Raw genomic sequence first — 62,675 nt, forward strand, 5'->3', positions numbered from 1 at the left:
GAAAGAGGTTAACAGCGTGAAGACAACACTTGGAGGGGAAATTGCAGACATGCGCAAAAAAATAACAGATATGATGGAAATGAACACCACAATTCAAGAAATCAAAAATACACTTGCAGCAAATATCAGCAGACTAGAAGAGGCAGAGCAGAGAATTAGTGATGTGGAAGACAGTGCATTGGAAATCAAACAGATAGTAGAAGTGGTCAATAAAAAGATAGAAAAGGGAAACGGACTTTGGCCCAGTGGTTGGGGCGTCCGTCTACCATATGGGAGGTCCGCGGTTCAAACCCCGGGCCTCCTTGACCCGTGTGGGGCTGGCCCATGTGCGGTGCTGATGCGCACAGGGAGTGCCGTGCCATGCAGGGGTGTCCCCCGCGTGGGGGAGCCCCACGCGCAAGGAGTGCGCCCATGAGGAGGGCCACCCAGCGTGAAAGGAGGGAGCAGCCTGCCCAGGAATGGCGCCGCCCACACTTCCCGTGCCGCTGACAACAGAAGCGGACAAAGAAGCAAGACACAACAAATAGACACCAAGAACAGACAACCAGGGGAGGGGGGGGAATTAAATAAATAAATAAATCTTTTAAAAAAAAAAAAAAAAAAAAGATAGAAAAAATCCAGATAGGACTTAGGGACCTGAATGATAACGCAAAATGCTCAAACATACGTATTATAGGCATTCCAGAAGGAGAAGAGAAGGGAAAGGGGTCAGAAGGAGTGTTGCAGGAAATAATGAATGAAAACTTCCCAAATCTACTGAAAGAGACAGATGTACATATCCAAGAAGCACAGCGCACTCCACTGGTCATAAACCCCAACAGGCCCACCCCAAGACATATACTTGTCAAATTATCCAATGCTCAAGACAAAGAAAAAATTCTAAAAGCAGCAAGAGAAAAAAAAACCATCACATACAAGGGAAACTCCATAAGATTAAGTGCTGATTTCTCATCTGAAACGATGGAGGCAAGAAGGCAGTGGTATGATATAGTCAAGGTACTAAAGGAAAAAAATCTCCAACCAAGAATACTCTATCCAGCTAAACTAGCATTCAAAAATGATGGAGAATTCAAAATATTCACAGATAAACAGAAACTGAAAGAGTATATCAACAAGAAACCTCCCCTTCAAGAAATTCTTAAGGGAATTCTGCAGGAAGAAAGGAAAAAACAGGACAGTCAGAGATGGAGGAGAGTGTAAAAGCAACAAGAAAGACAAAAATAGAAGGGGAAAATAAAATAATACAAACAAAATATAACAAACACAAATCCAACCAAAATATGGCTACCATAAATAACTCTCTAAATGTAATAACACTGAATGTCAACGGATTAAACTCACCTATCAAAAGATTCAGACTGGGACACTGGATAAGGAAATATGACCCATCTATATGCTGCCTACATGAGACACATCTTAGACCCAGAGACTCATGGAGGTTGAAAGTGAATGGCTGGAAAACAATCATACAAGCAAACAACAACCAAAAAAAGGCAGGAGTAGCTATATTAATATCAGACAAAATAGACTTTAAATGCGAAACAATTGTGAGAGACAAAAAAGGATACTATATTTTAGTGAAAGGGACAATTTGTCAAGAAGATCGAACAATCATAAATATTTATGCTCCTAACAAGGGCGCCTCTAAATATGTGAGGCAAACGCTGGAAAAACTAAGTGAAAGAATAGATGCATCTACAATTATAGTGGGGGATTTTAATACACCACTATCAACTCTGGACAGAACATCTCAAAAGAGAATCACTAAAGAAACAAAACATTTGAACAGTATATTAGAAGAGCTGGATCTAATAGACATATATAGATCATTACACCCAAACACAGCAGGATATACATTTTTCTCAAGCGCACATGGAACATTCTCCAAGATTGACCATATGCTAGGCCACAAAGAAAGGCTTAATGAATTCAGAAAGATCGAAATCATACAAAACAATATCTCTGACCACAGTGGAGTCAAGCTAGAAATTTGCAAGGGACAGAGACCCAGACTTCACACGACAATTTGGAAATTAAACAGCACACTCTTAGAAAAACAGTGGGTCAAAGAGGAAATCTCAAAAGAAATCAATGACTACCTTGAAACAAATGATAATGATAACACAACATACCAAAATTTATGGGACGCAGCAAAAGCGGTACTGAGAGGGAAATTTATAGCCATAAATTCATATATCAAAAAAGAAGAAAGAGCAGAAATTGAAGAATTAACTGCACATTTGAAGGAATTAGAAAAACAACAACAAAGTAACCCAACAGGAAGAAGAAGGAAGGAAATAACAAAGATAAGAGCAGAACTAAATGAAATAGAAAATAAGAAAGCACTTGAAAAAATAAACAAGACCAAGAGCTGGTTTTTTGAGAAGATCAACAAAATTGACAAACCTTTAGCGAGACTAACAAAGAAAAAAAGAGAAAAGATGCAAATACACAAAATAAGAAATGAGAAAGGTGATATCACCACTGACCCCACAGAAATAAAGACTATCATAAGAGGATACTTTGAAAAACTATATTCCAACAAAAATGAGAATTTAGAGGAAATGGACAAATTCCTAGAAATACATAAGCAGCCCATACTGACAAAAGAAGAAATTGATGATCTTAACAAACCAATCACAAGCAAAGAGATAGAATCAGTCATTAAAAATCTCCCAACTAAGAAGAGCCCAGGGCCAGACGGCTTCACAGGTGAATTCTACAAAACATTCCAGAAAGAACTAACACCAATCCTGTTGAAACTATTCCAAAAAATCGAAACAGAAGGAACACTGCCTAATTCCTTCTATGATGCCAACATTACCCTAGTACCAAAGCCAAACAAAGACACCACAAGAAAGGAAAATTACAGACCAATTTCTCTAATGAACCTAGACGCAAAAATACTTAACAAAATACTTGCTAATCGTATTCAACAACACATTAAACGAATTATACACCATGACCAAGTGGGATTTATCCCAGGTATGCAAGGATGGTTCAACATAAGAAAATCAATCAATGTAATACACCATATAAACAGATTGAGAGAAAAAAACCACATGATTATATCTATAGATGCAGAAAAGGCATTTGACAAAATACAGCACCCCTTCCTGATAAAAACACTCCAAAAGATCGGAATACAAGGAAACTTTTTGAACATGATAAAGAGTATATATGAAAAACCTAAAGCCAACATTGTTTACAATGGCGAAATCCTGAAATCCTTCCCTCTAAAATCAGGAACAAGACAAGGATGCCCATTGTCTCCGCTCCTATTTAACATTGTCTTGGAAGTACTGGCTCGAGCACTGAGACAAGAACCAGAGATAAAAGGCATTCAAATTGGAAGGGAAGAAGTCAAAATTTCATTATTTGCAGATGACATGATCCTATATATAGAAAACCCTGAGAGATCTTCAACAAAGCTCCTAGAACTCATAAATGAGTTTAGCAAAGTCGCAGGTTATAAGATCAATGCGCAAAAATCAGTAGCATTTCTGTACACCAATAATGAGCAAGATCAGGAGGAAATCAAGAAACAAATACCATTCACAATAGTAAATAAAAAAATCAAATACTTAGGAATAAATTTAACTAAAGAGGTAAAAAACTTATACATCGAGAACTATACAAGATTGCTCAAGGAAATCAAAGAAGACCTAAATAAATGGAAGAATATTCCCTGTTCATGGATAGGAAGACTGAATATTATTAAGATGTCTATCCTACCAAAACTGATCTACACATTCAATGCAATCCCAATAAAAATCAACACAGCCTTCTTTAAGGAACTAGAAAAACTAACTATGAAATTTATTTGGAATAAAAAGAGGCCCCGAATAGCCAAAGACATATTGAAAAAGAAAAACGAAATAGGAGGAATCACACTTCCTGACTTCAAAACATACTACAAAGCTACAGTAGTGAAAACAGCATGGTACTGGCATAAGGAGAGACACACAGACCAATGGAATCGAATTGAAAGTTCAGATATAGAACCTCATGTATATAGCCATATAATATTCGATAAAGCCACCAAACCCTCTCAACTGGGAGAGAATGGCCTATTCAACAAATGGTGCCTGGAGAACTGGATAGCCATATGTAGAAGAATGAAAGAGGATTACCATCTCACACCTTATACAAAGATCAACTCAAAATGGATCAAAGACCTAAATATAAGAGCCAAGACCATAAAGACCTTAGAAAGCAGTGTAGGGAAACATCTACAGGACCTTGTAATAGGAAATGGCTTCATGAATATCACACCAAAAGCACGAGCAGCAAAAGAACAAATAGATAAATGGGACTACCTCAAAATTAAAGCCTTCTGCACCTCAAAGGAGTTTGTCAAGAAAGTAAAAAGGGAACCCACACAATGGGAGAAAATATTTGGCAACCATATATCTGATAAGAGACTTATAACTTGCATATATAAAGAACTCATATATCTCGAAAACAAAAAGATAAACAACCCATTTAAAAAATGGGAAAAAGATTTAAACAGACACTTCTCCAAAGAAGAAATACAAATGGCTAAAAAGCACATGAAAAAATGCTCCAAATCCCTAGCTATCAGGGAAATGCAAATCAAAACTACAATGAGATACCATCTTACTCCCATAAGATTGGCAGCCATGAAAAAAACAGTAGAATACAAATGCTGGAGAGGATGTGAAGAAAGGGGAACACTCATCCATTGCTGGTGGGAATGCAGAAGGATCCAACCATTCTGGAGGACAGTTTGGCAGTTTCTCAAAAAATTATCCATAGATTTGCCATATGACCCAGCAATACCACTGCTGGGTATATACCCATCAGATCTGAAAACAAGGACACAAACCGATATATGTACACCAATGTTCATAGCAGCATTGTTCACCATCGCCAAAAGTTGGAATCAATCCAAAAGTCCATCAACAGATGAGTGGATCAATAAAATGTGGTATATACACACAATGGAATACTACTCAGCTGTAAGAACCAATACACTACAATCGCACGTGATAACATGGATGAACCTTGAGAATCTTATGTTAAGTGAAGCAACCCAGGCATTGAAGGACAAATACTATATGACCTCAATGATATGAAATAAGTTAACTGCCTCAGAGAGCTAGAGTCTGGAAAAGTGGCTTACAGGAAATCGGGGGGTGGAGGAAGGATGTGAGTTAACGTCTGTAGGGGTGGAATCTGTGATGAGCTGGGGGTAAGTATGAGCACAAAGAAGGGACAAAATGGGGGCAAGGGGTTACCTTCGGGTGGGGTTTTCTGGGTTTGAGGGGGGCTGGGGATGGGAAGAGGGGTAATATGGTCCAAGAAATAGGTGGGAGGGAGGGGCAACATACAAACATGGGAGAGTGCCAGAAGTTCGTTGAGAACTAAATGTTGAGTAAAACGTATCAAAGTATAAGTAGGAGGGTCACCTGATTAGGACGCTCAGGGGGTATGGTCTGATGCGGGACGGACTCCGGAGGGAATAGCTGAAGGCTCATTTTGCCAAGGTGGGTTCTACCATTGGGTGGGGTGGACCTATATCCTGGGGAAGACTAATGCCGTCGAATAGAGAGAACTGTATGTCTCGTGAGAAAGGACGGCTCCCAGGGCATTAGATTGGCAGGCGTTGTGGGCCCTAAGGGGAGGGGAAAATGGACATGCAATGGATAGAACAAAGGTAAATAAGGGGGCAAAAGAGGAGTTATGTGAGAGTACATGAGGATGAATATAAAACAGCTAATATTACACCAAAAACATATAGGGGACGACAGACTAATAATGAAAACCATAAGACAAAACATAGGATAACCAAAAAATTTAGAAAACTGTACAACCTAAAGTATGGACCACATAGTAAGCACAAATGTTACCTTGTTTGAAAACTATAGTTTTGGAATCTGTACATCAGTTTCAGGAAATATGATATGAATAAGTTAAAAGATTATTGCTGTGGAAGGGAAAAGGTTTTATGGTGGATCTGGGGAAATACTGTATATTGTATATATGAATTTTGGTGATCTAAGACTCTTCTGAAGCTGACATTATGTTGGGATTCACTTTATGGGAAGTTTTGGATCACAGAGTGGTTCAACAATGGCAGCGGAGGAATACTGATATGGGATGTTATTGACAGGATATATATGGTTGACAGGGAGTTATACAGGGCATATGCCCAGGGTATATGGTAATGTCTATATATACTCATAGTGGAAACAATTAAAAACAACAGCTGGGGGGGTACTGGGCTCCTGGCCGGGGGGTCACTGTTGTGGGCCCTGGGAGAGCAGTGGCAATCCTCCAGGTGCAACGGCAAGAACCAGGAAGGAAGGAGGGCCCAACAGTGGGCTCTTGATACTAATGGCTACACTTTTGAGCCTATGCACCTGCAATAAGAACAAGGCCTAGAGTAGTAGCATTGTGCCTGGGGGTTTCCTCCTGACAGCCTTCATGTTACTCAAATGTGGCCACTCTCACAGCCAAACTCAGCGTGTAGATGTGATGCATTCCCCCCAGCGTGGGACACGACACCCGGGGATGAGCCTCCCTGGCACCGAGGGATCACTACCACATACCAGCTGAAGAAGCAACTAGAAAATGACCTTGAATTAAAGATTCAATGCGGAACAGCAGAATATACCTGTCTACATATAATAACATGACTTCGGGAAGCAGTTTGACCTAATGTAAGGGGGAAATGGAAAGGAGAAATGAGATTATAAGGCTGTGAGTCTCTAAAAAAGAGTCTGGAGGTTGTCAGAAGGAATACCCCCATGTACAACTGAACAGAGTCTAAGAGACAGATAGGATGGATACAACCCCAGGTATTGGTTCTTTTGAGGGATGAAGAGACCCACGGGTTCTATGGTCATGGCAGAAGGGGTTCACTGCCATGACAGATGGCCCTTCTTTGGAGCTGGTGTTTCTGCGTGATGGAAATGGACTCAGAGGGGATCTCTTTTCACAAGACTTGCATGCTACTTTATTGGAATTGTAGTTGGTGCTGAGTTTAAGATATATGTAGGGGATTTGAATCTCTGGACTGATAATATGACACCCAGGCCCAGAGCCTCAACAGACTTCAGCTCCTACACTTTGACTTATTGGACTTACTCCACTCAGCTAACATGGAGTTGAAGGAGGTCAACCACCACAACATGGAGCCTAGAGTGTCTACAACTAGAAGCGGGAAGAGTGCATCCAGTACCCATGTGGAATCTAAGCCCTCACTTGACATAGGTGTGCAATGGACACAACCAATCCAATGTCCACAGAGAAAATGTGGAATGGGTGTGGGAACGGTAGCCATGGGGGCTGCTGGGTGTGGGGAACGGGAGGAAGAGATGAGATGTGGAGGCGTTTTCGGGACGTGGAGTTGTCCTGGATAGTGCTTCACGGACAATTACGGGACACTGTAGATCCCCCCAGGGCCCACTGGATGGAACGTGAGAGAGTCTGGGCTATGATGTGGACAATTGACTATGGGGTGCAGTGATGCTCAGAGATGAACTTACCAGGTGCAATGGATGTATCACGATGATGGGAGAGAGTGTTGCTGTGGGGGGAGTGGGGGGCGGGGGCGGTGGGGTTGAATGGGACCTCATTTTTTTTTTTAATGTAATTAAAAAATAATAATAATAAATAAATATTTTTTAAAAATTAAAAAAAATTAAAAAAATAAAGCCCAATGCAAGTGAGAAGCAAGCCTAGGTCTGAGTGGGAATCAGAAAAACAATCCGATCCAGAAATCACATCGATCATAACTGGAGGAGGAGGAGCCTGAAGAAACATTTCCAGCCTGAGCTGGGAAAATCCTGGACTGCTACTACTGACTCCCAGCAGGTGGGCTGGGCTTGGTTCCCGCCACCCACATCTCAAAGTCTCCTTTAATGAGGGACCAAAAGTCTGGTGCATTTTACATAAAACTGGGGAAATGATTCATTACTCTAGAGTTACTTAATATCTATTTGCAGCAACTAGGTGAATCCACATGAGTCCTGCTATTACCAAAAGTAAAGCAACAGATTTTGCCTCATCTCTGCATGTTTCTCTAGACCTGATGTACTTACAACCATCGTAAAAATTGTAGAACCTTTCAAAATCTAAGATATTATTACACAACAGAAAGAACCAAACAATTCAGCACTTAATTTATAAGTGACTTTTGTAACCCGCAGAGATGAGTGCTTTATAGAATTGTTGATCATTGTTTTTGAATTTAAAATGTTATTCTGGTTGCAGTAATTCAACAGTGAACCATTACATATGGCAGCTCACTCTAAGGGTGGAGCCTGGAGAAGCTGGGAAAGACACAGTCATGTTCAACATCCATCAATAATGCCTCCTACTATAACTTCCTTGTGGCAAAAGAACAGAAAATGGGATTCTAAACTTTACATCAACAGGGTTATACACTGTACAGGCTGTATGAAATTCAAGGATTTTGACTCCTTTCCCAGAAGGACCAAACAGCTGCAGTGTGAACCCACTTGAAGCTCTCTGCCCAAGGTACGGGCAGGAGCCATTGGCAGATGGTTGCAGCTGAAGCCAAAGGCTGAGCTCCAGAAATTGGGTGGGGGCTTGAAAGGTAGTCAACAGAACAATTTTGGGACCCTCCAACTTCCTATTCCCCATGACCCATTTTCCCAACTATTCCCCCATTTGATTCCTGAACGTTTTTTTTTAAAGCCCCTGTTGCAAGAGTACTACCTAGAGATTTCATAACACAAACTCTCCTTCCACCCAGTGCAGGCATTTGAGACTGTGCATCTGACCCTGGGGGGACGTGGGCCCCACCCTCAAGGTCGAAAATGGAGAGGACACATAAGAAATCGTCCATAGAATTCATCAGTCTTACTCATCTCTGCATTCTCCGAACCTTGCATAAAGCCAAGCACACAGTGGTAGCTCAATCAATAGCAACTCCTAAGGGCGGTGGGACATTGTGGTGCTTAAATCTCTGGCCTTGGACTCACAGAAACCTGGGTGCAATCCCAGCTCGCCCACTCCTGTGCCGTGTGACTCAGCAGGTCAGAGGCTCACTTTCCTGAGTGGGTACATACATCATGAGCCAGTAGGGGGCTCGGTGCCAGGTTACAAACCCCGTGTCCTCCGCAGCTCTGAGCCACTCTGCAGCAGGAAGGGCCAGTCAGCCCTCTGACAGTGGTCCCAAAGACCTCAGGTCCTAATTTCTGGGACTTTTAAATGATACCTTATTTGGAATAAGGTTCTCTGCAGATATGTAAATTAAAGATTTTGAGGTGGGGAGATTATCATGGATTATCCAAATGGGTCCTAAATGTCCTTATAAGAGAGAGGCAGAGGGAGATGGAACATACAAACTCATAAAGATGTGAAGACAGCTCAGTGGGCTATTGGAAGATGTTGGCTTTGAGGATTGGAACAATGGAGACATCAGCCAAGGAATGCTGGCAGCCACCTGCAGGAATGAATTCTCCACCAGAGCCTCTGGACGGAGCACAGCCCTGACCGCAGCTTGGTTTTGGCCCAGGGAAACTGATTGCAGACTCCTGGCCTCCACAACTGTGAGAGAATAAACTTTTGTTGTTTCCAACCACCATGTTTGTGGCAATTTGTTACAGAAAGTTGCCACACAAGAAACTAATGCAAACTCCTTTGGCTTCTGGCTCTGCCCCTTCCTGCCCTGAGGCTCTGTCCCAGCAGGTCTGGGCAGGGACTGACACCACACCCTCCCTGTTCCCACTTCTCCATACTCCTGCCTCTCCTCGTGCCCCTGTTCACAAGCTCTCCTCCCTCTTCCTCCTGCCAAAAAAAAAAATCCACGTAAACGCAGTGTTCTCCCATCTCCTTTCCACAGCAGAGATTCTGGTGGCATCTGCCTTGTAGATTGGTGAGGCTTGAACGAGAGAAGTCATAGAAAGGACAGAACACAGTGGCAGGCACAGAGGAAGTGCTCCAGACTATTACACCACCATCACCATCAGTATCAAGGGAGAAAGAGAAGCACCAAGCCCACATTTCCTGAGGAGACTTTTTATCATGTTCAGAAAGTTTCCTTCTATTCTTATCTTTTGCAGTGTTTGTCTCAGGAAAGGGTGCTGTATTTTGTCAAATGCTTTTTCTGCATCTATAGATATGATCAATAAGTGATTTTTTTTCCCTTCGATCTGTTTATGTGGTGTGAGAAGACTTTGTCATCAATTTTTATATTCCTCATTTATGGTCAATTTTAAGGTGTCAGATGGGAAATGTTTTTCTATGAACTTTATTGAAATACAAACAAAAATAAATTCTCTTTTCACTGGAAAATGTAACAAAATTGCCAAGTACATCTTTTACTGCTATAATAGTTAAAATAGGCAAAAGGGGAAGAGGGAAGTGATATGTATTAAGTATCTGTTATACTATTACCAAGAGCTCTTCCCACCCTCTCACTCTCCAATCATCACCACACCCCTATAATGCATGGAAGACAGACTGAGAGAGGGGACGTGACTTACCCAAGGACACACAGCTAGTGACAGGGCCAGAACTTAAACCCCAGTCTGAGTCCCACAGTTTTTCTCTCTGCTAATCTGTCTCCCTCTGCTAAACACACAAAGCAAATAAATAAAAGTAAACCATACTCATCTGGGAAACCACTTGCTGACACGAACCAGGTGCATAGATTAGGGGAGATCACATTCCCTGGAAAAGTTGCAAACGTCCAGGCCCCTTAGACAGCTTCTTTTGGGCCTTGAGAGCAGCAAATGCTTCTTTTCCCCCCATTTCCCTCCATGATTAGGTGCGGGCTGGCCCCTGGACTGACCGAGAAGCAGACCCAGGCCCCACCCTGCCTGGTGGTCTCTGCCACCCCTGAGCCCAGAGGGCAGGAGATGCCACCCACTCTCTCAGGCAGGAGCCGAAACTCATTTGGACTAATGTGCACACAGAGGAGGAACTGGTTATGACCTTCAGGTGTGACCTAGGGCCAAGCACAGGGAGAGCAGCCGCCCAGGAGGCTGAGAGTTAGGAGCTGGGGAGGGCAGGCCCAGGGCGGCTTCTCTCCTGCCACCTCTTCTCTCCTTTCTGGCTGTCTTGTCCTCTCCCCTGCACTCCCCCGTCCCCTGCTCAGTCATTCTTTTCCTGCCTCCATGTATGTCACATCTCTAAGGATTTGTGTGTGCCTTTCTGTCTCTTCTTCCCTCCCTCAGTCCCATTCTCTCCCTCTACCACCCTCCCTCATGGCCTTTCTCTCTCTGCCCCTCTCGGCAGTGCTCTCCCATCCTGCTTCTCTCCATGCTTGTTGCTGTCTCTGCCAACCGCCCTCCCCAGTGCCCAGCACAGGAGCTGCCCCTTCTCAGCCCCCCAGTGCACCCACCCTCAGTCCAAGCATCCAGCACAGACAGGCCAGATCCAGGAAGGCCAAGTCCCAGTCCCTGGGAGAGAGGCTCCAGCGGGTCCAGGGAAGTCAGCATGGGACAGCAAATATGGCTCCCTGAGCTCGGTGCCGCTCCTGCCCCTAGTTCTGATGTGTAGACTCCCCAGCACCTTCTCCTCCTCCTCCATGGGTGGAGTATGCATAGCAGATCTCTATACGAGTTATGCTCTTTATACCTTATTTTAAAAACACTTCTGTATTTGTAGCAAATTACCACATACTTAGCAGCTAAAAAAACAAAAACAAAAACAAAACAGATATTTTCTCTCTTACTGTTCTGATGGCCAGAAATCCAAAGTGAGTCTTATGGAACTAAAATCAGATGTCATTAGAACCATGCCACCTCCTGAGGCTCTAGGGGAAAATCCACCCCTTCCACTTCCTGGTAGCTGCAGCTACTAGTCAATGAGAGGGATTGCAGAATGCTTGCTGATATAGGGACACTTCTGGACTCTAACAACTTAGAATTTGGAATGAGTCATCGAAATTTAACTTTGTCTTTCCTGTGAGAATGTTTGCTAGGGAAATTTTTAAAAGTAAACAAAGGAAAGGTGTCGCCTACTTTAAAAGTGGAGTCTATGAAGCATCCCTTAGCTTGTGCCACCTCACTCCAATCTCTGCTTTTGTGGTCAAATTCCCTTCTCCTCCTCTGTAGTCAAATCTCACTCAGACTCCCACTTAAAATGGTCCATGAGGTCATCCAGGATAATCTCCCCATCTCAAGACCTTTAACTTAATTCTGAAAAGTCCCTTTTGCCATGTAAGGCAAATTCACGTGTTCCCAGGGTGAGGTTGATTTGGGGGCTATTCAGTTTACCGCACCACTTCATCCCCAAAGGTGTTAAAATATTCTCCTACATGTTTCTTCTAAAAGGGTACCTACTAGTTATGTTAGAAACTACCGGGACACGGACGTGGCTCAGCTGATAGAGCATCCACCTACCATATGGAGGGTCCAGGGTTCTATACCCAGAGCCTCCTGGCCCGTGTGGTGAGCTGGCCCATGCACAGTGCTGCCACGCACAAGGAGTGCCATGCCACACAGGGGTGTCCCCCACACAGGGGAGCCCATGCACAAGGAGGGCACCCCACAAGGAGAGCCACCCCATGTGACAAAAGTGCAGCCACCCAGGAGTGGCGCCGCACACACGGAGAGCTGATGCAGCAAGATGATGCAACAAAAAAGAGATGCAGTGTTCCAGTACCACCGGATAATGCAAGTGGACGCAGAACACACAGCGAATGGACACAGAGAGCAGACAACATGCGCAGAGGGGAGAGAAATAAATAAAATAGATCTTTAAAAAAAGAAAGAAAGAAACTACCTAGTGATTATGTAATACCAGAAGGAACATTTTTTATAATGGATTTTTAGAGTTTGACCATGGAATTCAATACCTATTTATAACATAGCGTCTACTGGGAGAGTTACTATCTTATAATTCAACTGCTAACATGTCACACTACATCAAAGGTGTCTTGACAACAAGATTAAACTTTTTTTCATTGTGCTAGAATAAAAAGCATCTAAAATTAATGTGAGTACTAATAACTAGGTAGTAATGGCTGCCAAGGGTACGACTGAAAAGGAAGAACACACAACATTAAGGAAACCAAAGATTCAGGAAGCATTATTAGAAAACCATGACCTTCAAACAAATACAGAAATTCAAGCTTCTGTAATTGTCTATAAAGATACAATTTTGTGTTTCTGGGCTCTGACTCTTCCACATAGCTGAAATTTACAAAAATCTTTTTCTTCAGGGTACCAGTAATCTTTCTCTTTGTGCTAGAATTATATAAGCATTTTTGCTTTCTAAAGCAAAAACAAAAAAAGTAAAACCCAGTTAGGACCAAATACTTTCAAGAATGCACATACTTTCAAGGATGGCTATGGAAGTGTTCAAATGCTTTAACATATGTTCTAAATAAAGCTTTCCTACTGATACTAATGTACTGTATTTCAATGGAAGATGTGCTGTTTATGCTATGACAAATACCAATATCTCAAAATCCTTCATTCCACTTTTTTTGGTATATGCCTCAAGTGAAATTTGTCACTGATGAGAAAAAAAATTTATTTCACCTTTCCTCTTTTTTTCTCAATATTTCTGTTTCAGATATTGAAACATCTCAGGCATAATGATCTAACTATTTTGAGTAGAATGAAAAATGCGTGGAACAAAGTTGTTGTTTTTTTAAATATAGGCATTTAGGGCTATATTAAATAGCCCTAAATGAGGTGAAAGACTCCATTTGGATAAGCATGGTAAACAAGACATAACAATGAAGAAGCATGTTCATCATGTTTCAGTTTCTTTGTTACAAGGAAGGAGTTGCATTGCATGTATTGCACATAAGCCAGCATTTCTTTCTGTCTTTCTTGTGCTCATTTTATCTACCCATATTGGGATGACCATGCTGTCTTTTTCTAGAGTGAAATGTGAAGATTCCATTTGATTTCCTACTACGAGTGGCCTGTAGAGTTTCTAGGATCAGGAATAACTATTGCAAGAATATCTTTTGCTCAGCTTAGTCAGTCACCATCTGACATCCACATCTTCCTTGTTCTGCTATTGTGTTTGCTCAGGTCAAGGAATCCAAATCCTAAATTGAAGCTACATAGAAATTAGTAGCAGATGTAAAGTCAAAATTGCTCATGATTTCTGTAAATTATACAAGTAATATCTTTAGCCACAAAAATATAGAAAAATACAGAAAATTACCAATCTAATAAAATTATTATTCATAGATAAGCACTGTTAATATTTTTTTTAAGTTTTTTTTCTCCCCCCTCCCTCCACTGTCTGCTCTCTGTGACCGTATGCTGTGTATTCTTATGTGCCTGCTTGTATTCTCATTAGGTGGCTCCAGGAACCGATCCTGGGATCTTCTGGAGTGGGAGAAAGGTGATCATTCTTTTGTGCCACCTCAGGTCCCTGGTCTGTTGTATCTCTTATTGTCTCTCCTCTGTGTCTCTTTTTTTGCATCATCTTGCTGCATCAGCTCTCCTTGTGGGCCAGCACTCCTGCTTGGGGCAGCACTCCTGTGCAGGGCTGCACTCCTGCACGAGGCTGCACTCCACATGGGCCAGCACTCCACGTGGGCCAGCTCACCACACAGGCCAGGTTGCCTTCACCAGGAGGCCCTGGGTATTGAATCTTGGACCTCCTATATGGTAGACGAGAGCCCAATTGCTTGAGCCACATCTGCTTCACCCGTTAACATTTTAGTGTACTATGATCCCATTTAAAATATTTATAAATATCTATAAAGTATTTTCTTTCATATAGGTTTATAAATACATTTATTTTTAAAGTACCATAGATTTCTGGTATGGCCAAGATGGAGTAAAACCCATACAACCTATCTCTTTCACAATTCAAATTAAAATTGTTAATAGAGGATAAAAAGCAAGTATTTGAAAACCTGAAATTAAAAATTAACTGGTAGGTGGAGACTGAAGTTAAAACTGGAAGAACAAGCTGAATTGTGTGCTTAGGGTGAATTTTTTTGCTCCTTTGTCTCCCACATTACCCAAGGCCAGGTGGGATTATGTAACTGTGCAGGAGGTACTGAAAATAAAAACGCTGGGATAATCCCCCTATTTCTAGCCAAATGAGAGGGAAAGGTGGACTCAATTTTAGAGAGTGGGGTTAAGGGTATTCTCATTTTGTTTAGTTCATCTCTCCCACCTCTGCCCCAAAGCCAAGCCCATTTCCATAGTTGTACTGCAACCCCAGCAGTAGAAAAGGCACATAGCACTCTGAGAAACCACATGTCTTTCTGGCCAAAGGAATAAGTAAATGAACCACCATTGTCTAAGGAGAAGAAAGATTCCTGTTATTTTTCCTTTGCTTCCTCTTTCTGCATTGTCTCAAAGGCTGATCCAGTCACATGGAACCAAATGACCTGACAGGTGCTAAAACACTCCAAGGAACATGTAAAAGGGACCCCTGCAAGCCTGATTTGTGTGGGTAGATTCCTGAGGAGGAGAGAGCTAGAAGGGAATTGCCAAACAAATCCCAGGTTCACATTGAGCTGCATATGTGCAGAACAGACCCAAAGAAGTAGAGCAAAGACTTTGAGAACTGAACACTAGTAACCCCTGAGTGGTGTGCACCATGTGCACAAAAACTGCACTGAGACTGGGACAACTGCTGACAGAACGCAAACAGAATGTGTGATTTGAGCCTAACTGCACTGATTGCTTAAACAACAATAAGAAAAAAAAATCAAAAGTCTTCAAAGGATTTTAATAAGAACCAGAATCTCACAACTAATCAGCAAACTGTTCATGATACCATCTGTATTAGTCAGCCGAAGGATAGAAGCTTACAGATACCAGGCCATAAAGCACAAGCTACTTCTCTCACCAAAGTCTATTTTCACATGTTGGAGCAAGATGGCTGCCGATGTCTGCAAGGGTTCAGGCTACCTGGGTTCCTCCCTTCCAGGGTCTTGCTTCTCTTTCCTCTGTGAGCTTACTTCCTGGGGTTCCAGCATCAAACTCCAACATCAAAACTCCAACAGTAAGAACCCCCCAACTCTGTCCTTTGCCATGTCTTTTATCTGTGAGTCCCCACCCACCAAGGGTTGGGGACTCAGCACTCTACTGGCACAAGAGGTTTATATGATTACTTAATAAAGTAAACCTCTGATTCCAATATAATCTAATATGCCCAGAGGAAAAGATCAGTTTACAAACATAATCCAGTATTTCTTTTTGGAATTCAGTAATAATATCAAACTGCTATACCATCCAAAATTACACAACATAACATACGTAGAAGCAGGAAATTCAGACCAATTTCCAAGTGAAAAGACAATCCAGGGGAATGGATATAGCACAGTGATTGAGCACCTGCTTCCCATGTGGAAGGTCCTGGATTCAATCCCCTGTACCTCCTAGAAGAAAAAAAAAAAAAAAAAAGTCAGCCCTGATATGACTTAAATGAAAGAGTTATCAGGCAAAGCAGCTATTATAACAAGGTTCAATGTGGTAAAGGTAAATATTCTTGAAATTAATGGAAAGATTCACATTCTCAGTAAAGAAATATAAACTATGAAAAAGAAGCAAATGGAAATTTTGAAATTGAATATACAATATCTAAAATTAAATGTCATCTAGGGACTTCTGGGAAGATGGTGGACTGGAAAGACACAGGATTCTCTTCCCTCCCAGAAAAAATAGCTAGAGGAGAGCCAGAAACAGCCTGGAAAAGAAATCTTCTAGGGCTTAGGATACAAGGGGAAGGCTAGACACTACCCAGAGGAAAGAGGGACAAAGTGAAAGAATTGTTGATGGCAAAACTATGAGTTAAAAGCCAGAGCTGCTAATGCCGACATCCCTATAGATACTTTTGAATTCTCAGGCCTCAGGGCCAGCAACTATAGACAAAGGAGGGCCTAAGGGCCCACCTCCCCAGGAAAGTGGAGCAAGAAGGGCACAGCCTAAGGCTGACTCAGTTTTTGACCCACAAATTTGGTCTGCTGTGTCCCACAAGCCCTTGCAGGCTGGGTGTGGCTGCGCCATTGTTTGCCTTGGGAGCCAGCGAGGGACTAAAGAGATCCAACTCTCTCAATCTCCCTCTCTTCTGACCTGGACTGGTTGTTGAGGACACAGAGGGGATTGGAATTATTTCCTACCTGGGAAAAGAAAGGGGGCTGCCAGCAAAGGTTGGAGAACTGCCTCTAAGTAGTTTGAATTACAAGGCTCTTAGCCTCCAGGCAGGAACCTGATCCAGTCTGTGTTGCAGCAAACACCACTAAACTGAAGGGCTGCCAAAGAGCACCATCTTCTGGCAGACCAAGGAAGTGCATGTGAGGAAGTAAAAAGTAAGTAAATGGGGAGCAGATGTGGCTCGAGCAGTTGAATGCCTACCTCCCATACAGGAGGTCCTGGGTTCTGTTCCCTGTGCCTCCTAAAGAAAAAACAGACAACTAGCAGAAAAAGGGCAAAAAACAATGAGCAAAGACCATGAGCAAAAACAGTGAGCAGACAAGGGAACCATGGGGGGAGGGGTGGTAATTAAGTAAGAGAGGCTCTTTCCAGACTTTACAACATCCCTCCCCAAGGCCCTTGCAAGTGAGTCTTCAACCCATTACTGGGTCCAGGGTGTAGATTTGAGCAACCAACAGGGACAATCCTAAAGACCCAGAACAGGTTGAACCAAGAGTCAAAGAACAGAAATAACACACAGCCTCCTGCCACAAAATCCCTACAAAACAGAGAGAAAGTGAACATCTGAGTAAACTTAGCACCATAATCAGATGCTTACATAACAGCAAAAAATTACAAGCTATACTAAGAAAATGGAAGAAATGGCCCAAGAAAAGGAATATATCAAAGCCCCAGAAGAGACACAGGATTTGAGACAACTAATTAGCAAGATGCACATAAATTTCCAAAATCAAATTAATGAGCTGAAAGACAACATGGCTAAAGAGATAAATGACATCAAGGAGACACTTAGCAAACAAAAAGAATTTGAAAACCTGAATAAAAAGTAACAGAGCCTATGGGAATGAATGACACAATAGGTGAGATCAAAAACACATTAGAGGGAAGCAGATTTGGCTCAACGGGTAGAGCATCCATCTACCACATGGGAGGTCCAGGGTTTAAACCCAGGGCCTCCTGACCCATGTGATGAGCTGGCCCACGCAGAGTGCTGATGCACACAAGGAGTGCCATGCCATGCAGGGGTGTCCCCTGCATGGGGGAGCCCCACACGCAAGGAGTATGCCCCTCAAGGAGAGCTGCCCAGGGCAAAAAGAGAGCAGTCTGCCCAGGAGTGGCGCTGTACACATGGAGAGCTGATGCAGAAAGATGACGCAACCAAAAGAGACACAGATTCCCAGTTCTGCTGACAAGAATACAAGTGAACACAGAAGAACACACAGTGAATGGACTCAGAGCAGACAATGGGGGGAGGGGAGAGAAATAAATAAAATAAAGCCTTATTCTTGTTCTTTAATTCTCATATGGCTTTTCTCTATAAATCAAGTGTGGAGAACATATTGATGTGTATGAGTGGTGACAGTGAAGCCAGACTAAATTGTTTAAAGTTTCTGGTGGCCTAGCTAACGGGGTAAGGGAAGTTGCACAATTGATGACTACAAGGGCTGATTCCTAAATATTAAAAATGTATTTTCATATTAAATGATGGGGTCCCACGATGAAATGAGCCCAGAAAAGGGGAGGGATAGAGGAAGGGGGGCTCAGGATAAAGTGGTCTGGGAGAAGAGAACGGGAGGGTCTGGTGAGGAGATTGAACTTGCCTGTTGAACCTGCTGCCTCTTGCCCACACCTCTGACCATGGCATTTGCTAGGTCACCCCCAGTGCACACAACAAAACACATTCAAGGGGAGCGGATGTAGCTCAGTGTGCCTGTTTTCCATGTACAAGGTCCTGGGTTCAATCCCTAATACCTCCCTTAAAAAAATTCAACATGTTTAGTATTTTTAATGTGGCAGTTCCTTTTTTGACTTTTTTTTTCTTTTAATTCAGACTTAGGCAAATACCCAAACTCAGGCAAACCTCACTCAGAGAATATGGGCCCAGCATGATGGCTCCTGGTTAGCGCGAACCCGGGGAGAGAACTCACTTCTGCTTTGTAACCAATGAAAATCACGTTCAGGATATGACATGTTCCCAAGCAATTTTTTTTCAAATAAAAATTAGTTTTAATTTCATTAACACTTTTTATATTATGGTTCTGATTTTAACTTTTTTTTAAGTTTAATTTCCATTTTATTTTTTCTCCAGAAACTAGTTTTTCTTCAGACTTTATCCAAGCATTTCTTGTCATCTGTTTATAACAGCAAAGAGACCCCCTGAGCCCTGCTCCTCCCTTTGTCAGGAATATGGATGAGAAAATTATTGGGGGGGGGGAGAAGCAAGCTGAAATGGTCAATTATTAAAATGATTAAAAATTTTGCAACCACCCTAGGTAACATAGTAGGTATGTAGGTGCTATACAAATGGAAATACTTTTTGTCTTTTTTTTTAATGTTACATTAAAAAAATATGAGGTCCCCATGTACCCCCCACCCCCCTCCCCTCACTCCTCCCCCCATAACAACAACCTCCTCCATCATCATGAGAAATTCATTGCACTTGGTGAATACATCTCTGAGCACCACTGCACCTCATGGTCAATGGTCCACACCGTAGCCCACATTCTCCCACAGTCCACCAAGCGGACCGTGGGAGGACATACAATGTCCAGTAACTGTCCCCACAGCACCACCCAGGACAACTCCAACCCCTGAAAATGCCCCCATATCTCATCTCTTCCTCCCACTCCCTACCCCCAGCAGCCGCCATGGCCACTTTCTCCACACCAATGCCACATTTTCTTCAATTACTAATCACAATAGTTCATGAATAGAATATCAGTAAGTCCACTCTAATCCATACTCTATTCCTCCATCCTGTGGACCTTAGAATGGTTGTGTCCACTCCACATCTATATCAAAAGGAGGCTTAGATTTCACATGGATGCTGGATGCAATTCTCCTGCTTTCAGTTGTAAGCACTCTTGGCTCCCTGGTGTGGTGGTTGACCTTCTTCACCTCCATGTTAGCTGAGCGGGGTAAGTCCAAAAAACCAGAGTGTAGGAGTTGCAAGTCTGTTGAGGCTCAGGGCCTGGCTATCACATGGTCAGTCCAGAGATTCAGGTCCCCTGGGTATATGCTAACCCCCAAAACCAACTAGAGATCCAGTAAAAGTAACAGGAGAGGCTTGTGAACAAAGATCACATCTGAGTCCAGCTCCATCACACAGAAACACAGTTGGAAATACTTTTTATTATCCTCAATTCTACAGATGAGGAATAGGCATAAATTTCTCAAGTAATTTGTATAAAATCAACCAGCTAGTAAATGTCTGATCCTAGGACAGATAAGCCTGACTCTAATACAAACCACGGCAACTATCAAGAATTACTATTTCACCCAAGTTCTGCTGAATCCAAAGTCTACACTGCATCTCCAGTCATCCAAGTACTTGAAAATGCAATCCTTTTAAAATGGTTCATCCACCAAGAGAGTAATGTTGGAATGGCAGAAAGAGGCAAATGCTAGGTAGGCATTGTCCTCCACTCTTTACATGGGAGTCTACTAAAACACTTTGTGAGTGATGACAGTATACCACACTCTGTGCTAGATGCTGGGCATGGAGAGCTAAGAGGCAATTCTTTTCTGGGGCAAATTACAATCTAATGGAGGGAGAAAGAGGAAGAACCAAAAACTACAACTTGAGATGTAAGTGATAGGATAACAGAGCAGGTACGAGGTACAATGAATTGAGCTGGGGATTAAATAAGAAGTAAGAAGCAGCCTATTTCCACAATGAGGAAATAGCCCACAACAAGGGGGAAAGGAAGAGAGCTTGAGTCACTGGCTCTCCTCCAAGGGAGGTAGGGTGGCTGGAGTATAACAAGGGATGCCAGCCTAACACACCAGGGGGCACTGGGCCATTTTCTTGAAAGTCATTGAAAAGCATGAGAAGCAAAGTGACGAGATGGTATGTAGACTTGAGAACGAACTCCATGTCTCCGAGTGAAGGAAGAATGAATGGGGGGAGTGGACATGGTTCAAGTGATTGAGCTCTCACCTCCCACATGGGAGATCCTGGGTTCAGTTCTCAGAGCCTCCTAAAGAAGACAAGCAAGACCATGAGCTGACATAACAAGATGATGTAACAAGAGACACAAGGAGAAAAACATAATGAGAGACACAAAAAAGCAGGGAGTGGAGGTGACTCAGGAGATTAGGCCCCTCCCTCCCACATGGGAGATCCCAGGTTTGGTTCCTGGTGCCTCCTAAAAGATGAGCATACAGTGAGCAGACAGCGAGCACAAACAGTGAAAGGGTGGGGAGAAATAAATGAATAAAATAAATCTTTGGGGGGGAAAAAAAGAACAATTCATTAAAAAAAAAAAAAAAAGAATGACTGGGTCCAACCAGAAACACAGGGAGACACTGCAGTGACACCAGAAACATAGCCCATTGAGCTCTTGCTCAGTGGAATTAACTGTGGAGATGGTGAAGAGGTCACAGAAGAGAGAGGTTAAGGAGGAACCTAGAATAGAACTGGGCACAACTAACTTTCTGACTTAGACACGAGGATCTGAAAAATCTTTGGTCAAAGATAAGTTTAGTTTAGAAGAGAGTAAGAATCCTGTGTAAGAGGGAGTTGATTCAATCAGTCATTATTTCACTCAACATAGTTTATTGGACACTGGGTATGATAAGTTGTGTTCTTATTTTCATTCACAAGATATTTACTGATTTCTCTTGTAAGTTCGTTTTCTTTTTTTTAAAGATTTTTTTAAATTTATTTCTCTCTCCTTCCCCCCCACCCCAGTTGTCTCTTCTCTGTGTTCATTCACTGTGTATTCTTCTGTGTCCGCTTCTATTCTTGTCAGCAGCACTGGGAATCTGTCTCTTTTTCTTGTGTCATCTTGCTGCATCAGCTCTCCATGTGTGCAGCGCCACTCCTGGGCAGGATGAACTTTCTTTCATGCTGGGTGGTTCTCTTTACAAGGCGTACTCCTTGCAGGGCACACTCCTTGCACGTGGGGCTCCCTTACACAGGGGACATCCCTGCGTGGCATGGTACTCCTTGCATGCATCAGCACCACGTTCTTCTTTGACCCACTGATTGTTTAAGTGTGCTGTTTAACCTCCACTTATTTGTGAATTTCACCTGATGTTCATTTTCAGCTTCATTCTATTATGATTAGAGAAAGTGTTTTGTAAATTTTCAATCTTTTCAAACTTATTGAGATAATTTTGTATCCTAATATGTGGTCTATCCTAGAGAATGCTTCGTGAGCACTTGAGAAGTATATATATCCTGCTGTTTCGGGGTGTGATGTTCTTTGTATATATCTGTTAGGCCTAGTTCATTTATTGTATTATTCAAGTTCTCTGTTTCCTTATTGATCCTTCATCTAAATGTTCTATCAATTGATGAGAGTGGTGTACTAAAATCTCCTACTATTATTGTAGAGACATCTATTACTCCCTTAATATTTGCCAGTGTTTGTTTCATGTATTTTAGGGCACCCTTGTTAGGTGCATAATTTTTTTTCATCCATTCTGCCAATCTGTGTCTTTTGATTGGGAAGCTTAATGATTAATGTTATTATTCAATGTTATTATTGTAAGGCAGTACTTCTTTCAACCATTTTATCCTTTGGCTTTTATATGTCATATTTTATTTTTGTTACTCTTCTTATCCTTTTAGTTACCCTTACTGATAATTTTCATTTCTACACTCTCTTCCAAGCCTCTCTCTCCTGTCTTTTCCTTTCAGCCTGCAGAACTCCCTTTAATATTTCTTGTAGGACAGGTCTCTTGTTAAGAACTCTCTCAGCTTCTGTTTATCTGTGAATAGTTTAAACTCTGCCTCATTTTTTTTTTTTTTTTTTGAGGTATTGGGCCAGGGACTGATATGTGGTAAGCCAGCACTCAACCACTGATCCACATTGGTTCCCCTGAATTGGTTTTTCATTTGTTTGCTTGCTGTTTGTTTTTATGTTTTTAAGGAGGCACCAGGGGAAGCAGATGTGGCTCAAGTGATTGAGCTCCCATCTATCATATGGGAGGCCCCAGGTTCAATTTCCAGGCCTCCTGATAAAGGCAGGCTGGCCTACACCACAGAGAGCTGACAGCCCATGCCACAGAGAGCTGAACTGATGCAGCAAGATGACACAACAAAGAGGCACATAGAGGAGAGACAGTGAGAGATGCAGCAGACCAGGGAGCTGAGGTAGCTTAAGCAATTGAGTGCCTCTCTCCCACATTGGAGGTCCCAGGATCAGTTCCCAGTGCCCCCTAAAGAGAAGGCAAGAAGACAAGCAGACATAGAAGAATACACAGTGAATGGACACAGAGAACAGACAGCAAGCACAGGTGGCAAGGGGGGGAATAAATTAAATAAATCTTTTTTTAAAAAGGAAGGCACCAAGAACTGAACCTGGGACCTCCCATGTGGGAAGCAGGTGCTCAACTGCTTGAATCACATCCACTCTCTTCTCAGTCATTTTTGAAGAACAGTTTTGCTGGATGAAGAATTCTTGGCTGGCAGTTCTTCTCTTTCAGTATTTTAAATATAGCTTACCACTGCCTTCTCACGTCCATGGTTTCTGATGGGAAATCAGCACTTAGTCATATTGAGCATCCTTTGTATGAGATGAATTGCTTTTCTCTTGATGTTTCCAGAATTCTCGTTTTATCTTTAGTGTTTGACAGTCTTAATCATATGTGTCTTAGCATAGGTCTATTTGTATTTATTCTTTTTTGAGTACATTAGGCTCCTTGGCCATGCACATTATATTTTTCACAAAAGTTTGGAAATTTTGTGTCATTATTTCCTCAAATATTCTTTCTGCCCCCTTTACCTTCTCTTCTTCTGGGTCACCTTGTTTGTATGTGTGCTTCATGCTGTCTTTCAGTTCCCTGAGATCCTGTTCAATTTTTCCCATTCTTTTCTCTATCTTTTCTTCTGTCTGTTTGATTTTTGATGTCCTGTCTTCTAACTCACTGATCCTTTCTACCCCCATTGAAATCTGCTGTTGTATGCCTCTATTGTATTTTTTTAATTTATTGAAATATATCACTCATACATAACAACATAAACAATAAGTGTATAATTGTTGAGAACTTACAAAACAAATATATTTAACATCAAACAAACATATATAACATCTCATCCTACCACCAATAACTTGCACCTCTAATGTATTTTTAATCTCATCTATTGTGTCTTTCACTCCCATAAGATCTATGTTTCTTTGCATGCTTTCAAATTCCTCTTCATGCTCACCCAGAATATCCTTTCTCTCTTTAGTCATGTTTTCCTTCATCTCCTTGAATTGATTTAGGAGATTTGTGTGAGCATCTTTGATTAGTTGTTCCAAATTCTGTATCTCCACTGACTTTTTAATTTGTTCCTTTGACTGGACCACACATATATTCCTGCTTCTTACTATGACTTTTAATATTAATGCATATCATACAAGGCTCCCATACATCTCTCTACCACCAACACCTTGCAGTATTGTGAAACATTAGTTACAAACTATGAAAGAGCAACATCAAATATAACCACTAACTATAGCCCGTATCTTATACTTGACGTATTTTCCCCCCAACCACCCAATCGTTAACACCCTATATTAGCATTACACATTTGTTATCGTTCAGGAGAAAACGTTCTCATATTTGTCCTGATAAGCACAGTCCATCATCCACCACTGGTCTACCTGTGTTATACAGTCCCATGCTTTGAACAGCCTGTTCACAGCGTACACTCAGTGTCAGCCAGACTTATTTTTGAAATGCACCTTTTCCGCTGCCTTGGAGCTGCAGCCTGTGGCATGGACAGGCAGGTGGACAAGGGGACACTAGGATGGGGAAGCCCACTGGCCTGTACACATGGGCCGCACACACATGTGCAGATGAATGGGCGCCAGTCTGCCCACCATGCAAAGAAAACGAAGGGGCAGTTTCTTCATCTTCCTTCCTGAGGCTAGGACATCCGAGAACCTCCAGAGGGCAGAGCTGGGTGCGCCTTTTGGCTTGATTTCAGGCCAGGTAGAACTTTGTAAGAACCCTTGCTGTGCAGAAATGGCACGCAGCTGCCAGGTTCAGAGGTGCGTTCCTGCCTGGGTGAGCTAAACAGGGAGGCCCGTTTCACAGACATCATAATCTCTGTCTCTGGCCTGTGGAATAATGTTTTGCTTTCCCCCCCCCCCCAATTAAAACCTCTTCTAAAACCTTTTTCAGCTAATGAATTTGATTTCAAAGCTTAAGTGTCCTCGTGTTTGTCTGGTGGCCTCTGTAGATTCCCATGGATCACTTGAGAAATGGACTGATTTTACAAAGGAGTTAATTTAACCCTTCAAGGAGACGGTGTGCAATGCCCTGTGGAAGAATCGAAGTGTTGTAGTTAATAAAGCTTGTTCTGCTCCCTTTTCTTTGGCTTTGCTAAATATTTCTGTAACCCCTATTCATCGGTTCAAATGGAAAAGTTGTAGCTCTAAAATAAGTTTTGAGAAACGGGATGAAAATGGACTTCAGGAAAGTCTGCAGAATTATCCACGTCTGTTACCTTCAGCTAATTTTTTTTTTTTTTTTTTGGAAGGACACTGACATTGTTTATTGAGTGGCAAGTGCAGGGGAGGTGGCTGGCTCTGGTGTGGACACGAGGTGGCAGCTCATGCCAAAGTGCTGGGGGCATCTGGCAGACAGGGCCAGGCCCCCACCTAAGGGAGGCGGCCCAAGCTGACCAGGACAGGAGCAGCCAAGGAGCTGGAGAAGCCACCACAGCTCCCAGGACCCTGGGCAAGGAGTGGCAGACGAACGTGGCCCAGGGGCCTGGGCAGCAGGGGACTGGGGTCTGAGCATCCTGGGGGACAGTGAGGGGATCGCATCTGTAGGGTGGAGACTGGTGGTGGCCGTCGAGTCCCAGCACCTGGGAGAAGAGCAGAGGAGTGGTCTGCGTCTGGCCGCCCTGACCAGCCCGGCTCGCGCCTAATGGCGCCACACCAGCCACCCGAGCGTGGCAAGCTGGTGCTCACGCCCCGGCCGTGCTCCCGGGAGCAGCTCTCGTCCTCACTGTGCCCAGTCTGGTCAAAGAAGTAGGGACGGGAGCCAAAGACCTGCCCGCTGAGGATGCGGCTGGCGCTAAGGCTCAGCTCATCGCTTGGCCTTGAACAGCGCCTGGGCAAAGCAGAGGTTCATACGGGTCAGGGGAAGAACTGCAGGCAGACAGGGCAGCAGGAAAGAAGCCAAAGGGCAGGCGCCCTAGGTGGCTCAGAGAGTACCTCGAAAGAGAAGGAAAAGAGGGTACACAAGGCAGCCCAGAGCAGCCAGCCAGGAACGCTGTCTGACAGCTGAGATGCTTGCACCCGTGCGGGAGCACCAGCCAGCGCTGGGCACAGACGCAGAAGGAGGTCCCGGCAGGAGGGGGAGAGGCGGCCGATGCCCCTTGGCTCAGCACAGGGCCACCGCAGGCGCTCAGCACCACCCTCTCCCCCTCCCCGGGATAGGGGGCCTCGCTCCCTTCCAGTAATCGGGATGGGGGTGCGCCTCTGCCTTCCCTCCTTGGGATTCCCGACGCTGCCCCCAACCCACGCCACTTGGCTCTCCAGCCGCAAGGCCACCGCAGGCAGCGGCTCCCCGCCTCCAGCTGTTGTGCCTCCTCCTGCCTTTAGCTAAGGATAACACTAATTTTATTTTAGGAGTGCAGTATTGGCATTCGTTACAGATTCTTCATTGGACTGCCTTGCTCTGCCCTAAAGATTTGGCTTATGTTGGTCTCTAAATTGGATTAAAATCTTACTGTCTGCCGGTCTTCCTTGGCGCATTAGTGGATTGGTAACAGGCATTCACAATTATGTTATCTGAGTTTGACCATATGATGTGCCATATTATTTTGAAAATCCCATTTAATGTAATTCTAACATAGGGAATTTTAAAAATTAGATTTTCTTTCCCCAGGAATAAATTCTTATTTCAGTTTTCCATTTGTTGATAAGAATGGTTGGAGAAATTATGAAATAGATGGGTCGTTTAAGTGTTTGGCTTTATGAACACAAAAGGAAGGGATAAAAGAACACATTTAAACTGAAACTGATCAGAGAAATAATTTAGGAAACTGAAATTGTTTAAGTTCATTGAAAGAATGAAAACTGTCCAATTATACGTGGAGTGTAAGTGTGTGTGTGTGTATTGATAATGCAACATCAAATTAACTTTTCTAGAAAAGTAATGGAGTACCACTCCTTTTTAAAGCTATGACTTTTGTTCAAGAGTGCTTACTTAAGAAATATAGTTTGTCTTTGAAATTGAACAAATATATGTTAATACGATAGTAGTATCAGGCAAAAAAAAAAATGTTAGGCTAAGTGAAAGAAACCAGACACAAAGTACTGCATATTGTATAATTCCATTTATATAAAGTGCAAATATAAATCAAGTTATAAAGATGAAATTAGGGAAGTAGATGTGGCTCAACTTACAGAGCATCTGTCTACCATATAGGGGGTCCCGAGTTCAAACCCAGGGCCTCCTGACCCGTGTGGTAAGCTGGTCCACACACAGTGCTGCTGCGCACAAGGAGTGCCATGTCATGCAGGGGTGTCCCCCGCATAGGGGAGTCCCACGTGCAAGGAGTGTGCCCCTCAAGGAGAGCTGCTCCGCGCAAAAAAAAAGTGCAGCCTGCCCAGGAGTGGCACTGCACACACAGAGAGCTGACAGCTGACAGAGCAAGATGATGTAACAAAAAGAAACACAGATTCCCGGTGCCGCCAAGAATGCAAGCAGACACAGAAGACACACAGCAAATGGACACAAGAGAGCAGGCAACTGGGGTGGAGGCGGGGAAGGGGAGAGAAATAAATAAAATAAATCTTAAAAAAAAAAAAGATGAAATTAGATTAGTGGTTATGTAGCACTGGGGAAGGAAAGAGGAATTGAGAGGTAACTGTTAAGGGGTGTGGAGTTTTTCTCTTTTGGAGTAATGAAATTGTTCTAAAAAAATTTTTGTGGTGGGCGGCAGACTTGGCCCCATGGTTAGGGCATCTGTCTACCACATGGGAAGTCCCCGGTTCAAACCCCGGGCCTCCTTGACCCGTGTGGAGCTGGCCCATGCGCAGTGCTGATGTGCGCAAGGAGTGCCCTGCCACACAGGGGTGTCCCCTGCGTAGGGGAGCCCCACGCACAAGGAGTGCGCCCCGTAAGGAGAGCCGCCCAGCATGAAAGAAAGTGCAGCCTGCCCAGGAATGGTGCCACACACACAGAGAGCTGACACAACAAGATGAAGCAACAAGAAGAAACAAAGATCCCCGTGCCGCTGACAACAACAGAAGCAGACAAAGAAGACGCAGCAAATAGACACAGAGAACAGACAACTGGGATGGCGGGGGAAGGGGAGAGAAATAAATAAATAAATCTTAAAAAAAAAATTTGTGGTGATGAATGCACAACATTGTGATTATACTAAAAGCCATTATAAACTTTGGATAGATTGTATGGTATGTGAGTATATCTCAATAAATACAGCTGCTTAAAAATAAATGTATGGGAATAGGCAGAAATAGCAGCTATGTACAGCAGGGAATCATAGAGATTGAGAGGTGATTTTTTGTCTGTTTTTTTTTGTGTGTGTATTTTATTATTATTACTGAAATAATGAAAATGCTCTAATAATGACTGAAGTATTGAATGAACAACCCTGTGATTATACCAAATACCATTGATTGTACACTTTGGATGAACTGTATGCTTTATTAATATGACTCGATAAGGTTGACTTGTTTTTAAGAAGTAAAATAAAATAAATTTTTTAAAAAAGAATTATAGGCAATCTATAGAGATTTGAATTGGATTGGGTGCCACAGTAATCAATAGAAATTACCTGCTGGCTTCCAATGATAGAAAAGCTTTCAGTTTTATAGAACAATGTTGCTTTTTCTTGTTATATTTTTTTAAGACTTAAATGAAAGTATTCCTTATTTGTCTTTTTTTTTTTTTTAAGATTTATTTCTCTTCCCGCCTCCCCCCTCATTGTCTGCTCTCTCTGTCCATTTGCTGTGTGTTCTTCTAAGTCTGCTTGTCTTCTCTTTAGGCAACACTGGGAACCAATCTGGGACCTTCTGGAAGAGAGAGAGGTGCTCAGTCTCTCACACCACCTCAGCTCCCTGTTCTGCTGTGTCTCTTATTGTCTCTCCTCTGTGTCTCTTTTTGTTGCGTCATCTTGCTGCGCCAGCTCTCTGCTCGGACCAGCTTTGCCTCATGGGCCAGCACTCCTGTGTGAGGCAGCACTCCCGTACTGGCCAGCTCGCTGTGTGGGCCAGCTTGCTGTGTGGGCCAGCTCGCCTTCACCAGGAGGTCCCAGGAATCGAACCATGGACCTCCTATATAGTAGACAGGAGCCCAATTACTTGAGTCACACCTGCTTCCCTCCATTATTGGTTTTAAATTAGAATTCTGACAAAGAAGCATTTCTAAAAGTTTACTGATTTAAAAGACCAAATTAAGGTTAGCTAAGGCAATTCTTTGGAGATTACACAGTTGAAACAATTTTGTCATTAATAAAAGTTTATTATGACCTAATAATTAGTTGCACCAAGTTCAATAATACATTTTATTAAGGAGGAAAAGTCTTTATGTATTAATTCTTTAACGTATTAGACAGTACTGTTGAAGGCATTGGTTGAACATAGTCTTGTTTACTTGCAGGTAATTGCACCTTTATATGTGTCTATGCAAGGATCTCCTGATTTAGGCCTTAACAATTATCAATATAAAATGTATCCTCTGGGAGGACTACAGAATCTCTTGACTTCCTGTCCAAATGTTGTAGTTCATGATACTTAATAAAATTCTGGACTCTTTCTCTTCAAACAAGAGTGTGTCAAAGCTTCTGCAGGAGGTCTCAGAAAATGTCGTAGGGAGTGCAGCCTAGAAATGCTGAAAAAGGACCAGAGGAGCAGTCGCAGCTGTTTTAGGAGGAGCCAGTGTTGCCAAAATGCTTCTTTTAAACAAATGTAAGAAAAGTCCAGAATGGGCAAGACTGTAAAATGGAGGCTGCAGCAAGGGGGATTAGTGTCAATGCATCAACAAAAATGACAACCAGAGTTAGCAGAAGGAAATCTTCCTATTTTTATGTTTTCCACAGAGCTAATATTTTATGCAGATGATTAGCCAACACATAAGCAAGTGTTGACTCTGTATAATTCCTATGAGTTTGTCTTAAAGTTCAAAGTTTTGTGTACTACTCCAAATACGTATGTTGTAGTTGATGTAAAGTTTGGTGTTGTGTGGATATTGTGGTTTGTCATAGGGATATTCAATCCTTTCACGATGGGATAACAGACAAATTCCATATCCAAGTTTCTGAGCAAAGGAAGGTTTAGGAAAGAAAGAAGTTGTTGCTACTCTTCTTCCATCTGCAAAACAACAATAAAAGGAAGAAGAGGGAAAAAGAATAAAGGAGGGAAACGGACTTTGGCCCAGTGGTTAGGGCATCCGTCTACCATATGGGAGGTCCGCGGTTCAAAACCCAGGCCTCCTTGACCCGTGTGGAGCTGGCCATGCGCAGTGCTGATGCGCGCAAGGAGTGCCGTGCCACGCAAGGGTGTCCCCCGCGTGGGGGAGCCCCACGCGCAAGGAGTGCGCCCATGAGGAAAGCCGCCCAGCGTGAAAAGAAAGAGCAGCCTGCCCAGGAATAGCGCTGCCCACACTTCCCGTGCCGCTGACGACAACAGAAGCGGACAAAGAAACGAGACGCAGCAAATAGACACCAAGAACAGACAACCAGGGGAGGGGGGGAAATTAAATAAATAAATAAATCTTTAAAAAAAAAAAAAAAAAGAATAAAGGAACATTTAACAGAAAGGGTTTTTTTTGAGCAGTCATTTCAACCAGGAAACAGAACTGTCTCCTCAGGACCTAGTTTACTAACTGTCTTCCTGGGAGTGGTGTGCATTGCAGCCCTCATGCTGCCTACACTGGGGGATGTGGAATGGCTGGTACCTCTCTACCTCCATTTAACATGTGAATCAAAAATTAGTGGCTTCTGGGAAGTGGATGTGGCTCAAGCGATTGAGCTCCCACCATATGTGAAGTCCCAGGTTCAGTTCCCAGTGCCTCCTAAAGAAGATGAGCAAGACAGCAAACTGACACAATGGGCTGGCATGGCAAGTTGATGTAACAAGATGACACAACAAGAAACACAAGGAGGAAAACACAATGAGAGATGAACAACAAAGCAGAGAATGGAGATGGCTCAAGCTACTAGGTGCCTCCCTCCCACATGGAAGGTCCTGGGTTCAGTTGCTGATGCCTTCTTAAAAAAAAAAGATGAGCACATAAAGAACAGACACAGGAAATGCAAACAACTAGGAGGTGGGGAGAAATAAATAAATCTTTAAAAAAAAATACATGCTGATCAGAAGACCTCTGTGGGTGACAAGTCTTTCATCCAGAAGGCTCATCTGGAGTCCCACATGGTGATCCACCCAGGTGAGAAGAATCTCAAGTATGATTACTGTGACAAGCTATTTATGCAGAGGCAGGATCTCAAACAGCATGTGTTCAACCACACATAAGAACATCAGATCAGGGAAACGACTTTGGCCCAGTGGTTAGGGCATCCGTCTACCACATGGGAGGTCCCCGGTTCAAGCCCCAGGCCTCCTTGACCCGTGTGGAGCTGGCCCATGCGCAGTGCTGATGCGCGCAAGGAGTGCTGTGCCACGCAGGGTGTCCCCCGCGTAGGGGAGCCCCACGCACAAGGAGTGCACCCGTAAGGAGAGCCGCCCAGCGCAAAGGAGGGAGCAGCCTGCCCAGGAACGGCGCCGCCCACACTTCCCGTGCCGCTGACGACAACAGAAGCGGACAAAGAAACAAGATGCAGCAAAAAGACACAGAAAACAGACAACCGGGGGAGGGGAGGGGAATTAAATAAATAAAAATAAATCTTAAAAAAAAAAAAAAAAAAAGAACATCAGATCAAGTGTCCCAAGTGTGAGAAACAGTTCTTAAAAACAAAACCCTTAAATTCTTACGAAGGAAAACGGGATTGTGTCTACGAAAAATGAACAAAGGGGAGGAGGCCATGTGACCAGAAAGCCATGAACCAAAGGGTTGCTGGCATCCAGAATGCCAGGAGGACACACACCTTCTAACCTCTGAAACTCTCAAGACACTTCCAGATGGGACGCTGTGACAGCGACTTACCTGACCTGCATGTCTAAGATTTCCATGCAGCTGCCCTGGCACTCAAAGTCACATTTTAAAGGATATCTCCAGGAATGCTAACCTCTCTGGAAGTGAAATACAATTTGGAAAACACTGGACCACAGATTGTTTTTTAAGTGACCGTGGAACATCCAAATTTACTGTAGGCCATTTTTTTTCTGACACATCTCCCCTGAAGCGAGAAAAATAGCCTTCCACGGGAAACTGGCTTCTTCCTTAGCCTGTGCAGAGCAGTGTGGGTAGAGGAGGAGAAGGCGGCCTCAGGCCACACCTGGGAATCAACTTCTGATGCTCCAGGGGAAGCAGTACCTTATAAAAGACCACCCTAGAAGGCCAGCCAACTCAAGGCCACCAGATGGCTGTTTAGGTAAATAAGTGGAGAGCTACAAAGAAGCAGTTCTCAAGACTGTCCATAACAAAGGAGACCTAGAGAAATAATGCAGAATGCTGCCGGGGAAGAGCGGGAGAGGGAAGGGGAAACTGACCTATGGCTCTATCAGCCTCTATAGCAGGAATCCTGGCAGCTTTATCATGGGGGATCAGGGCACAAGCGACTTTCAGCAAGGTTGTCGATTTGCTACATTGGCATAAGAAAGGATTCTGGACTTTTCCACAGCCACATCGCTAAAAGGATCGTGCTTTACATTTCTCTTACTGTACAATAAAGTCACTGGCATAGCAGACCATCTTCCACTGCACCTTTTTAGTAGTTAAGGAGCACACCAGGTGGTAGTGGCTATATTTTTTGTATGATTTGTCTGGGTAAATGAAGATATTTCATGTGCCAAACTATCAGTATCCCTAATATTTCCTGTTTAATGTTCCATGCTCATAATTTTTTATTTGTGCAATCTGCACATGCATATTGTCTCATTTGCTTAGTATAATACTTTTTGGAAAGACTGATTCTTGAATAGATGATGGAAATACAATTGCCCAGATGAGGTCTGGTTTATATTATTAGAAGGAAACTTTCTAAATGTGTTTACATTCTGTTTTATATCAATTAATCATTGAAACAAGAATTAAGGATTAGCTTTCTTTAAAAAAAACAAGTGTACAAAGGCTTAGCTAATCAAATATCATCCCACCTGCTACCTGAAAACCTGCAAAAGGCCACCTCCAGTTCATCAGCACAGGACAAGAGTTAGTAGACTCTGAGGGGAGGACGAAGACTGTAGGATTAACAGTGCTGTGTACTTAGCCCACGAGTTTCTCTCTGCACATAAATAAGGAAAATAAACTATTTTGGATAGAAAATGCACAGATAACTGGTTATCCACTACAATAGTTTTTTATATAAAATGGTTGCTTATTTCCTTCCATCCAGTAGTCAAAACAGACTAAATAGAAAGGGTAAAAGCACTTATAGAAAAAGTATCCTAATGAAAACACTTAAACAGATTGAGAAAAGAAAGCCTGTTTCCTAGTTTCCTGTGCTATGTGGGGAGGGGAGTGTCAGCTTTAGAGGTCTATACCTCATTTGCATGATATTCTGGGAGATGAGTTTATACCTGAGTCAAACAAGTAAATCAGATTTATTTTGGGGGGGAAAAAAAAGTCTAAAGGCTGTATGGCTTCTACATTTTCCTTGACTTGGTGAAATATTAAGTCTAGACCATGACAAATTTGGTATACATATTGTTATCCCCGGAGAAATAATTTTAAAACAATTACAATCTCACTTTTTTAAAAAATGGAAACCTTAGTAGTTCGATATCTAGAAGATATGAATAATGGAACTAAAAATGTCCACATACAGGTTTTTGTGTGAGCAAAAATACTCTTTTCTCCCAAGAGTGGAAACGCTGGGTTTGACGGTAAGCATGTCCCTCTCTCTCCTAGCCCGCCCTCCACACCATCGCACCTACCGCCCTGGCAGGTTCTAGGTGGTGCCTACTCATTAGTACTGAGCTCTTCTCCACAGTCCCCCTGGGGAAAGGGCAGGTGAACTCGGCGACACTGACACCAAAGCTTCCACTTGAGGCAGGCACCGTGCCACTAGGATGGCGTTGGCAGGAGGGAGCGCACAGGACATGAGAACAGAAGGGCCGTGGGGCAGAGGATCATGTGGGCCAGTGTAAGGACTCTGGATTTCACTGTGAGTGAGCTGGAGCATGGACTGGGGAACCCGCAGCAAAAAGTAAAGGGGAGCATGACCTGACTTGGCTTTTAACAGGATCGTTGTGGCTGCTGGATGAGAATAGACTTAGGACAAGCAGGGCAGCAGGGAGACCAGTAGGAGCTATCCCAGGGATCAGGTGAGAGGCCAGGGGGCTTGGACAGATGGGGGCCAGTGGAGGCGTGCAAGGTAGGCAGGTTTGGGGTACGTTTGAAGGAACTGATGCTGGACACAATGTGGATAATGAGTGTGAGAAAGGGGAAGAGGAGTCAGTGGAGTTGGCAATCTAGGCCAGAGAAGGATTTTGGCATCATCCATGTGTATTTTATTTTTAAAACCATGGACACAGATTCCTGATGGGAAATGGACAGAATGAGATTGACAAACAAAAAAATCCATCAATGAGACTTCATTGAAATTTAAAACTTTTGATCTGTGAAATACTGTGAATAGGATCAAAAGACAAACTACATTAATATGAGCGTCTAAGGTTCCCACCAGAATTGCAAGAAAAAAGAGTCCTCGCACTTTCTGTCTGACTGTGGCCTCCAAGAACGAATGGGGGGAAACGGATGTGGCTCAACCAAATGGGCTCCCGTCTACCATATTGGAGGCCCAGGGTTCGATGTTTAGGGCCTCCTGGTGAGGGCAAATTGGCCCACGTGGAGTGCTGGCCCACGCGGGGATGCCGCCCCATGCAGGAGTGCCCCCCTGCATGGGAATGCCACCTAGTGCTGGAAAGCCACCCTGCGCAGGAGTGCTGGCCGTTGCTGAGAGCTGGCACAGCAAGATGATGCAACAAGAGACACAGATGAGAGAAAAATAAGAAGACAGAGCAGAACAGGGAGCTGAGGTGGTGCAAGAGAGTAATCACCTCTGTCCCACTTCAGAAGGTCCCATGACTGGTTCCTGGAGCCGCCTAATGGGAATACAAGCAGACACAGAAGAACACACAGCAAATGGACACAGAGAGTAGACAACAGGGGGAATGGGGAAAATGGGGGGAAGGGGGAGAGAAATAAAATAAATCTTAAAAAAAAAAAAGATCACCTTTAAAAAAAAAATCGCCTTTTAAAAAAAAAGAACAAATGGGGCAAGTGCAGGAAGTAATAAAAACTCCGGGGCAGGGCGGAGGGGAAATAATTTTTGCAACCCAGAAATAACACTGTAAACAGTGAAGACCCTGTTTTACTCCACAAAAGAATCCTAAAATTTGAGTTTATATGAAGAAAAAAACAGGAAATAAGCACATGCAAAGAAGATCTTTGACATCATTAGGATCAGAGAAATGTAAATTAAGAACCTGATCAGTTATCAGTACACACCTAATAGAACATCTAATATAAAAATAGTAACAATACCAGATCCTGGTGGAGGGAAGGTAAAATGGTACAGGCACTCTGGAAAGTAATTGACAGTTTCTTTAAAAACTAAACATACAACCCAGTAATTGCACTCCTGCACTTTCTAAAGGAAATGAAATGAAAATGTATGTACACACACAAAAGTCAGTTATTTGAAAAGATCAGTGAAACTGATAAACCTCTAGCCAAGCTAATCCTGTAAAAAGAGAGAGAACCCAAATTAATTTAAAGATTTTTTTTATTTATTCCTCTCCCCTTCCCCCTTCCGCCCATCTCCCCAACGTCTGCTCTCTGTGTCCATTCGCTGTGTGTTCTGTGTCTTTTTTTTTTTTTTAAGATTGATTTATTTATTTAATTCCCCCCCTCCCCCGGTTGTCTGTTCTCTGTGTCTATTTGCTGCGTCTCGTTTCTTTGTCCGCTTCTGTTGTCGTCAGCGGCACGGGAAGTGTGGGCCGGGCCATTCCTGGGCAGGCTGCACTTTCGCGCTGGGTGGTTCTCCTTGTTCTGTGTCTTTTTGTTGCATCATCTTGTTGCATCAGCTCTCCGTGTGTGCAGCGCCACTCCTGGGCAGGCTGCGCTTTTCTCTCGCAGGGTGGCTCTCCTTGCAAGGCGCACTCCTTGCAAGTGGGGTTCCCCGACATGGGGGACACCCCTGCATGGCACGGCACTCTTGGCGCACATCAGCACTGTGCGTGAGCCAGCTCACCACGTGGATCAGGAGGCCCTGGGTTTGAACCATGGACCTCCCATATGGTGGGAGGACACTCTTATCAGTTGAGCTAAATCTGCTTCCCATCAAATTACCAATACCAGAAATGAAAAGGGTTAGCACTACTGATCCAGTGAACATAAAAAGGGTAATAAAGAGATACTACTGTCATATAGTTTAATATGAAATGATGTGAACACAGTTTTGAGGCCCTGGCTAGAAGATCTGTCAGTTCCCCTTCTTGAGCAACTGATTAAGTCCATATCCCACTCATTCTCCCTATAGGTTCTCACACCCTAGGGCTACTACGCACCCACCCTCATCACCCAGGGGCCAAATAGCAGCGACAGCCTGTATGCCCCAGAGTGCATGGAATTATTCCAAATTAGTCAATCCACCAGGGATCCCCTGAAACCTAGCTAACCCCACTTCGTTTGCCCTATTAAGCTGCCTCCTCCAGCTCCAGCTTGCTGTTACCCTCTCCCTGGGTGCACCCACTCCGTGACCCTGCAGGCAGCCTGCTCTCATTTGCAGCTCTAAGTAGCGAAGACTGCTATCTTTCATCTATCCGAGGGCTTTGTGTTAAGTCCTGCCATCCGAAGAACCTAGACCTAACATACTATAATTATAAGTATATAATATAATTATAACTATGTAATTTATATCATTGTATAATTATATCCTCTTACATAATTATAATTATGTGATTTATATAAAATTATAATAATTATACATTATAAAACAACTATGAACAACTCTATGTCCACAAGTTTGGAAACTAAGATGAAATTAATCCATTCTCTGAAAACACAAACTATCAAAGCTTACACAAGGAGAAACACATAACCTGAATAGACCTATATCCATTAAAGAAATCAAATCAACACTGTGTTCAAATAAGAGGATTCAGAGCAGAGCAAGAAAAAGATCTGACCACTAGATGGCAGCAATAAACAAGCTATTTACAGGGGCAAACCAGGGCCTTAGAGGGGTGGAAATCCCTCACAGCAGGAGACCTTCAGGAGGTTCCAGGGAGTCTTCAAAAGGGAGAGAAGGAAAGGAAAAACTCCCTAGTGAGAGGGGAAATGGGATTGGGGCTGCTTAGGTATCTAGGCAATGACAGAGTCAACACACAGGCAATCTCTGGGTCAGAAAATTCCAAAGGACGGAAGTGGCTGGGAGCCTTGAAGCGCAGGGTTCTTATCTTATCAGCGGCTCACAGATGCTGGGTGCGTTTTCAGGGGGTATGCAAAGCAGATCAGCTCCAAAGACTAAGAGCTGTTTATTTGGGCTATGTTTAAAAGCAATTGGAAGGATAAGAATTTGAGTTTGGCACCAGGCTTTTGGGCTAACTAATAGATTCAGGCTGCTACGAAAAAGTAAATATACAGGGTCTTTACACAGAGGCCATCTTTGGCTCATTTATGTAATAATCAATAATAAATAACCTTCCAAAAACGAAAGCACCAGGACCACATGATCTCTCTGGTGTATTCTACCAAAAATATATGTAGAATGCAAGGGACCCCAAATAGCCAAAACAATCTTGAAAAAACAGAACAAAGTTGGAGGACTCACCCCTCCTGATTTCAAAACTTATTACAAAGCTTCAGTAATTAAAACAGGGTGGTACTGGTATAAGGATAGACACACAGAACAATGGAAAGAGATTGAGAGTTCAGAGGTAAATCCACACGTCTATGACCAATTGATTTTTGACAAGTCTGCCAAGCCCATTCAATGGGGAAACAAATGCTGCTGGGACAACTGGAAATTCACATGAAAAAGAATGAATGTGGCTCTCTCCCTCTTTCCATATATAAACATTGACTCAAAATGGATCAAAGACCTAAATATAAGAACTCTTATCAGATATTTTTCCAGGACCTCATTGTATGCAATGGATTTTTAGATTTTACATCAAAAAACCCATGCCACAAAAGAAAAAAAGAGACAAAATGGACTTCATCAAAATTAAAAACTTTCGTACATCAAAAGACATTATCAAGGGAAGTGGACTTGGCCCAGTGGATAGGGCGTCCATCTACTCAACCTTAAAAAGAAGTGAAATGCTGGTACATGCTACAACATGGGTGAACCTTGAAGACATAATGTTGTGTGACATAAGCCAGACACAAAAGGAAAATATTGTATGAATTCTCCTATATGAAATATACTTAGAATAAGCAAATTTATATAAACAGAAAGCAGAATAGTGCAGGAGTGGAAGTGGGGGAATGGGGAGTTAATTGCTAAATGGTTTAGGATGATGAAAATAGTATGGAAATAGTAGTGAAAGTTTCATAGTATTGTCAATGTATTTAATGTCAAAAAATTGTCCACTTAAAAAGGTTAAAATGATTTTTATGTTGTGTACATTTTAATACCATTAAAATTTAATTAAATATTTTTATTGTATGTAATAAATTACAATTCTCCATAATCTCTGCCAGAAAATAACAGTAGAGGGATCACATCCTAACTCATTCTATGTGGCTGGCATTACCCTACTACCAAAAGCAGATAAAAACATTACAAAAAATGAAACTGCAGAATTCATCAACAAAATATAAGCATATCAAATCCAACAACATATAAGAATGCATTATACACAACAAAGTGGGATTTATTCCAGGTATACGAGGCTGGTTCAATATTCAAAAATAAATTAGTGTAATCGACCACTCAACAGGCTAAAGAAGAAAAGTTCTATGATAGTATCAATTGATACAGATGAAGCATTTGACAAAATCCAACACACATACATGATAAAAACTCTCAGCAGACTAGAACTATAGGGGAACTTCCTCAGCTTGGTAAATAACATTTACCAAAAAACTACAGTTACTTTCATACTTAATCATGAGAAAATGGGCGCTATCCTTCTACAATCAACAAAGCATAGATCTTCTCTTATCACTCCTGTTTAACATCCTACTGAACTATTATTTATTAATAGTTCAGTAAGACAAGAAAAGGAAATAAAAACTATATAAATTTGGAATGAAGAAATAAAACTGTCTTTAATCACAGGTGACATGATTATTTACATAGAAAATCTCAAAGCATTGACCAAGAAAACAAAAACCTGCATCTAATAAAAGAGTACAGAAAGGCTGTAGGTTCAAGATCCTACATACCAATAATGAAATTTTGGAATTTGAAATTTAAAACATAATACCAGAAGCAGACTTGGCCCAATGGATAGGGTGTCCGCCTACCACATGGGAGTTCCGCAGTTCAAACCCCGGGCCTCCTTGACCCGTGTGGAGCTGGCCCATGCGCAGTGCTGATGCACCCAAGGAGTGCCGTGCCACAGCAGGGGTGTCCCCTGCATAGGGGAGCCCCACGCGCAAGGAGTGCGCCCCGTAAGGAGAGCCGCCCAGCACGAAAGAAAGTGCAGCCTGCCCAAGAATGGCACCGCCCACACAGAGAGCTGACACAACAACAAGATGACACAACAAAAAAAGAAACAGAGTCCCATGCCGCTGATAAGGATAGAAGCGGTCACAGAAGAAACACAGCGAATGGACACAGAGAGAAGACAACTGGGGGCGGGGGGAAGGGGAGAGAAATAAATAAAAAATAAATCTTAAAAAAATAATAATAATAATACCATTTACAATAGTACCAAAAAATGCTTAGCTATAAATCTAACAAAATATCTATAGAATCTATATATGGAAAACTAAAAAATTCTAATAAAAGAAATTAAAGAAGAACTTAATTAATGTAGAGACTTTCCATATTCATATATTAAAACACTCAATATTGTAAGAGGTCACTTTTGACTAATTTGACCTATAGTTTCAATGCAACCCCAGCAAGCTATTTTGTAGCTATAAATACATTGTTCTAAAATTTATATGAAAAGGCAAAAGACCTAGAGAGGCAACACAATACTGAAGAAGAAAAAATTTTGAGAATTGACCCTACCCAACTTCAAGTCTTACTATAAGTAGCTATAGCTATAATCAGGACAGCATGGTATTGTTGAAAAAAACAAACAAACAAACAGTTACATAAATTAATGGAACAAAATAGAGAGCCCAGCACTAGACCTACATGTACGGTCAACTGATCTTTGACAAAGCAAAAGAAATTCGATGGACTAAGAATAGTCTTTCAACAAATGACATGAAACACACTGAACAACTGAATGGCCATACACATACACACATACACACACACAAAGTATCTATACACAGACCTTACACCTTTCACAAATCAATTCTAATAGATTAAATGGATACTTAAAAAGTGTGATGTATGTGTGTCCCCCAAACCGTCCTCTGCTCTTCAAAAAGAGCTTGAGAGGGCTGGATGTGGCGGGAGCAGCTGGGCATCCCGGGTAGGTCCCCGGGTTTAGTTTGCAGTGCCTCCTAAAGAAGAGGAAAGGACAAAATGAGAAGAAAGATGAGGGAGCCGTCTGGGAGGTGGGGGAAGATTCAACATAATAGATATGTTACTAAAAAACAGAAGTCTTTGAGAGAGCTGTCCTCCCTCCATAAAAATCCCGTTTAAGGACTTGTATGTAAGTCTCCTCCTTCTTTCTGACGGGAATAATGGGGAGGGGGACAGTGTTCTAGAAATAAGAATGGAAAGAGGAACGACCCAATGTAAGTGGTGGGGGCCCCTTGGTGATGGGATTATGGATTGTTTTTTTCCTCCGTTTTGTACTTCTGCACTTTCTAAATTTTCTACCATGGAAAGGGATTTCTTATATAATCAAGAGCAAAAACAAGCAATAAATCTAAAAACAAAATCTAAAAAATCTAAAAACAAAACGAAGTATGCTTTGGCTCTTAAAAAATAAAGAGCTCAGTCAGTCCCAGGCCCCAGAACCCTCTCCCCCGGGCAGCAAGCCCCTCCTGACCGCAGGGGCAGACCCCACTCCGTGCCGCAAGGGCTCGGGGCTCCCTCTCCACTGCAGCAGGAAACGGGGAATGGAGAAGGTCAGCTCCAGGACACTTTGGGAAATGACCGGGTCGAGTTTCTGTGTGGAAGTCCCACTTTCTGGCAGCTTAAGCCAGAAGAGAAACTACCACAACTGCCAACTCAGTTTCGGTTTCGGTTTCCGTTTCCCCAGCGTCAGGCTGGCGGGGAGGACCGAGCGGGAGGGCTGGCGACAGAGCTGAAGGCAGCGCGGCCGCGAGAAGGGACGTGCCGCCGGGAACTGCCGCCTGCGCACCCTACGATGGGCCAGTGCGTCTCTGCCCGCTCCAAGTCTTCTTCCGCTTCTCCGGTTTCGCCTGCTAGAAAATTCCCCCTTCAAAGGGACGAGCACAAAGCCGAGCGGATTTCTCCCAAGGAGCTGCTAGGGCCTGCAGAGACGGATCCCACCCAGGACCTGTACGAGACCCCAGCGGATAGGCTGGACGCTTTCGTGGAGCAGAACCTGCAGCCCGACCGGGAATGGAAGGAGGAAATGCAGGACGCCCAGCGGAGGATCGAGCGCTTCTTACGGGAACAGTGCTTCCACGATGAGCTGATTCTGGACCAAGAAATCAGAGTGCTAAAGGTGGTGAAGGTCAGCACCCAGGGGCCGCAGGGTTCGAATCCCAGCCCTTTCTCTTCGGCGCTGTGTGACTTGGAGGCGGGGGGGCGGGATTGTTCACTTAACTCTCCAAGCCTCCGTCTCCTCGTCTTTAACACTGTTCTCTTAGTAGGACTAAATGGGATAAAGCGTGCAAAGGTGCTTTTAAACAGAAAATTGTTCCACAGTCTGGAGGACGGTGGTGATTATCAGTTTCACCATCATCATTATTATTAGTTGGGATCCAGCTCTCTGAGTCCCCAAGGAGTCATGCAGAATAGGAATAGCAGGTCCCTATATGATTTAGGGTTTTTTTTTAGATTTGTTTTTTTATTCACATCCCTCCTCACTGTTTGCGCTTGCTGTGTCCATTCGCTGTGTGCTCATCTTCTCTTTAGGAGGCACTGGGAACTGAACCTGGGACCTCCCATGTGGGAGAGTGGCACTCAATCACTTGAGCCACCTAGGCTCCCTGCTTTGTTTTGTTTCTCATTGTGTTTCCTCTTTGTGTCTCCTAGTGTGTCATCTTGCGTCATCATGCTGCATCAGCTTGCCATACCAGCCTGCTGTCTTGCTTATCTTCCACAGGAGGTACCAGGAACCAAACAAGAGACCTCTCGTGATAGGCAGGAACCCAATCACTTGAGCCACATCTGCTTCCCTGATTTATGTTTTTTTGTTTCCTGTTTAAGAAACCCTGCTCCACCCCCAATGTCATAAAGATAATCTCCTATATTTTTCTTCTAAAAGTTTCTTTTAGAAACTACCTAGCAATTGTTTAATAATATAGTGTACTTTATGGGCAACCTGGGTTTTTAGGGGCTGACATGGTATTCAATAGCTATATATAGCATGGTTTCTACTGAGAAAGTACTAAATTGGAATTCAGTTTTTAACATCATGCTTAAATGAAAAGTTACTTGACCACAGTCTTGATTTTGTTCATTTTGCCAAAATGGAAAACATCTAACATTAACTTAAGTAAATCAGGCCGTGCAGGGTAGTAATGGCTGCTGGAGGTAAGACTGAAAGGGAAGGAAACACAGCCTTACAGAATCTTAAAAAGAGAAGAAGCCAAAAAGGAGGGAGATGTCAGCAAGCTGTGAGCTTCAAAACAAAAATCCAAGAAATTTAAGTTGCAATAGTTGTCTAAAAAGATATAACTTTACCCTTCTAGACTCTGACTCCCCCATATATCCGAATTTTACAAAGCATTTTCCTATAGGGCATTTTCCCAACAACCTTTTCTCTCTGGCCTAGAGCTACATCATCTTTTCTTTCTGAGTCTGAAACCAAAAAAGGTCATCAGGATCAGAACTACAACTGGGATGCATATTTTCTCAAGGATGAGTTTGAAAGTGTTCCAATATTTTACCATATGTTCCAAATAAGCTCTTCCATTGACTCAAATATACTGTTTGTTTCAATGGAGACATGCCATGTACGTTAATATAAATATTGATATCTTGAAATCTCATTCCCACCTTGACAGGTTGCTTTCGTAATGATTTCTATTTCCGGAAGAAGCTGAAACACCCCTAATTTAACTATTCCAACTATTTTGAGCAGAATAAAGAAAGGCATAGAGCCAAGCGTTTATGGAGTTAAAGACCTGACTTGGACAAACACTGATAAACAATAGCAATGAGGGAACATCAAGATTTGGCTTCTGTATTATGAAGTGCGAGGTACATTACGTATATTACACATAATTCAACATTTATTTTCTCTCTGCATTTCTCAACCTCATCAAGCACTAGACTTTCTTAGCTGAAACCTCTTTTCCTGGTTTTGTCCATCCATACTAGGATGCAAGTGCTGTTGGTTGTCGTTTTGGTTTGGTTTTAAGTTGAATGTGCTGATTCCATTTGATTTCCTTCAGTGAGTACCCTGGAGAATATTTTGGGACCAGGACTAACTTTTGCCAGGACATCTCCCGCTGGTCTTAACCTCTGCCACCATCTAACACCCACACTCTTCCTTTTTCTTTAAAAAAAAAACAAAACAAAAAAACAAGAACAAAAACAGGGCTCTTAATGTCTTCAAGGAGCCCAAAGCTTACAGGAATGTAAAGTCCAAATTGCTTCCTGGCGTTTTTAATTACATAAGTAATACTTTTAGCCATAAAATATAAGACATTACAGAAAATTACCAAATGAATAATCTTACTATTCACAAATAAGCACTATTAACTTTTGGTGTACTAAATGTTATTTATAAATAACTACAAAGCATTTTCTTTCATATTTAATTGTAAATACATTTATTTTAAAGTGAATTGGACTTCTGGTATGGGCCAAGATGGAGCAAATCCCCTACAACCTATCTCACAGATTCCAATTAAAGCTCTGCATAAAGGACAAAAAGCAAGTAAACACCAGCAGGCAGATGGGGATTGCATTTAAAACTTAAATAACGGGGCGCATATATAGCTCATGTAGCTCCCGCTTCCCATGTATGAGGTCCTGGGTTTGATTCTTGGTACCTCCTAAAAAACAAACAAATGACAAAAAACAACTCTCATTGTGGAGCAGATGTAGCTCAGTGGTTGAGTGCCTGCTTCCCATGTACGAGGTCCTCAGTTCAATACCTGGTACCCCTAAAAAAAAAAAAAAAATTAAATAACAACCTGAAACAAGGTTGATAATGATGATCATGGGTGGCTCTCCAGGGCATGATTCTGAGTGAAAAAAACAAAAACAAAACACAATTTCAAAAGATCACTTTGCTATATGATACCATTTACGTGACATTGTTGAATCGGCAAAATTACAGGGTTGGAGAATAGATAGGTAGTTTCCAGGGTGTAGGGAAGTGGGTGAAGAAGAGCATGATGCAGAACACTGTGCCAAGAGAACTTGATTGCGGGGGTAGTTTAAAGAATCTACACACAATAAAATGCCATAAAACTATACACATACCCTGGATCAATGTTGATCTGGCTTCAAGACAATTCTGCTTTATTTATTGGGGGGGAGGGTGTGGGAAGGGCTGGGTGAAGGCTACGACAGATCTCTCTACTTTCTTTACAACTTACTGTGAGCCTATAATTATTTCAAAATTCTTTTTTTAAGTGTGCACACTCATACATGCATATACTCATACAAAATATGTGTATAAAATACACAAAAATAGGAGCTGTTCAGTAGAACTTGCTACAATCGTGGAAGTGTTCTCTAAAGGTGTTGTCCGGCCATCGAGCATTTGAAATGACTGAGGAACTGAATTTTTTTGTTTCATTACATTTGAATTAATTTAAATTTAAGTAGCCATATATGGCCCTTGGCTGCCATTTTAGATAGCGAAGGTCTTGGGGTCAAACATTTAAGGAATGATAAATAAGAAACTGGTAACTGTGGTTGCCTCTCTAGAGAGAGGTTTACTGGCTGGGGTGAGATGGAGTTTTATACTCGTTTATATCCTTTGAATTGTTTGGCAGGCATTTCTTTTTTCTAATCAGTGAAAAACCCGCAGTAACACCTGCAGCAAAGGCCACTGTGAATGATGGATACCAAGGGCTCCCTTGGGACCTGTGTCAACATCCCAACTGGAGTGCCTTAAGACATCAGGTCTCAGGGGAGGTGAAACTCAGTGTTGTCATCCTTCACAGGGCGGCTCCTCGGGCAAGGGGACGACGTTGAACCACAGCTCCGACGTGGACCTAGTCTTGTTTCTGAACTTCTTCAGCTTCCACCACCAGGCACTGCTCCGAGGAAACATCATCGAAGTCATCAGTGACAAACTGTCTCACTACAGTGGGAGCCTGGCCTACGATATCACCTTGGCCAAGCCCAAAAAGGTGGTCGGCTCGCCTCGCTCCGTGTGCATCTGTGTCCAGTCCAGAAAGAGCAGTGAAGTCATTCAGGTGGATGTGCTCCCGGCTTTCGATGCTCTAGGTAAGCACAGTGACAGGTCAGGTCTAGAGAACCCAGTCGGGGCCCCTTCACCACCCCAGCCTCGGGGAAAACTGATGGGGAGACAGTAGAGTTTGCTCTTTATTGTGGGTTTGGGGCTGGAACTCTACCCTGAAGATAAGGTCCTCCTAGAAATGCCATGTGTTGTCCTGTCCCACTGTCTCATGGGGAAAGGGAACTTCTCCCAAAGAATGGCTTCCCACCCATTCTGAGGAGGAGACTTGTTTCTCACCCTGTGGGAAACAGCAGGTCCAGCGAACACTTCAGGGTTTTTAGAATCAGACAGAAGTGGACTGAAATAATTTGTATAACAAGGCTCTCACCTCGAAAATACCACACTGAGCGAAAGAAGCCAGATACAAAATGTCACGTATTGTAGGATTCCATTTATATGAAATACCCAGAATGGGTAAATCCAGAAAGCAAATTAATGGCTGCTGGGGGCTGGGAGGAAGGGGGAATGGGGATTGACTGCTTAACGGGTACTGGGTTTTCCTTTGGAGTGATGAAAATGTTCTGGAACTCAATATAGGTGGTCATTGCCCAACAATATGAATGCACTAAATGCCACTGAGTTGTACACTTTAAAATGGCTACTTTATTTTATGTGAAATTTCCTCTCAATTAAAAAAAAACAGGGCTCGTAATGTCTTCAAATTTTGGCTCTAAGACTTCCCTTAGGCAAGCTATTTAACCTCTTCAAGACTCAGTGTACCAACCTGTTAAAGAGGATAATAATATAAGGTTGAACCTTAGAAAATTGATGATACTTGACCATGTTTGACATGCAATAATGGCAGTTTCCTATGGTCCCATTTAACGTTCCCTACTTCCTGGAGCTGTTCTGAGGATTCCATGAGCTTAGCCCAGTGCCTGACATACAGTAAGACTTTGGTCAATGTGAGTGATTTGAAATCTGTCTGACTTTTGGGTATGTTACCAAGTCATCTAGGCCTCCACTTACTTAGCTGTAAAATGGGAAGAATAATACTGCTGCGGTGAGAACACATGCACAGTAGTCCGTTTCTCTATCTTCCCCACCTCAAAGCATAGTTTTTCCTGACCAGCTATTTTTCTCCTCCCAGGAAACTTTTCCCCAAACTTGAAACCATCACCAGAAATTTATGAAAACTTAATAATCAGCAACGGCAATCCAGGGGAGTTCTCGCCAAGCTTCACGGAGTTGCAGAGGCACTTCGTGAAATACCGCCCGGCTAAGCTGAAGGGCCTCCTGCGGCTGGTGAAGCACTGGTACCTGAAGGTGAGGGAGGGGATGGGCCAGGCTGGCAGCGGGGGCACAAGGGGGAAGGAGGGCACATCACAGCCTTTCCTAAGTACAAAAAATAAATAAAAACAACCTAATTGTCCAAGAATGGGGGCAGGTTAAAAAGTGTAAGTGAGGGAAGCAGATTTTGCTCAACTGATAGAGCATCTCACTGCTATACGGGAGGACCAGGGTTCAAACCCAGGGCCTCCTGACCCATGTGGTGCGCTGGCCCATGCACAGTGCTGATGCACGCAAGGAGTGTTGTACCATGCAAGGGTGTCCCCCACGTAGGGGAACCCCACGCACAAGGAGTGCGCCCCACAAGGAGCTGCCCCATGCAATGAAAGCACAGTCTGCCCAGGAGTGGCACCACACAAACAGAGAGCTGATGCAGCAAGATGATGCAACCAAAAGAGATACAGATTCCCGGTGCTGCCGAGAATGCAAGGGGAGAAAAATAATTTAAAAATAAATCTTAAAAAAAAAAGTTTAAGTGAAATAATATAATTGGAAGCTATTTGTCAACCCTAGAGCACTGGACAGCGGTAGGGTTAGCCATTACTCTTGGTGGTGGTGGTTGTTCTACAGTTACCTTCTGTACAGCCTCCTGTGATAGCCTCCTGCTTCCAATGACATGACCCTTAAGGGCAATTCAATAGTTCCCGCTGAGCACAAACATGATTCTCAACAAACTTCAGACCTCACACATTTGGGATAATAATAACATCAGCAATTAGTGTTAATTATGTTCCAAGATCTATACCCAGTGCTCTGCCTACTTTTTCTCAGTCTTTCCAACAGTTCATTAAAGTACGTATTATTCATTTTCTCCATTTTAGAGATGAGAAGACCAAGGCTAAAATGGAGCTGAGATTTGAACACAAGAGTATCTGGTTTCAATGGGAGCAGATGTAGTTCGAGTGGCTGAGCACCTGCTTCCCATGTATGAGATTCTAGGGTCAATCCCCGGTACTTCCTAAAAACAAAACAAACAAAAGAAAAAAGAAAAAGAAAAAGGAAAAAAAAAAGTATCTGGCTCCCAAACCTTTGCTCTTAATCATAACACTAAATATTTTTCATTAAAAATTTAAATTTTTTTGATTATTTGAATATTACACTGGGGTCATTATAAAAAATTCAAACAGTCCAAAAGGCATGAGAAGGAATGTAAACTTCACATGAAATCCCTGAGATAATACCAGGAACATTTTTGGTGACCATTCTTTCATGCTTTTTTATATCTATACTCACACAGCTCACACACAGAATTACATAAATGGAGTCATATCCTGCAGACTGTTATTGTAGTGTGCCTTTTTAAAAATAGACATTTGTTTCTTGACCTTTGGATTTAATTTTTAGGAATTGCCTACTGATGTTATTTGTTTTTTCTATTGGGTTGTCTTTTTCTTATCAATTGTTAAGATCTCGTCATAAATCGTAAATGTTTCTCATATATATTGCAAGTATTTTTACCAATATATCATTTGTCAGTTGGCCTTAATTATAGTATCCTTGACAACATAATGATTACTAATTTTCACATAGACACATCTCATTTCTGTTTTAAAGGTTATTGGTTTCCTATCTTATCCCCTATATTACATGCAAATTCTCTCTAATTTTCTCCTAATATGTTTAATATATACTTTAACTCCATTTGTAACTTATTTTGGTTTATAGTATGATATTGGGATCACCTTTATTTTCTTCCAAATGACTAACAAGTAGTGCCAGCATTATTGATTGAACTATGCATCTTTTTGCCACCAAATTGAAATACCAGCTTTGTAAATTATTAAATTCTCATGTCTACTGGGAACTAATTCTAAGCACTCTGTTCTGTTATGTTTGACTACAGTTTATTCCTATGCCAAAAGCATACTGATTTTGTTATAACTACTTTATAGGATATATCTAGGAAGGCAAATATCAACATTTCTACTTTGCTTTTTCATAATTATCCTAGGCAGGGAAACGGACTTTGGCCCAGTGGTTAGGGCGTCCGTCTACCACATGGGAGGTCCGCGGTTCAAACCCCGGGCCTCCTTGACCCGTGTGGAGCTGGCCATGCGCAGTGCTGATGCGGGCGCCGTGCCACGCAAGGGTGTCCCCCGCGTGGGGGAGCCCCACGCGCAAGGAGTGCGCCCGTGAGGAGAGCCGCCCAGCGTGAAAAGAAGAGCAGCCTGCCCAGGAATGGCGCCGCCCACACTTCCCGTGCCGCTGACGACAACAGAAGCGGACAAAGAAACAAGACGCAGCAAATAGACACCAAGAACAGACAACCAGGGGAGGGGGGGGGAATTAAATAAATAAATAAATCTTTAAAAAAAAAAAAAAAAAAAAAAAAAATAATTATCCTAGGCACTTATTCTATATGAATCTTTTTTTTTTTAAGATTTATTTTTTATTTATTCCTCTGCCCTCCCCACCCCCACCTCCAGTTGTCTGCTCTCTGTGTCCATTTGCTGTGTGTTCTTCTGTGACCACTTCTATCCTTATCAGTGGCAACGGGAATCTGTGTTTCTTTTTGTTGTGTCATTTTGTGTCAGCTCTCCGTGTGTGCAGTGCCATTCTTGGGCAGGCTGCACTTTCTTCGTGCTGGACTGCTCTCCTTACGGGACGCACTCCTTGCACGTGGGGCTCCCCTATGCGGGGAACACCTCTGCGTGGCACGGCACTCCTTGCACACATCAGCACTGCACATGGGCCAGCTCCACACGGGTCAAGGAGGTCCGAGGTTTGAACCGCAGACCTCCCATGTGGTAGGCAGATGCCCTAACCATTGGGCCAAGTCCACTTCCCCTATATGAATCTTAAGATCCCTTTATCCCATTAAAAAATCTACTTGAATTCTAATTGGGATTTCAGTGAGTTTCTAAATTAGTTTTAAAAGTATTGAAGATTTCACATTATTACTCTTTCCCCTCCACCATTCAATTTGTTCCAATCTTGTTTTATATTCTTCTATGTGTGTGCATGTGTTAGCTTTCTGCAGTTATATCCTATATCCACTATGAGATATTGCCTCCCACATTCTAACTGAATAACGTGGATTGATGAAGTAAAAAAGGTCCACAAGACCCTCCAACTTCTTCTTTTATTGAAATCCTAATGACCCCAGGACATGATTTCCTTTCCACCCCATGCCCCTGGGTCTAATGTAAAATTTCATGGTTGTGCCACATAATTCAAATGTACAATAAAGTTGATGAAATATTATTGGGGCCCTGGAAACAGAATTCCCAGTACCACAGCAACAGCAGTGCCTCTCTCTATCCCCCTTCTCTCTCTCTCTCTCACTCAACAGTATTTGAAACTTAGATATCCAAGAGCACAAATACCTGCAAAGTATGCACTAGAGCTACTGACCATCTACACCTGGGAAATGGGTACAGACAAAAGTGAGAACTTCGACATGGATGAAGGATTTGTAGCTGTGATGAAACTCCTCACAGACCATAAAGACATCTGCATATTCTGGACCGAGTTCTATGATTTTCGAAGTAAGATTGTCGGACTCTTTATCAAACAACAGTTGAACGAATGCAGGTGAGTATGTTGGTTGCATTACTTTCAGCTGCAAGGAAAATTCAACACAAACGGTTCAGAAAATAAAGGGAATTTATTGACTTTTGTAACAGAGAAGTCCAAAGATTAAAGTAAGCTTCAGGTGTGGTGTGATCTAGGTGTTCACTAGGTAATCAGGGCCCCATTCTGTGGATCGCTCAACTCTGCCCTTCCCAGGGTTTCACTTTTGACTTCATGCAAATTTATTCATGGCTACATTCCATGTCGCCCATCTGGAAACATACCGTCCAATATACCTATGCCCTGGCATTCTAAACGAAATCCCCGAGGTGCACTGTGATTGGTCCAACTTGGCTTACCTCCCCAATCCTGAACAAAGAGCTTTTGGTCTGCAAGGAGTTCTCCCTATCCAGAGGCACACATGATCCTGTACCATCCAAGTTCCAGAGACCAGGGCCCTGAGTGCAGCTGAGACCTGCCCCCTTCTATCTCTCAGGCCTGTCATCCTGGACCCAGCTGACCCCACCAATAACTTGGGAAAAGACAAGAGATGGGACCTGGTGGCCCAGGAGGCTAATCACTGCCTGCGTCAGCGTTGCTGCCAGATTGGAGACAGCAGCCAGGCTTGGCATGTCCAGGTATAACCCCCCTCCCCACAGTCATGACTCAGTGCTCGTTTTACTTCACCCACCCGAATTCCTCCCAACTCCTGCCACAGCTCCTAAAAATCCTGGGACAGGAAACACTTATCCTGGAGAAGTCTCGGCCAAACAGCTGTGCAGTTCTTCCCCTTCTGCTGAAGGCATTTGTGCCTCCATTTTTCCCCCTGTAAAATGGGCACAAGGATTCCTGCCCTGCTCTGTAGCCATCAGAGGGATCTGGTCAGAGAATTTATTAACATAAATTTGTCCTCTGGGGCAGGGGTTCTTAACAAGGGGTCCATGAGTTTGAATTGAAATTCAAAAAAGCATTATTCTTGTGGGAACGTGTTGGTGCAGGTGTGATATATTTATTAAATAATACGCAGTATAGTGTGGACTTAGTAAGGGGTCCATGGTTTTCACCTGACTGGCAAAGGGATCCATGGAACAAAAAGGGTTAAGAACCCCTACTCTGGGGTAATGTTTCCCTTGCTATGTTCTAAAGTTCAATCCTTGCTAATAAAATAAGGAATGTAACTAGATATATCCAAAAACAACACAGAAGGAGCATAGGGTCCCACCGCAGACAGCAAGCCCAGCTGCGTGGCCTCCTTGTTTGTGGCTTTTCCCACGAGGATCACAGCAATCCTGCGTGTGGATGGAATCCAGAGTCAGAGACCACAATGCTGCTTATGAGCTCACTGAGAGATCTGACTCCCCCAACCTGCTCCCCTTAGAAAAAGCTCTTCCCCAGCTGGGTGTTTCAGATACTGCAGAGAATTCAGATGACTAATGCATCAGAGACCAACATCCAGCAATGTGCCTTTGACTAGGAATGGCCAGCTGACCGGGCATGAGATTTACGGTACAGGCCCATACTTCAGACTCCTGCTGAGATGCCTTCCAATAATCCTTATTATTATTATTTCACACTTTGTGAAAAGGTAATGCATGTTTATAGAAAACAAAAGCCAGTAAAACAGGAAAGGGTACACCATTGAAAATAAATTTCCCTCTCATCCCAGCACCCATTCCCTCGGTTCTATCCCCTCCCAGACACCCACTTATCAATTTCTTGCATCTCCTTCTAAGGATAGATGATCTGTACAAGCATATACCTGTGTCTGATTGTATGTCCTGTTTGAGGGGCAGTTCTGTTTTTTATTTAAATTATTGGGGGTTATCTCATTAGTCAATTATATTTTCTTAGAGACAATTCTATACCCACATATACAGACTTCATAGGCATAACCATATATCAAAGTGCTCATCAGGACACTTTTGAGAGTGGTGATATTAAAGGGGGTGATATTAAATCATATACTTTATAAATATGTATCAATAAAGTTGATTTGTTTTAAAAAAAAGAATGGGAGCCAACCTCAAAGTGCTGCCAATGGCCAAAGGTAGAACAATTTGGGCAACAAAATAAATAAAATAGTATTGGATTATATGCCACGGAATAAAATAACTATCCATGAGACCATACTGCTATAAAGGAATAAATAAATAAGGAAGAAGGGACATTCTTTCCTTGCAGAAGAATTCCAATTAACAAGCGAAGAAGGAATGAGGGAAATACAAAATCACCATTAGGCAATCACCACAGTAATAACTGTTGCGGGCAAGATCCACCAACAGATACTAAAATCAGTGTGTGAAATTTTGAGGAAAAATTATCTGCATAGTCTCAAGGTATCTTCCCCCAAGACATGTATCAATTTTAAAGGGAATAGTAACTTAGTAGTGGAGAATCCAGGAGGGCTACCTTAAAGCGATGGAGGTGAACACCACTAGTCATAAGACATGTCAACACTGTGTACCCCTTAATATGATGGACTGAGATGGACACATCACTTCTGTGATTTTCTTGTTAAAACATGCCTGGCCTCAATCATATCATAAGAAAAAACACCAGGCAAACCCAGATTGAGTGATGGTCTATAAAATAACTAGCCAGGGTTCATCAAAAGTGTCAATGTCATAAACGACAAGGAAAATACTGAGGAACAGTCATGGATTGGGGGAGACTAAGGAGACACAGCCAGGAAATGCAACGTGCAATCCAGAAACAGAAAAAGGACAGGTTTAGTTAATTACCAATGCTAATTTCCTGGTCTGGTCATTGTATGATCATTACATAAATTGTTGACATTAGAGGATGCTGGTTGAATTTTCCAGACTATCTCTATAGTATATATCTAGTATACTATCTATATTTATATATTATCTACATAAATATATATTAATATCTATCTTTTCTCTATACTATTTTTGTAGCATTTCAAAATAAACAGTTAAAATTTTAAAAAATATTTTAGGACAATGACATAAATCAGGGTTGCCCTAGACAAATGGGAATATACAGTCATCCTAGAGCTAATCACTCTTTTTAATTGCTGTATCCTAATCCAGTTCATGGGAGGACCTTACTTTAGAGAAGCAGGACCCTGTTGATAAGAGTTTTAGGGTGCTTGCAGTTGGGCTACTGCAATGCCTATGTCCTTGCACACTGTTCCCAGTGGCTAACATGCACTAAATCTCACAACAGCCCTCCAAGGTAGCCCGCGGTAGATGCAAGTATTCCTCCCGGGTGAAAGGTGGGAGGACTCTGAACGGTTCCCAATGGGAAGACTGGTTAAGAGGTATTGCCAGTCGTTACTGTGTTCTCTGGGTGAGTCAGAGGGCAGAGAATAACCCAAAATGTCCTACTTTGCCTGGGACAGTACTGGTTTATGGCTGTTGTCTCCGATAATTATTGATATCAACTCCTTTTACTTTAAGAAGTGTCCTGGTAGGCGATAAATTCTATAGTCAGTTTCTAGAAGGGGGAGGTTTTGGAGACAGACATGACTGCTCAGATACCTTCACCAGCTCCTCCCTCCCTTCCAGCCAGCAAGGGATGTCAAGGTGACGGTAAGACAGACCGGGGAGAAGGCCTGGACACTCCTGGTGGACCCCTACAGTCCCATCTGGAAGATGAAAGTGGAGATCAAGAAGACACGTGACACCCACGGGCAGCTGCGCCTCTCCTTCCAGAAGCCAGATGGGGAACGGCAATTGCTTTCCAGCCGGCAGACTCTGGCAGATTATGGGATCTTCTCTAACTTGAGGATCTGGGTGCTGGAAACCTTCCCCCCTGAGATCCAGGTCTTTGTGAAGCACTCTAGTAGCCAAAGCAAGGCTTATGCCATCGACCCTGATAACTCCATTTCTGACTTGAAAATGAAGATTGAGAAGGCTGGTGGGCCTTACATGGAGGATCAGATACTAAAGTTCCAGGGTCGGCACCTGCGGAATCATTGCAGCCTCAGGGACCTGCAGATCAAGGACTGCAACACCATCATTCTCATTAAGAGAGCCTGACATGTGCCTGCAAGTCCCCAGGAGAGGCCATGGCCAGGCTGCCTCTGACATTCCTCTCTGTCCCACCCCTTTCCACCCAAACCTTCCAGATCTTTTCAAAGCAGAAATATGAATTTACCCCTCCTGTCTTAGTTTCCCGGCTGCTAAAACAAACACCATACATGGCTGATGAATGGAAGTCTCCTGCTTACAGCTGTAGACTCAGTTCCCTGGTGTAGTGGTTGACCATCCTCACCTCCCTGTTAGCTGACCTGGATAAGTCCAACACACCGGAGAGTAGATGTTGCAACTCTGCTGAGGCTCCTCAGGATGGAGGAATAAAATGTGGATTAGCATGGACTTACTGGTATTCTACTATAGAATTATTGTGGCTCTAGCAATGAAAGAAATTATATCATTGATGGGGAGACAGTGGCCATGGGAGTTGCTGAAGGCAGGGAGAGGGAGAAAGGTGTGATATGGGCGCATTTTCAGGACTTGGAGTTGTCCTCAATGATATTGCAAGGACAGATGCAGGGCATTATATATCCTGCCACAACCCACTGAATGGACTGGGAGAGAGTGTAAACTACAACATAAACTATAATCCATGCTGTGTAGCAATGCTCCAAAATGTACTCATCAAATGCAATGAATGTACCACACTAATGAAAAAAGTTGTTGATGTGGAAGGAGTGGGTTGTGTGGGGAGTGGGGTATATGGGAACCTCTTATATTTTTTAATGTAACATTTTGTGTGATCTATGTATTTAAAAAAAAAAAAAAAAGAAAGGAAAAAAAAATACCATACAATGGGTTGGCTTAACAACAGGAATTTATTGGCTCACGGTTTCAGGGGCTAGAAGGCTTGTTTCCTCCCGAGATCAGAGTTCCTTGGCTTTTCCGTCACAAGGCAATGCATGTGGCAGTGTCTTCTTTCCCTTCTAGGTTCCACTGACTTCTGGCTTCCTGTGGCTTTCTCTCTCTATGTCTGACTTTCACTCTGCTTATACAGGACTCCAGTAATCCAGATTAAAGCTCATCCTGATTCAGTGGGGCATCTTAACTTGGAGTAACATCTTCAAGGGATCCTATTTTTTCTGGGTCCATACTCACCAGAATGTGGACCAAGACCAAGACTATGTCCAAACCAGGGTACATACTCTCCCCTCCTTAAAATTCCCCCATGGCTCCCCATTACCTGCACAAAATAGAGTTCAAGACCCTGTGCTTGGCATTCAGTGTCTCTGAGAATCTAGCTCTTGCTTACCCTATACTCCAGCTGAATGTCAAGTCACTGCTCCAAGACTGAGTAAACTATCCATCCCCCCTTTCCCCCCTCGATGTTTTCATCTTTCAACACTCAGCCTCTAAGACAGTAGTTCTCAAAGAACAGTACCCAGAGCAGAACCAGGTCAGACTTCTATGAGAGCACCCAGGACGCCTCATTGTCGTCCTTTGTTGAATCATCTATCTCCCTGGTCTAACAAGACTTTATAAGAACTGTGCCTTATTCATTGAATAGTAAATGCTTGGCACATTTTGTTGATTCAAAGTCAAGGAATGACTTTGAATACCCATTGTTTGGGGCGCCCTCCAGCCTATGTCTCATTCTTTGAAATTACCCATACTCACCCACTCAAGCCCCATAATGGAGTGGTAGACCTGGTTCCCAAGTTCATACCCAATACCTTCATTCCTCTGGCCACAGCTAATTGGACTAAAGGTGATCACCTGACACAGAATAGAATATTTCCATTGGCCGGACTTTGCCAACCAGAGTTTGAGTTCTGCAGAGTGGGAATGGGTACAGTGAGCTCCTCTTACAGTTAAAAGAGGGCAAATATCCGAGCAGAAGTGCAGGCAGGACTTGACGGGGTGAGAAGCCCAGCCAAGCCTACAGGTTAGCAAAGCAAGAAGGCCATCAGCAGTGGGAAACGAGCCACACACAGCAGGACACAGACCCCATCGCCCTCACACAGCCCCAGAGGAAGAGAAGCTGCAGGATGCTGTTCATCCTGCCCTTTTCAATCAGATTCCCCCTGTATCTTTTCAGCAAAGTAAATTGAGTAAGCTGCCATTCACTGAGGGAGTCAAAGCGGATGTCCTTTTCTGTCCGTTGACTAAGATTTGCTTCGGCAGCTCAGCAAAACTGGTTTTTTCTCTTCCTGAGTAAATTAATAATTCTATGTAATTACATGACATTTACACCAAGAGACTCTGTAGATACGATGCCATTTGATTCTTCTCCTCACAGCTATCCTGGAAGTTAGATAAACAATTAATACTCCTTTTCACAGATAAGAATCCTGAGGCTTAGAGGATAAGGAATGAGGTTCAGAGGGCAGCTTCTGTGGAAGAGGAACCGTGACATTTCAGTGGGGACACCTGGAGTAACACATCATCTGGAAGGAACCCGTTTCCCTCCCACCTTCTCTGGGCTTCTCCCAGAGGCACATCCGAGCGCTATACTCATCCTATGCTAGCCTTCTCCAATCCCTTCAACGATATTGTCACATCAAGTAATGTCACCCCTTTGGCCACAGCTGATTGCATCAGGGATGGTCCCCTGACTCTGGATAGACCCATCCATTGGCTGTGCTAAGCCAGTCAGATTTAGGAGATTGGGAACTATTAGTGCTTGAGCATTTTCTATGTGCCAGGCATAGCACAGCAAATGGCAATCCTTTTATTCTCACAACAAGCCTAGAGCGATAACCATAGCCCCCATTTACACGTGAGGAAACTGAAGCTCAGGCAGGTAATGAGTGTTGATCAAGGTCACACAGCTAATAAGCAGCAGAGTTGAGATTCAAGCTAGTGTCTTTCTGACCAGAGACTCTGCACTTAACCACTTTGTCATCCTGTCTCCCTTAGTGGGCCCCACTTCTCCCCACCACCCCAAAACTCTACACTTCAATTCTCACTTTTATAATGAACAGCCTGCAGTGCCTCAAATAGATCAACTGTTTCCCACCTCTGAGCCCTTGCTGTGTTTTTCCTTCTGCCTTTCATGCCCACTTTGGATCTGCTACTTCCTAGCAGAGGGTCCTTGGGCAGGTCATGCAGACCCCCTGACCTCGACTTCCTCAAGTCTACAGTGGGATTATAACGCGCGCCTCACGAGTTTGCTGTGGGAATCAGAATGCTAACTCACTTCTTGTCACTCCCTTGACTTGCCGCTGCCCTCACACTATGTCAGAGCCCATTCACCTGGCATATGACCCAGTGGATCATTCTTCTTCCTTCAAATGACATATTCACTTGGCTTCCAAAACTCCACTCTGGGTTTTTCTTCTTTCTCACCGGCTACTTCTCAGTCTTCTTTGCTAGACTCTTGCAACTCTCCGGACTCTTAATATTAAGTGCCTGAGGGCTCAGTCCTTGGTCCTTTACTTTCCTCACTACATTCATTTCACTGATAATCTCATCCAGTTTCCGGGTTTTACGTATCTATCCGGTGATGACTCCCAAATTTGTGTCCCAAGCCCAGACCTCTTCCCTGAAAGCCAGATTCGTAGAGTCAATGACCCATTCCACATCTCCACTTGGATCTCTAATAGGCACCTTCACCTTCACAAGTCCAAAACTGAGCTCCTGATCTTCATGCCCAAAACATGACCCTTCCCCAGGCTTTCCCATCTCAGGTAAGGGTAATCCCCGCCTTCTAGTGGCTAAGGCCAAAAGCCTTGGAGTTGTCCTTGACTCCTTACTCTCTCACACCATCCTCTGTTAGCAAGATTTATCAGCGTTACATTCACAATACACCCAGTGAAATAATACCGTGTCTAGATTCACTTTGAACTAACACAGGAGGGAAGATGTGGGTGGGGGTATAATTGAAACAAGATAGTCTACAGGCTGGTAAGTGTTGAAGCTGGGCGATGGGACGTGGAGGTTCATGATATTATTCTTTTACGTTTATGTTTGAAACTTTTCATAATAAAAGACTTAAATCGTGGGAAATGGATGTAGCTCAACTAATTGGGCTCCTGTCTACAATATAGGAGGTCCAGGGTCGACGCCCAGGGCCTCCTGATGAGGGCAAGCTGGCCCATGCAGAGTGCCAGCCCACACGGGAATGTCACCCCACGCAGGAGTGCTGCCCTGCATGGAAATGCCGCCCCCACGCAGGAGTGCCAGCTGATGCAGAGAGCTGGCGCAGCAGGATGACACAACAAGAAACACAAAGGAGAGAAAATAAGAAGACGTAGCAGAATAGGGAGCTGAGGTGGTGCAAGAGAGTAATCACCTCTCTCCCATTCCAGAAGGTCCCAGGATCAGTTCCTGGAGCCGCCTAATGAGAATACAAGCAGACACAGAAGAACACACAGCAAATGGACACAGAGAGCAGACAAAAGGGGGGCTGGGGGGGAATAAATAAAAATAAATCTTAAAAAAAAAAAGACTTAAATTGTACTACTTCTCACTACCTTCACTGCTATCACCCTGACTCAAGCTACCATATCTCTCACCTGAACTGTTATTTTAGCTTCCTTACTAGGCTACTACTTCATCTCACTCCTGGCCCTCTCTGATTTCAATCTAATCTCCCCTCAGAAGCCAAAGTTATCAGTCCTGTTAAAAATCAGATAAGGGAATCGGAGGTGGCTCAACTGATAGAGCATCCACCTACCATGTAGAGGGTCCAGGGTTCTATACCCAGGGTCTCCTGACCTATGTGGTGAGCTGGCCCATGCTCAGTGCTGCCGCACTCAAGGAGTGCCATATCACACAGGGGCACCCCCACATAGGGGGGTCCCATGTGCAAGGAGTTCACCCTGCAAGGAGAGCTTCCCCGCATGAAAAAAGCACAGCCCACCCAGAAGTGGTGCTGCACACACAGAGAGCTGACGCAGCAAGATGACGCAACAAAAAAGAGATGCAGTTTCCCAGTGCCACATGGTAATACAAGCGGATGCAGAAGAACACACAGCAAATGGATAGAGAGAGCAGACAACAAGGGGAGGGGGGAGAGGGGAGAGAAATAAATAATTTTTAAATCTTAAAAAAAAATTTTAAATTTTTTTAAATAAAGGACTTTCTTAGGAAAAAAAAATCAGATCAGATCATGTCCCTCCTCTGCTCAAAACTCTCCAATGGCTCCCTATTTCAAGATCCTATACCATCTGAACCCCATGCTTTACTGTTTAAACATCATCTCCTTCCACTCTTACCCTTGAGCATTCCATTCCAGCCACACTGCTCTTCCCAAAATCCACCAGGCACATTCCCACCCCAAGACCATAGCGCATGCCATTCCTTCTGCCTTGAATCTTCTCCTCTCCCCACTCCCCACATACACATGGATAACACCTTGCCTCCTTCGTGTCTTTGCTCAGATGATAGGCCTTCCCTAATCACCTTTTTTAAGACTGAACACCTACTCACTTGTCCTGTTTGCTGTCTCTCTCCAACACTAGAACATAAACTCCCGCAGGCAGACATTTTTGTCTGTCTTGTTTACTGCTGTCTCCCCAGCACCTGCCTGGAACATAGCAGGCACTCAGTAAGTAGTTACTGGATGGATGGATGAATGAATGAATGGCATTTAGATCTGACCCCTGCCCACCTGTCCAGGTGCCTCTCTGATCCTTCCCCTCCCCGCCCTCCAAGTTCAAGTCATATTTGGCCACTGCGTCTGGCACATACCAGGCTTCTTCCTGCTTCCAGACTTCTGCCCATGCCATGTTCCTCTTGTGGCAGATCCCCATTCTTTAAGACTCACCTTAAGCAGGTATCCATTAACAGCACATGTGACTGTAGAAAACTCTTCTGCCCTGCTTTCCACCAGGTTCCTGTGCCCTTTTTCTACCCAAGCCCACATCACACTGGACTCTCAGAATCTCTCTCCTTGTCTTTCTCCCCCTCTGCTCTGGGAACTCCGCCAAGCAGGAAACACATCTTGTTTTGTCTTCCTACCACAAAGCCTGCCACCTAACAGGCACTCAGTAAAGATGTGGTGAATGAAAAATAATATATTCACATGTACTGAGGGCTTTCTCTTTTCAATGTTCCACTTCCTTATCATGCTTAATCTGCACAACAACCCTATGGGTGGGTACTATTATTAAACCCATTTTATAGATAAAGAACATGAGGGTCAGAGAAATTAAGAGTCTGGTAGGGGAAGCAGATGTGACTCAAGAAGTTGGGAACCTGCCTAACACACAGGAGGTCCCAGGTTCAGTTGCTGGTGCCTCCTAAAGACAAGCAAGACAGCGAGCTGGGAGCAGATTTGGCTCAACTGATAGAGCATCCGCCTACCACATGGGAGGTTCAGGGTTCAAACCCCGGGCCTCCTGACCCGTGTGGAGCTGGCCCATGTGCAGTGCTGATGTGCACAAGGAGTGCCCTGCCACGCAGGGGTGTCCCCTGCATAGGGCAGCCCCACACTCAAGGAGTGCACCCCATAAGGAGAGCCGCCCCCCGTGAAAAAAGTGCAGCCTGCCCAGGAGTGGCACCGCACACACGGAGAGCTGACGCAGCAAGATGACGCAACAAAAAGAGAAACAGATGCCCGGTGCCGCTGACAAGAATACAAGCAGACACAGAAGAACACACAGCAAATGGACACAGAGAGCAGACAAGTGGGGGGAGGGGAAGGGGAAAGAAATAAATTAAAAAATAAATCTTTTTTAAAAAGACAGCAAGCTGACCCAACGGGCTGGCACAATGGGCTGGTGCAGCAAGCTGATGCCACAAGATGATGCAACAAGGGGACACAATGAGGAAACACAATGAGAGGCAACAAAGCAAGGAGCAGAGGTGGCTCAAGCAATTGAAAATGCCTCTCTCCCACATGGGAGGCCCCTGGTTCAGTTTCTGGTGCCTCCTCCTAAAAAGAAGACGAGCAGACACAAAAAGCACACAATGAATAGACACAGAGAGCAGACAGCAAGCACAAACAAGGGGTGGGGGTGGGGGGTAGAAAGAAAGAAAGAAAGAAAATAAGTCTTTTTTAAAAAGAGTCTGGTAAAAGGCTGACTAAATTCAAACTCTTCTGTCTGACTCTAGAGGTCCCAGTTTTTACCCCAACCCTGAGAAAGTCCCTTCTTTTTCTGAGCCTCAGTTTCCTTATTTCCAGGTAGATTTTCTGAAGCCATCCTACTCTGACCTACTAGGACAGTTGCCTCCTCTGAGGTCACACTCAAGCCAATTTCAGTTTCCCGACGACATTAGGAAAGGGAAACTCAAGAGTGGAGAATCGAAACCAATAGTTGAAGGTCTGGCTAGAAGCCAGGCCCTTTAAGGTGGAAACAAGTGGGCCGCCTCAGCCCGGTGTCCCCCAACAGCCCTGCCACAGTGCGGGGCCCCCGAGGAGGGGAGCCCAGGGCAGTCCAGGCGGCACTGGCTTCCTTCCTCTCCCCTCCGGTCCTCCATCCCATTGGCTGCTGGAGGTGAGCTGAGGAGGGTCCCCTTAAAAAGTGGGTGTGTGCCAGGAGGCAGGCAGCTGCGTGGCTATATCTGTCCTGCAGTGGAACTCGCGGGCAGGGCAGCGATGGCACTGGCCCAGGAGCTTTACAACACCCCTGCCTCCAGGCTGGACTCCTTCGTGGCTCGGTGGCTGCAGCCCAGCCGGGAGTGGAAGGAGGAGGTGCTGGAGGCTGTGTGGACCGTCGAGCAGTTCCTGAGAGAGGAGCACTTCCAAGGGAAGCATGGACCGGACCAGGAAATTCGGGTGCTGAAGGTGGTCAAGGTGAGACTCGTCCGCTCCATCCCCAGGCCAGGGAAAACTCCAGTGTGAATAGCCACATCCCTGGGGATGCTGGGACTCTTTGCCTCATTAGCCCCAGCCCACACTGCTCACATGTCATGACCCCCCTCCTAGCTGCCTGCACCCCACCACACTACTGCTTTGAGCAGAACTAGAAGCAGTAAGAGATCACATCGTAATAGCTCACATTTTGGGTGCACTGGCCTAACCTCTTAAGGAATCTCTAATTCGTGCACCCTGTAAGGTAGATACTACTCTTTCCCATTTCACAGAGGGGCAAAACGGAGACCCAGAGACTTACGATTTGCAACAATCGAATATAACACAAGGTCTTTGAGTGCAT

At 43.5% G+C, this 62,675-nt stretch overlaps 1 protein-coding gene and 1 pseudogene across 1 annotated transcript; both read left to right on the top strand.

The window, feature by feature from the left end:
* The first annotated feature begins 30,035 nt into the window (after positions 1–30,035).
* Positions 30,036–36,804, top strand: LOC101445808 (motile sperm domain-containing protein 1 pseudogene; annotated as a pseudogene).
* Positions 36,805–41,303: 4,499 nt separating this feature from the next.
* Positions 41,304–55,430, top strand: LOC131278235 (2'-5'-oligoadenylate synthase-like protein 2). Its single transcript, XM_058295611.2, has 6 exons — positions 41,304–41,911; positions 45,528–45,813; positions 46,917–47,092; positions 50,409–50,650; positions 51,126–51,267; positions 54,163–55,430. The coding sequence occupies exons 1-6, from the start codon at positions 41,579–41,581 to the stop codon at positions 54,634–54,636; spliced, it is 1,653 nt and encodes a 550-aa protein (XP_058151594.1). The 5' UTR covers positions 41,304–41,578; the 3' UTR covers positions 54,637–55,430.
* The last annotated feature ends 7,245 nt before the right edge of the window (positions 55,431–62,675 follow it).

This window comes from Dasypus novemcinctus, chromosome 4, assembly GCF_030445035.2.
Source record: "Dasypus novemcinctus isolate mDasNov1 chromosome 4, mDasNov1.1.hap2, whole genome shotgun sequence".
Classification (NCBI taxonomy): Eukaryota; Metazoa; Chordata; class Mammalia; order Cingulata; family Dasypodidae; genus Dasypus; species Dasypus novemcinctus.

Excerpts from the sequence above, each read along its gene's own strand:
- LOC131278235 (XM_058295611.2), top strand. The coding sequence starts at position 41,579 with ATGGGCCAGTGCGTCTCTGCCCGCTCCAAGTCTTCTTCCGCTTCTCCG. Across the intron at positions 41,912-45,527 it reads GAGTGCTAAAGGTGGTGAAG|GGCGGCTCCTCGGGCAAGGG; the intron begins GTCAGCACCCAG and ends CATCCTTCACAG. Across the intron at positions 45,814-46,916 it reads CCCGGCTTTCGATGCTCTAG|GAAACTTTTCCCCAAACTTG; the intron begins GTAAGCACAGTG and ends TTCTCCTCCCAG.